The following is a 72,089-nucleotide window of genomic DNA, read 5'->3' as shown; positions in this document are numbered from 1 at the left end:
TGGGATCCACAGGTTCTTTTATGCCACCTTCCAAGTCCTTAGGGGTGTTTTATGCGGCTTCCTGAAACAACCCGGTGACACAACTTCACATTCTTTGTCGGAGTGTGGAACCCTGTTTGCACAATTCAACCTCCCCAAATACTCACCCTGCTTATATATGCATGCTTACAACTGTTTTTTTTCTCTAATTTATAGGAATGTGCAACAAGAACATGCATCAAGGTCTGCATCCTCTGTCATCTCATTGCCACAATGCACAGTTAATGCTGCTGAGGATCATGATGATGCCATACCTGGCCAAGCGGATTTGGAGGGAGATTTGACACTGTTTCCTCAGTCCTCTACAGAAGAAATTGAGGTCAGTGAAACCCCAGAAGACCCAGGAGAAAATCAGATTGATGGAGAGGAAGGAAAAGAATATGAAGAATGTACAGCTGAAGTAGAGGAAGAACAATGTGAAGAAATGGAGAATGAAGAGACACAGAGGTCAGGATACAATTTATGCAATATGTATGACTTGTAAGTGCTATAAAGTGATTAGCGAGTGCATACACAACTACTTGATACTTGGTTGAGCATAAGACCAGAAGAAGGGGAAGTGAATAAATGCATCAGGAACCAGGGATGGAAAAACAACATACCAAGAGTTAAAGAAATATTGCTTCAATGGAGGAAAAGATGACCAGGATAATGAAAAATAAGGACATATATTTATAAAAAATATAATGGATGTGGACCTTTTTATGTTGAGAAAGATGAACAGAAGAAGAAAAGATTCCTGTCAGATCCAAAAAAATCAACTTTTTTATTTCCATACAAGAAGGACTACCAGTTTTGGCTAATCTAGATGCCTTCATGTGCTGCTTAAAAAACCACAGACAGTATTTTATTATTTTATACTAGATGGCAGCCCGATTCTAAAGAATCGGGAGTCTAGAATCCATATATACTTTATTTATTCAAATGTAAGAATAATACAATTAATAAATAATAGTAAGAACAAAAAATGGCTGCACTCACCAGCTCTTGACAATTCTTGTTATTTAAGGTACAGTTACACAGGATCCATGAACATGCTTATGAGGGGAGTGATGAAAGACATCAGACAACAACTTTGCGTGTTGTGGCAAATGCCACAACAACGGTTCTTTGCTTAAGAACAATAATGTAAATAATAAATAATATGTATCAATAACTATGTATATTGGTATGTTCTATGACATTTTAAAATATTTCATTATTATGTGGAAAAGCTCTTAGTACCCATACTGGCGCATACTTGTGTGCCCATCAGGTATTTTCACAGTAATTTTACATCTGTGCTCTGCCTGGGGCCCCATAAGCTGCGTGGGGCCCCTGTGCTCTGCCTGGGACCACTGTGCTCTGCCTGGGGCCCCATATGCTGCCTGGGGCCCCTGTGCTCTGCCTGGGGCCACTGTGCTCTGCCTGGGGCCCCATATGCTGCCTGGGGCCCCTGTGCTCTGCCTGGGGCCCCATATGCTGCCTGGGGCCCCTGTGCTCTGCCTGGGGCCCCTGTGCTCTGCCTAGGGCCCCATGTTCTGCCTGGGGCCCCTGTGCTCTGCCTGGGGCCACTGTGCTCTGCCTGGGGCCCCATATGCTGCCTGGGGCCCCTGTGCTCTGCCTGGGGCCCCATATGCTGCCTGGGGCCCCTGTGCTCTGCCTGGGGCCCCTGTGCTCTGCCTGGGGCCCCATGTTCTGCCTGGGGCCACTGTGCTCTGCCTGGGGCCCCATAGGCTGCCTGGGGCCCCTGTGCTCTGCCTGGGGCCCCATATGCTGCCTGGGGCCCCTGTGCTCTGCCTGGGGCCACTGTGCTCTGCCTGGGGCCCCATATGCTGCCTGGGGCCCCTGTGCTCTGCCTGGGGCCCCATATGCTGCCTGGGGCCCCTGTGCTCTGCCTGGGACCACTGTGCTCTGCCTGGGGCCCCATATGCTGCCTGGGGCCACTGTGCTCTGCCTGGGGCCACTGTGCTCTGCCTGGGGCCCCATATGCTGCCTGGGGCCCCTGTGCTTTGCCTGGGGCCCCATATGCTGCCTGGGGCCCCTGTGCTCTGCCTGGGGCCCCTGTGCTCTGCCTGGGGCCCCATGTTCTGCCTGGGGCCCCTGTGCTCTGCCTGGGGCCACTGTGCTCTGCCTGGGGCCCCATATGCTGCCTGGGGCCCCTGTGCTCTGCCTGGGGCCCCATATGCTGCCTGGGGCCCCTGTGCTCTGCCTGGGGCCCCTGTGCTCTGCCTGGGGCCCCATGTTCTGCCTGGGGCCACTGTGCTCTGCCTGGGGCCCCATAGGCTGCCTGGGGCCCCTGTGCTCTGCCTGGGACCACTGTGCTCTGCCTGGGGCCCCATATGCTGCCTGGGGCCCCTGTGCTCTGCCTGGGGCCACTGTGCTCTGCCTGGGGCCCCATATGCTGCCTGGGGCCCCTGTGCTCTGCCTGGGGCCCCATATGCTGCCTGGGGCCCCTGTGCTCTGCCTGGGGCCCCATAGGCTGCCTGGGGCCCCTGTGCTCTACCTGGGACCACTGTGCTCTGCCTGGGGCCCCATATGCTGCCTGGGGCCCCTGTGCTCTGCCTGGGGCCACTGTGCTCTGCCTGGGGCCCCATATGCTGCCTGGGGCCCCTGTGCTCTGCCTGGGTGTAGGACACTGGTGACGTCACTTATCTCCGGACATTAGCTCCGGACATTAGCTCCGGACATTAGCTCCGGACAAAGCCACGGAAGTTGGCACAAATTGCAGGAAGTAGTATTCTAGGCAATTAATCTCCGGACATTAGCTCCGGACATTAGCTCCGGACATTAGCTCCGAACATTATCTCCGGACATTAGCTCCGGACAAAGCCACGGAAGTTGGCACAAATTGCAGGAAGTAGTATTCTAGGCAATTATATATTAGATTATATTTTTTGAATTGTTCAAATTTGAAATGTTCTTGGTGTGTAGAATATTGATGTAAAGCACATATGTGTCATTATTGTGCTTAGGCTGTGTACACACTAGAGTGAAAACCTAGTATTATGTATAAGGTTTTCACGGATCCAGTGAAATACATGGCCACAGGGCATTCTTGGCAGCAGGGAATTAATTTTCCCCATCAAGAAACTATCCATACGTACATGTGTACGGCCGTGACAAAGCCGTGACAACGGCAGCAAAAAGTACGGTCTTGACCATTCTGTTTGCATCTCACGGCCAGTAACGCCAAATGCGGCCAGTAATTAGTTGTAAAAATCACAGCTGTATGCCCTGCGGCAGAGATTTTTACAGGAACAGTGAAAACCTAATACATAATACTAGGATTTCACTACAGTGTGTACACAGCCTAAGCGAAAGAATGCATAAGTATAGCCCTGTGAACCAGTTCAACTTTTTTATCAAGTAAAAAAAAGTTTTTCTTATTATTTTTTATTTGTTTATGGCTGCGTTCACACTACCGTATTTTCTTCCTGTGTGGACAGGCTGTTAGCTTAGTCTGTATGGCAGCTATGGCCGGCTCGTCATGAAGAGAATTCTCTATTCTCTCCGTGAGAGCTGTGTGACCAGGACATGTCCGTTCTTTTTGCGGGGCACAGTTATCACGGCACGTCTGTAGGATTCCTCAGCCACACGGCTGCAGCACGGTGAACATACGGCTCTTGTTGAGCCATATGTTTGCCACGATTTTTGCGGCCCCATGCTGCTGACCCATACAAGTCCATAGGGCAGACAGCATGGCCATATTTTCTGCTTGTTAACAGAGGAAGAAAATACGGTAGTGTGAACACAGCCTTATACAAAATATATTTTGTTTGCTTGTTTTCTTTACAAAATAGCTTTTGTTTGCTTGTTTTGGTATTTTCTATTTTATTCAATATGTACCTTTTTCTACCTAAAATAAAGCAAATTGAAGTTATTTATTTCATGTTTCATTTGTTTATGACCACACATGTTCGTATACAGTTTAGTAAGCAAAAGCTATTCAAAAAATAGAGTATCTAAAAATCAAGATTTAATAGGTTGGGTGATATTAAACCGGAACAGTGCCAGTGTCTAGTAAATGGGAGCAGAACAGCATTAAGTACAACAAGTCATATTATTATCACTTAACCATCACGTCTGCCAATGTGTCTGTCTAAAGGACCTCTAAGGAAATGTGTAGGCCTGCCTCTCTTTGGAATATAAAGCCCTGCCTACTGATAAGAAAGACAATAACTGAAAAGATTCCCACCTCTCCTGTGCAGCTACATTTGCTATTGAGTCTTTTGCTCATATGTGCTTAGTTGCTTTGCTGCTAAGAACTCTACCAAACTACTGATTAATTCTTAATTTGTTTTGCTATTTTCCTATCGTTTTGCCTTATTTTGGTCACTGGACTTGGATATTTCAGTCATCTGCCTTTCTATTGCCAGCCGGAGGAGATAAATTCATATTTTTTTTCAAAGGCTTACCTTTGGGATACCAAGTTCAAGCTACAGACATGGAGCCTGCTTCTAAAGTGTAAGTTTCTTTACATAAAGCATATATGATGTTTTATTAAATGTGGTAAGCACCCAGCTCCATGCTAGGGTATGTACAGTACATGACTTATAGGGGGTTAGTGTCATTTATTGGGACGTCTTGTGGCTAAATTTGAGAATGCACTTTGTGGTCCTATGAAAAACAACTGTCTATTTTAATTAATAAACTCTAACCCTCTTATATAACAGGCACAATAGAACTCCAATGACATGTCCATTCTGCCTCAGTCCCGAAAAAATACTCTCTACACATCTGCGCAGAAAGTGCATGAAATTCAACTCAGATGAGGCGATAAAAGCTGTTTTGGAACAGGCCAAGAAAACCCTTGTCAATATTGCTTCTAAAGGCACCATCCTAGATTATCAAGACATCATGTCTCTTGGATCCTTGGACAATGTTGTACCCTTTCTGGAGACCAGAGGATTTGTAATAGTGAACAAACCAACTGTGGCCAGGTATGTTCTTTCACTGTCCTTGTAAGTCTTATATCCAGAGCCAACCTTAAGTCAGTTGCAAGAGTGTCTTTTATACTCCAACCCCCAAATCTATCCCACCCTACCAATCATAATTAATAAAATAAAAAAGTTCTTATAGTTTATGCTAGTGCCTTCACTAGTTCTTGTTTCACTCACTATATTTAATTGCCTTATCAATGATCTCATATAGTCAGTACTTGTACACCAAGACCTAAGGCCACTGAATAAACGTCCTAATATGCTGCATATATAAATGCTATGCAGTGAGAATGGGGGTGAAATCATTCAGGGACCCCTTGGTGTACAAATACTGAACATGCAACGGTGTCAACCTCTCTCTCGCTGTCACTCTCTCTCTATATATATAACAATTTATAGAAGATAAATAATTAGAACATGTTGGACAAATGTGCTGTAAAGGCCTTGTATCTGTATGCTTTATTCTTGTAGTTGTAGTGAAGTTGTCATTGAATCATATTTTTTTTCACCACAGAGGACATGTTGAGCCTTACACAGCAGGTATGGCACCTACATATTGTAGCAGCCCCCTACTGTTGTAAACAATACACATTTACTGTGCCATAGATGTCTGGCGTCTTTAGAAACCTATTTGCATTTCAATCAAGCTACAAGTAGTTAGGTGAATGCATGGCTTTTATTTGCTTTTCCCCTCAGCCACTGGTAAGAAATACAATAACAGGGCAGTGTGTCTCCTTTTTTATACCAACATTCAGTTCTACTACATAAATTACATGTTTCTATGTCATTGATTGCTTTTAAAATACCCAACACAGACCACAGCAATTTATGGCAAATTTAAAGCGGTTTTTAAAGTTTATTAACCTTATACATGTAAATATTCCTAGTATTCTAGGAGTGACACCTTTATTGGCTAACCAGAAAAAAAGATATATATATATATATATATATATATATATATATATATATATATATATATATATATATATATAAGCTTTCAGAGCACAAAGGCTCCTTCCTCAGGTGGTATTACAAATGAATTCATAAGACACATCTGTAATTTTTCTTTGTATCTCCTCTCCTTCTTTTCCTCCCATTAAGATACCATGGTAATCGCAAACAGTGTCACCTTTTTTAAAGACCTGGGTGGACCTATGGATTTTCCACCCTGTTTTGTGATCCTGCACTGCAACAAGTCCTTTCCATAATATAATATTACAATATCTTTTACATACATATTATTCATATTTGCAGCATATTAGTAAGTGCTTATCAAAGTCTGGGGTCATTTTCAAACTTTATAAACATGTCATGGTCACTTTCAAGGGGGAAGAAGGTGCAATGCCTGAAAGTTCACCAAATAGCACAATATAAAATCTATCTATCTATCTATCTATCTATCTATCTATCTATCTATCTATCTATCTATCTATCTATCTATCTATCTATCTATCTTTGACCATTAACTTATGTCAAGAAAATTTATGTGTGCTGTTATTCTTGGCCTTTTGATTGATTGAGGTGTAAAACACTAACAAATTTGATGGGTCACTTCCATGGTGAAGGTTCATTGACTGAGAGTCTGACAATCGCAAAGAATAGGGTGCAGGATTCCATGGCTCTCAGTGGGGATGGGATCCACAGGTTCTGTTATGCCACCTTCCAAGTCCTTAGGGGTGTTTTATGCGGCCTCCTGAAACAACCCCGTGACACAACTTCAAATTCTTTGTGGGAGTGTGGAACCCTGTTTGCACAATTCAACCCCCCCCCCCCCCCAATGCTCACCCTGCTTATACATGACATGAATGCTTACAAATTAGAAATGGAGAATGAAGAAACACAGAGGTCAGGATACAATTTATGCAATATGTATGACTTGTAAGTGCTAGAAAGTGATTAGCGAGTGCATACACAACTACTTGATACTTGGTTGAGCAGGCTGCCCCTATATACTCGACCAAGTACCACAGGTGCTTGAGGGTGCTACTCAAGTGCCCTTCTCAAATCATTGCTGCCTATTAGGTGACCAATGAACAGGGATTTTAAGGCCTAGAAGCAAAAGCACAGAAGATGAATGCATATTGCATTTCATTGTCTGCACTATCTGCTTCTATGGTAACCCGACTGGTTTGTTGCTCAGATGTTTTTGATTCAACAAACTATTAATGACATATGCTTCACTGTGTGTCAGCAAATGTTCTGTTGTATGATGTGCAAGGAATGTCACTCATTATAAAATGCTTTCAGGGAAGTTGGCAATTATGCAGCAATATGCAGGCTGCCCACTTCCTAATACTTCATCCACTTATGCTTGACATGTTATAATGAAATGTGGCATGCTTCGCTGTTAGCACTATGACACTTAGCATTGACATTTCCGGTATCACAGGCACTATTCAGGGCAACAAGACCCAGCTGAATGCAAGGATGTATTTACATGGTGGCTGCCTTTGCTCCACTACAGTTTCCTAGGCTTCAGGCCTAGTGACCTGCAGGTTATTGGAGCAAACAGTAGGGATGGAATCTGTAGCCCATCTTTCAAGTGCTTAGGGGTGTTTTGTATGGATTCTGGAAACAACCCTTACCACTATAATTGCACCCCTTAAACTTTGTGGGACTGAGGCACCCTGTTTATTTGCATCGGTCAAACCCTATAAATGCCTGCGTTGCTTTTATCTCCATGTTCACATAATTTTTTTATCTTTTATAGGAGTGGGCAACAAGAAGATCGATCAAGTTCTGTATCTTCTGTTGTCACATTGCGGCAATGCACAGCTGATGCTGCTGTGGGGCTTAAAGATGCCATACCTGGACAAGTAGAGATGGAGGCAGCTAAAGAAGTGGAGGATGAACAAAGTGAAGAAAGTGAGACTGAAGAGACATTTGATGAAGAGACAAAGAGGTCAGGATACTATAGATGCAATGTTTATGTCTTTTAAGTGTTACATAGTGATAAGCAAGCATGCTTGCCACTATTAAATACTCAATCGAGCATCATGGTGCTCGGGTACCTTTGCTCAAGTTCAACAAGTGTTTGATGGTGCTACTCCAAAGCCCTCCCTGCATCATTGGTGCCTATTAGGCCATTAATGAGTGGGGAATTAAGATCTGGAAGCTATACTGCAGGCTGGTCTGATGCACATTTTTTGGGGATTTTCACTTAATTATACACTTTCCCCTCTGCGAAGCATAGGGTGTATGTTTTAATGCTCGAGTCTCTCATAGAATTTGATTACAGTTTACTCGCTACTCAAGTTGATCACATCTGAGCATTAGACTTGCCTGACTCAAGTGTCAAGCTCATCACTAGTGATATAGAATGCATCAAGTCTGATCTGTTGTACTTTTCTCCCAAAATATAGAGTACTGCTGACAAAATGGTCAATAGATACAAGGAAGAAAATGAAGATAGCAGGGTTATACAAGCGACATTCAACACACGAACCAATATTGATGGGCTTTTCTCAGTACTTGCAAAAATCACTAATGGTAACCCACTATAAACAGGAGGTTCAAAACGTGGCAAGATTTCTTTACTACATGAACGCACAGCGTGCAAGTTTGGACTTTGTTAAAGACATTGAAAAGGCCAATTCATTTTTCAACAAGCTACGAGATTTGAAGCTTGCAAATCAGACCATCTTCAATTATCTGAAACATGTCCGGAGGTTCCTGACATACAACTTGAAATCGACCAACCTATTTGAAGAAAATTCAACACTGCTTAACTCCTGCAAATTCTTTATAGAGGTAACAGAAGATATCCAGAAGAGGTTGAGCAAGGGTATTTCTAGAGAAGTGGTGGGAAAAAGGTAAATTATAAGCTCACCCATTTTTTAAATTCAAATATTTTCCATAATTATAAAAGTTTTGCCTAATAAACTCTTTTAAACTACTATGCTCTTATAAGGCAGATTGGAATTTCTGTGACTGTGAACATGAGTCACTCAGTAAACTGAAATGTGGTTAGGTGTCAATATATAAATATAGAAAAAGAAAAAACTTTGTAAAGATCGAAACGCGTTGCTTGTTTCCTGGTGTGTTATGGAGAGTTACTCAGCCTATGTTTTTACCATGGATTAATAAAGGATCGAATTTTAAATTTTGGAGCTGGAACAAAGTTTTTTCTTTTTCTCTACTTACCACCACGTGGATCAGCGTGGAGTTCCGTGCACCTGCTGTGGCTGCCTGGTGAGCTGGCTTTTGTTTGTTTCAATATATAAATATCCCTGATATAACTTGCCATAGCACAATGGGAGGCAATCAGACATCATTAGCAAATCCTAAACATTCATAAGTGCAAAATATTAGCATTTTCCACCATCAGCCATATGATTACTATAGTGTTAATATGTTCATCCCTATGCTAAAACTAACCTGTCTCACCACCTTCTGATGCCTGTGATGAAATGTACACTTGTTTTTGCATCTTATGTTTGATCTATTACTACTGTATATATATTTTCAGTATAATAAAATTATATTGTTTACTCCTTTTTCTAGATACCAGGCATTGATGTCTTCGACTAAAACACCCCGGGAATGTCAGAGGGTTTTAGATGCCGCAAAGCCAAGCTTTTTGAAGTGTATCCAAAATGTCAAGCACTCAAAAGTCTCAACTAAAGCCACTAAGCTTGAAATTCTCTATTATCTGGAGGCCATACTAGTCTTAAAACATCTCCAAAGACCCGGAGTAGTACAAAATATGAGTGTAAGTAAATTTTCCTTCTATCTATTTATTAATTTTATTTTACTGTCCCTCAAACATAACTATGTCTTGACTTATAGGTTTCTGAATGGAATGAGCGGATACCGAACAAATATAAAGGAAAAAATCTCTTTGTTATTGGAGTGAAGCATCATAAAACATCATCTCAACAAGTCGCAACATTTGTGTTGGATGAGGAAGAAGAAACAGTAATATTTTTAAATATATTTCTTATAATACAGAGGTTTAATGTTTTTTCCGTCACTGAATTTTATATTTTTTTTTACAGTGGTTCAATATCTACTTTGAAAAAATAAGACCTCAGTTGACATCAAGCTGCATGCCCGATGACACATTTTTCATAACAACCTCTGGAAAGAAGATTTATAACGTATCTAATGACATCAGACGTCTTCATGAAAAGTAGGTCTTTTAGCGCCAATATATTTCTTAAACTCTAATAGTAGGGATAATTATTTTAAATATTTTTCTTTTTTTATTTCTAGATTCAAAGTTCCTTGCATCAGCAGCGAGCTTATCAGGAGGGTCTGTGAAACCTCAACTCTTTCAAAAGTTTCAGACTCGGCGAAGTGTCGTTTTGCAAGATATTTGTCTCATACAAACCTTACAGCTGAAAGAAGCTACAGAGAAAAGACGCTTACCGACATATGCCACGGTCATGAGCTTGTTACGCAGACAGGACTTTATAACAGTGATGAGCCCATAGCTAGCACCTCACGGTAATATATTAACAAAGGGGCACATGATTATTGCTTTGTGGTATTTATTATTTTTGGTTGCCAAGTATAATAGTTTTTGTTTTTCCCTTGTCTGCTGAAAAGAAATCAAGATACAACAGTGATGCATAGAAGACACCATGACAGTGATAGGCCCCAAGCTGCTACCTCAAGGTAATTTTTTGAAAAGGGACAAAGAAATGGGTGTTCAATCCTTATACAATATAAAAAGGATAGGTAAACTGGAATGTTGGGGTCAAGAGGATGCGGATGAATTTGGGTGGCTTAATCCAAATCAGATTTCCACAACTTTGGAGAGAGGTTCAAGTCAGAGAACTGTCAAAAGGATGCAACGTTACCTATATTCTAAAATACACTGCCATCCTACTACTTGCTGAGAAACATAGACCATAGGTTTCCTATCCTATGAGCAGGTTGTTGCAGATTGTGTCCAACAGGGTCTCCACAAGGATTGGATATGGGAGCTTGGTTTTTGGGGGTCAATAGAAACATAGCACAAAATGTTGGGTATGATCACCAAGTATAATACTTTTTGCTTCTCTTGTCTGCTGTAAAGAAATCAAGATGCAGCAGTGGAAGAGACTACAGACGAAAGCCAGGAAGAAGATGAAGATGCCACTGACAAAGAAGAGTCAAGTCAAAGTGAGCAGGAAGAAGAATCCGAAAGTGACATCAATGATGAAACGTACATTTCAAGGTTGATATAATGTCAAAAATAATACAACTGTTCTAAACTAATAAATGTTTGCATGCAATGTTGCATTATGCTTGTTTCATTTCAGTGCTAAAAAATCATTGCATGACACTGTAAGAAGATCTACTAGACAGAGGCAGACAGGGTTACAAACATCTACCAGGTAAGAAGACAAGCAATTTGATGGCATTAATTTTTGAAATTCAAATGATATAAATAAGTTTTCTGACACTAATATGTGGCATTTATTTTTTTTTTCAGAGCTGTAAAGCGAAAAGAAATAATTTCAAAAGAAAAGAAAGACAGTTGTTCTACCCCTAAGCTGACGTCTAAGGAGGAATATTTTAAAAGATTTACTAAAAAATATCCCATTACTCTAGAGAAGGATGTGCCATCACCGAGCATATGTCGAGAAGAGTCCAGAACTTATTGGCGATACTTTGGTGATCGATGGAGGAAGATACAGAACAAAATGCGAGTCGATCATATCACTGGTAAGATGTTTAAATGTTTACCATTTTTTATGGAACCTATTTTATATTATCATGTTACAAAATTCAATTATGTGTTCTTTATAGGAATGCTTCAGAAAAGTAATGTGAAAATATCAGAAGTAGAAAGACACATTGAAAATCAAGGCTGGAAAAGGAACCTACCAAGAGTGACTGATATATTGCATCAATTAAAGAAATGATTACTAAAATGGTAAAAAATGGCTAAATATGCAGTAGATGTGTGTTTGTGTATGTGCACCTGTGTGCTTTGGAGAATTGATCAATGCAGTAGCAGAAGAAATTTGTAAAATGTTACAATCAAATAATGTATGCCTTAAACTAGGATTTAATATTAGTATTTAATGTATTTTTTTCCCTATAGATGGAGGAAGAGCCATATTTCAGAATGAAGATTCAAGTCCAGATGGAAGAATTAAGAGGACTCGAGATGTCATAATCAATTGGATTTTGCCTCAGGGAAGTAAAGTAGTTGTTGTAGTTAGTGATGGTTGAGCACCAAAGTGCTCGAATGATTGATAGTCAAGCTGAACACCTCGCGGAGAATCGATGTGCTTGACCCAAGAATTTTTCCAGACAACCTCCACTTGGTAGAGGGGAGGATGTCTGGAGAAATGTAAAAACTGAGGGCCGCCTGCCCCAAAGTCTCCTTTCCCTCAGGAGCTCACCAGAGCAGCAAAGTGCAGCCTGCAGAACCCAAGAGTGCAACCCACAGGCTGCTGCTGCAGCTCTTTACCTGCACTCAGAGCGCTGTTTAATATTCACCTGATACTGACTTCTGAGATTTCTTGCCTGTCTATAAATTCAAAGGCATTGATGATGTCACAGTCAAACTCCTCTTCTTGTATCCATATAAAGGCAGTTATGTCCCAGTCATGAGACCAGTCATTTAAATGTGACATCATCAATGCCTTTATGTGCATAGATGCGGAGTAATCTCTGATCTTAGAGCATCTGGTGAGTCTTGGACATTGGTGAGCACCAGAATAAAGCCTTTAGGTGATTCTGGGCATTGCTGACAAGTTGCACTGTGAATATCTGATTGAGTATCGAGTGGCTCCAAGCAGCCTCATGCTCACTCAACACTAGTTGTAGTCAAGCAGAGGCACATCGATTGCATGCACTTTTATCCTTTCTATGTTTATTTTTTTCTCTTTTAGATTGACAAGCAGAAAGACAATATTCATCATCCTAATAAATCAATAGTATTCTGTGTAAATTAATTTTAGATCTTGCAAGTCCACTTCATACATGCCTTGAGCACAGCAGCGATGATGAGAAAGGTAACCTTTGCTTAGGCCAAATTCAACTTGGCAAATTAAGCTTCTATGGAAATCACTACTGACCTGAGCTGCTGTGAGATGAAAGATGTCTGAAGTGTCCTAAAATTCATTCATGGCCATCAAATTCTAAATTTTAACAAGCTTCTGTTGCAAGACTTAAATATTGTTTTAAATCCTTATCATATAACCATGTTACTACATACTATGATTTGCTAGGATGATGTGGGTTCACCCACTAGTTGCCCAATGGGCTACTGTGGCACCCCTGCGAATCCAGTCACCCCGGGCCACGGGCCGGGCCGCCTGCCACCCTGACAGCGGCATTCCCAGCCACCGACGCAGGCCCGGACCCGAGTACCCCTCTGCCCCGGTGGGCGCGTCACTACCAAAGGGCATGTTTAGCCCGTATGCTGATCTGAGGCAGCACCCGGTCAAATTCTTAGCATTTACATGCTTGAACATAGCAGCATATCATATTTTGCTAGAGGCTCTGCATTTAGCACTGCCCTTGACAAACAACCACCCGAAGAGCTGCATTGTCATGCATTGTTCTGATAACCAGGGAGATCCAGAGTTAAAATTATATATTTTTTCATTCTAGATATTTATATATATTTCCTGTAGAATCCGGTGGATTTTCCATTGTGATAGTTGCTGTTCAGTCTCAATAAGCCCTTATTATCCCATTTTGACCTGTCAGGAGTGTTTAAGAATGACAGTATTTATTTATTGGCAAATGTATGTTTAAATGCAAATAAACACATTGATTTGTGGGGGTTTGGTGGGATGGGGGCTGCTTAATAAAGCAGATATTGTTTTAACTTAAAGGAGAAGTGCAGCACTGGGACAACTTCCCAGTGTTACATCTACCCTATTAAATAGAGCATTTTTCTAAATACATTCAATCACAGGACTGCCTCGTTCCCCCTTTCTCTGCCTCCATGCAGAGAGCGGAGTTAGTCGTGCACACGATGAGAGGGCAACATCAGGGCATGTGTTTTTCAGACTCCTAGGAGCAGCTTGAGAATCAGATGCCATGATGCAGCATTCACATCGAGGCCGTGGCTGCCCCAACTCTCTGCATGGAGACAGAAAAGGGGAATTATGACGCCCCACAATGTGAACATACATAGAAAAATGCTTTATTTAATAGGGAAATTTAACACCAGGAAGACGTCTCAGCAGGGAAGGAGACTGAAGACTCCAAGTGGACGCAACTGACAAGAGGAAGAGGAAGGTATCTGGACTAAAAGGTGAATACATCAAAATTATGAACCAGTCTATAGTTAGTTTCTGCATGCATGACCTGATTGTATACTAATGGTCATTTTATTCATATACCCATCTACACAGCACAGGATAATGAGGTTCCAGAGATAGAGGATGGGGCAGGAAAGGAGCCCCTCAAAGCACTGATAATTCTCAGTGTTTGATTTTAGTTATTATAAAATAACAAAACCAAAACCCTCAAGCTGCTAGTTCTCATGAGGTTTTAATTCCAATCTTCTTTTTTTGTCTTTTAAAGGCAAGAAGATCTAATAGACAGAAGGAGGGCCACTGCCAAAATGTGTTCCCGTCATCTTGATTTTTTATTTCTCCTTTTAAGTTATCATCTATGTCTGTTCTTACCCATGTATATTTCTATCTTGTAAGGAAACCTAAAGCAGGGGTTTCAAACTGCATTCCTCGAGGGCCGCAAACCATGCGTGTTTTCAAGATTTCCTTAGCATTGAACAAGGTGCTGTAATCATTATCTGTGCAGGTGATGAAATGATCTACAGCATGTCAAGGTAAAGTTGAATCAACCCTGTGTTTTTTATTCCATCTTAGGAGAGAATACATGTTATGACGTTTCAGCACCTCACACATCCATCTCATGCTTGAACATAATGGAGTGAGTTGGTGTGATGTGACAACTAGGGTTGAGCGACTTTTACTTTTTCAGGATCGAGTTGGGTTTCGCGAAACCCGACTTTGTCAAAAGTCGGGTCGGGTGAAATCGGCCAATTATTGCGAAAAGTCGGGGATCTGACCGAAACACGAAACCCAATGCAAGTCAATGGAGAATCAAAGTCGGCAGTGAGTGGAGGCCAGGAAAACACCAACAGAGCCCATTTTAATGCCAAAAACATCAATTCTTGTTACTTAAGCTTGTCAATCTTAATTTACCTTATAATAATACTTAGCCATTGAAAATTTGGGGGTCATTTGGCAACAGTTGTGGGGGGAGTAGGGCTGGCTCAAGTTTTTTGTGGGCCCAGGAAACGCGGACTACGTCACGGCGGTGGAGCAGGGAGAGGTAAGTATTTCAACTTTGCAAGTGCTGTGATCCTGAGCAAGCAGGGGGGGCACACTCGTTCGCATTGCCACTGGCACAGGGCCCCTCAAAGTACAGCGTTGTGATTGACGGCGGGGGCGCCTCCCACCGGCAGAGACACTTTTGCCTACTATGAGGGGCCCTGTGCCAGTGACGTCGCCAATGAGTATGCCCCCCCACCTGTTGAAGGAACCTGCACTTTCATCTGCACCTTCCTCTTTGTCTCCATGTAAGGTGGTATAGTATGCGGGAAGGGGAACCTGAGTTTCAGCAGGGTCAGATTCAGGCTGTGTAGAGTGCAAGGGGAATGTAGTGGTCTGTGTCAATGTACCAGCAGACTCATCTAGCAGCGGCTGGGCAATGGGCAGGAATGAGGAGGAAACACAGATATAGGCCCAAAATATAAAAAGTAGGCTAAAAGTTCAAAATCTAAGAGCAGCCAGTCGTCAGTGGATGCTTCCGGTCCGGAAAAAGACGTTTCCTTGTGTCCTTCTCCCAAACCAAAAGTGAAGGATGCATCAGCCGTGCCTGGGTTAGAAAGGGAAATTGTACACTGCCAATTACAAGAAGAATCGGACATGGAGTGCACTGATGCACAGCCACAGCTAGATTGTGATGCTGTTTCATTGACTCTGATCACTACATTGCCCTCGCAGTTTACTGAGCCAGAATGTGACCCTGATGAGACTATGGTGCCCTGTCCCGAACGCTATAGCACCTTACACGGTGACACTGAGGAAGGTGCACATGACATTGAGGAGGAGGTGATAGATGACCCAGTTGTTGACCCAGATTGGCAGCCATTGGGGGAAGAGGGTGCCGCTGCCACTAGCTCAGAAGCGGAGGAGGATGATCCGCAGCAGCCATCTACATTGCAACAGCTGTCATCTGGCAGGCCCATATCAGGCCAAAAATGTTTGTGAAAAACAAAAACAGTTTTAGGAGAGCGTGGCCATTCGGTGACAGTAGCACAGCGCACAATGCCTGAAAAGGTTTTCGATAGTAGGAAGAGTGTAGTGTAGCAATTTTTTAACCAAGATCAGAATGATCAGTCAAAAGTTATCTGTAAGAAATGCTCAAAGACCTTTAGCAGAGAGAAGAATCTTCAAAATTTAAATACAACGTGTATGCTTAGACATTTAACCAGCATGCACTTGCAAGCCTGGACTAACTACCAAACGTCCTGTAACGTAGGTGCACCCGCTCAGAATGAAGGTAGTCAGCAATGCTACATTGCTTCCCTCACTGTAAGCACAACGGTTAGGACACCACCAGCAGCAAATGTGGAGGTATCGTCGTAAGGCCAACGCAGTCAGGGAATCACAAGGTTATTGGTAGGAAAGACTGTATGTAGGCCAACAACAAGAATACCATAACAAACTCTCTCTCAATCCGCCATGTCCACCACCACCACCGCTAGTTCTACCATATGCTGCTCTCCAGTCCAGTCACCCTACAAGAGACTCTCGTTAGGAAAAGAAAGTACTCATCCTCTCATCCGCGTACACAGGATTTGAACGCCCACATTGCTATACTAATCTCATTACAGATGATGCCCTACTGTTTGGTTGAAAGCGAAGCTTTCAAAGACCTGATGGCCCACGCAGTACCACGCTATGACCTACCCAGTCGCCACTTCTTTGCGAGAAAAGCCATCCCAGCCCTCCACCAGCATGTCAAAGACCGCATTGTCCATGCCTTGAGGCAATCAGTCAGTGGAAAGGTGCACCTCACAACAGATGCATGGACCAGTAGGCATGGCCGGGGACGTTACGTGTCCATCACGGCGCACTGGATTAATGTGTAGGATGCAGGGTCCACAAGGGGCAGCCATAGTGGGACAGTTCAGCCTATCCCACAGTCTAAGGAAACAGTTGGCATAAGGCGTTCGCCACTCCTCCTCCTCCAGAAGCGAAAGCTCGTGCACAGAGCGCAGTCACCCTACCACTCCATCCGCAGCTGCCAGTGTTGCACACGGGGTGGCCCATTATTGAACAGCTAGTGGTAAGCGTCAGCAGGCTGTGTTTCAAATTAAGTGTTTGGGTGACAACAGACACACCGCGGAAGTACTGGTGGAGTACTTGCAGCAACAAACTCAGTCATGGCTGGGCAGTGTACATCTTGAGGCAGGCAAGGTATTCAGTGATAACGGAAGGAATTTTATGGCTGCCATAGCCCTTTCAGAACTGAAACACATACCTTGCCTGGCTCACACCTTTAACCTGGTGGTGCAGGGCTTCCTCAAAAATTATCCAAAGTTACCAGCCCTGCTCCTGAAGGTGCGAAGACTTTGCTCGCACAACCGCCGGATGCCCATACACTCCAGCCGTATGCTGAACCATCAGCGATCGCTGAATCTTCCCCAGCACCGCCTAATAATCGATGTTGCAACAAGGTGGAACTCCACACTGCACATGATTCAGAGGCGTGCTGTAATTAATTTGTGGGAGGATACACGGGCAGGCACTTGGATGGCAGACATGGAGTTGTCTGGTGTGCAGTGGTCGACGCCATCATAAGCATTAACATCCCACATCTGCTGATGCAAAGTTTGACGCACATTAAGGAGCAGGCGTCTGCAGCTGAGGAGGAGGGAAGCCTTGATGACAGTCAGCCATTGTCTGCTCAGTGAACTGTCCAGGACAAATTGGCGGACGAAGAGGATGAGGAGGAGGAGGATGATGGGGATGAATATGTATGGGAGGAGGATGATTCTCAGGTGGCAATAGAAACTGGTGGCATTGCAAGGTCTGGTACAGGTTTATTGCGGGACACTTGTGATGTTGATTTGCAAGAAAGTGGTCCTCAACCCAGCAGAAACAGTTAATTGACACCTGGAACATTGGCCCACATGGCTGAGTATGCCTTGCGTATCCTAAAAAGGGACCCCCGCATTGTTAAAATGATGACCGATGATGACAACTGATTGGCCTGCCTCATGGATACAATATATAAAGGAAAACTGCAAAATATCATGCCACATGAGAACCTAGGTCAAATATTGGCTACCAAACAAGCAACTCTTATAGACCGTTTGGTTCAGGCATTCCCAGCACACAGCGGCGGTGATGGTTCTCACACGAGCTGCAGGGGGCAACATGGCAGAGGTGCTAGAGGTGCAGAAATCCGAAGTGGCGTTGGACAGAGGGGTTTTATGACAAGGTTGTGGAATGATTTCGCAATGACCGCTGACACGACAGGGACAGCTGCATCGATTCAAAGTGACAGGAGACAGCATTTGTCCAGTATGGTTACAAACTACTTTTCCGCCCTTATCGATGTTCTCCCTCACAGGTCATTCCCCTTTGATTACTGGGCATCTAAACTAGACACCTGGCCTGAATTGCCAGAATATGGATTACAGGACCTCGATTGCCCTGCTGCCAGTGTGCTTTCAGAAAGAGTGTTCGGTGCTGCTGGTTCAATACTGCCTGAAAAAAGGACACGTCTGGCTACCAAAAATGTTGATTAGCTAACCTTCATTTAAATTAACCAATCATGGATTTCACATTCTTTTGCCCCACCTTCCCCTGCTGACACGTAGCTTGCCTGAAAGATGACTTGCTTTTGGGGGGGAGACACTGAACCCCAACTCTGGCCCTGTGGTATAACACAACACTATGAACGTGGCAGAAAGTGGCTGCCCGATATACGACACACTAGCAGTACTGCAGAATATAAACTGTGTGAGAATTACTATCTCACTTTTGGGGGGAGACACTGAACCCTAACTCTGGCCCTGTGGTATAACACAACACTATGAAAGTGGCAGAAAGTGGCTGTAATTATTATTATAAAAAAAAAAAATTACTGCAATAACACGCTCCCTAGTCCCTACAATGATCTCAGGACAAGTATGGCAGCAATAAAAAGGACTTCAGAACAAAAAAGTGTGGACAAATAAACAAGACAGGTAACTGTGCAGAAAGGAGCAACAGGATTTTTGCTTTGAAAAAAGCAGTTGGTTTGCACAGCACTGTGCACACAGCTATGCAGCTGCTGCACTAAAATACGACCTCCACTGTCCCTGCACAAAAAGGTGGTGTGGGACAGTGAAAATCGCTCCAGCACAAGCGGTTTGGGGGTTTATATTTCCTCCCTAACTCTGTCCCTGCTTCTGACTAACTGCAGCAAACTCTCCTTATGCTCAGATCGGCAGAAGTAAGATGGCGGTCGGCGTGCACGCCCCTTTATAGCCCCTGTGACGCCGCAGACAGCAAGCCAATCATTGCCATGCTCTTGTCTTAGATGGTGGGGACAGAGACCTATGTCATCACGCTGCCCACACTCTGCGTCCTCATTCATTGGATTAAAAACGGCGGTAACAGCATCATATGAAACGCGACTTTGGCGCTCTGATCGTGTACCGCATGGCCGATCCCACACTAGGATCGGTTCGGGTTTCATGAAACCCGACTTTGCCTAAAAGTCGGCGATTTCTGAAAATGACCGATCCGTTTCGCTCAACCCTAGTGACATGTATCCTCTGGTATGATGGAATGAAAATACTGCATTGATTTTACTTTACCATGGAGTACTATAGCTTATCCCTCATGTCCTCTATTATGATTCTGAATTTAACACCTGCCTGCTGGCGCCATTTCTCAGTTTAATGGTTGTGCTGCTCTATTACTGTGACTATTATCTATCATGATTTTGTTTTCTTTATTTTGAGCATATTTAATATTATTGATGGAAAATATGGTGAAGGCATCCATGATGACAACACAAATTCTCGACAGACTGCAAGAGGAGCCTTCCACCTGTCACCGTAAGTACTTGAAAAAAAACAGAAAAATTGCAATATTTGTGAAAGATTGATCAAACAAAAAAAATTCTACTTTTCAATAAAATATATATGTGTCCTTTACAGAGCTGCAATTGAAAAAGAAGAAAAGTTTAATCAAGAAAAGGAAAATAAGCCTGGACCTCCTACCATAGAGACCAAAGACGAGGATTTTCAAAGAATTATTTCCCTGTATCCCCTAACTGTTGAGACAGAACTATCAACGTTAAAACAATGCCAGGACAAGTTCCCACTGAATGGACAACATCTGTATGATAGGTGGAGGAGGAGACAGAACAGAATGCGAGTGGACTATATATTTGGACTTCTTAAGGATGATCATACAGATGAAGAGGAGGTGAAGAGATATATTGCACAGAAACTTTGGAAAAGTTATTTGCCGAGGGTGAAGGATATTTTTGAAAAATGGAAAAAGTGTTTGACTTAGACCAGGACAATGGACAGTACACTTTTAAACAGACACTTATTCTATTGAATGGACACTTCTATGGATTTTGTTGGATATGTCAAAAGCTTTTGATCATACTGGGTCTCACTTGTGAGCCCATATGTGATCAGAAACTTCTGACATACCTTACGACTTGTTAGGAGTGTTTAAGAATGGCAGTATGTTTTATTTATTGGCAAATGTATGTTTGAATGCACATAAGCACATTGATTTGTGGGGGTTGGTGGGATGGGGGCTGCTTAATAAAGCAGATATTGTTTTAACTTAAAGGAGAAGTGCAGCACTGGGACAACTTCCCAGTGTTACATCTACCCTATTAAATAGAGCATTTTTCTAAATACATTCAATCACAGGACTGCCTCGTTCCCCCTTTCTCTGCCTCCATGCAGAGAGCGGAGTTAGTCGTGCACACGATGAGAGTGCAACATCAGGGCATGTGTTTATCAGACTCCTAGGAGCAGCTTGAGAATCAGATGCCATGATGCAGCATTCACATCGAGGCCGTGGCTGCCCCAACTCTCTGCATGGAGACAGAAAAGGGGAATTATGACGCCCCACAATGTGAACATACATAGAAAAATGCTTTATTTAATAGGGAAATTTAACACCAGGAAGACGTCTCAGCACTGCACTTCTTTAAGGAGCGTAAATTCAAAATTGAATACCTATTTTTTTGTTACACTGTATTAATACATGTTCGTAAACAGGAAAAGGTTCTTTACAGTCAGAGCAGTCAGGCTGTGGAATGACGATCACATGAGGTAGTGATGGCCGACACTAACAGCTTTCAAAAAAAGGGCTGGATGATTTCCTCGATACCCATAACATTGTGGGTTATAGTTAAATTAGACAAAATGTTACACCTATAGTAGTCTTTTTGATCCAGGGTTCTTGTACCGATCGCCTTTCTAGGGGTCAAGAAGGAATTTTTCCCCGTGGTGCAAATTGGAAGCATGTATCCTGGGGTTTTTGCCTTCTTCTGGATCAACAGATTTAGGTACAGGGATTTTAGTAATACCATAACAGTAGTACAAAAATAAAACTAATTAAATATTATAACTTGTTTATATGTAATTGTAATAGTGCAGTAATAAAAAATGGTTATTCATGTGTGAGGCCGAGTCCCAGTAAGTTAGTGTAGTGTTGGTATGGGGAGTACAATTGGGGGAGAAAGGTTGAACGTGATGGACCTAGGCCTTTATTCAACCTACATTACGATGTTTGCACTGATTTGATGTGATGGGGTTTGTTCAATAAATTTAGTTTTTCTTTTTAACTAAACATATGTTGGTCTTGAATTTCATTGTTGAAAGAACTGGGAGCCCATAGGTGAATGGTGGGTGTCTTAGGGTACCATCTCACAGTGGCACTTTTGTCGCTACGACGGTACGATCTGTGACGTTCCAGCGATATCCATACGATATCGCTGTGTCTGACACGCAGCAGCAATCAGGGACCCTGCTGAGAATCGTACGTCGTAGCAGATCGTTTGGAACTTTATTTCGTCGCTGGATCTCCCGCTGTCATCGTTGGATCGGTGTGTGTGACACCGATCCAGCAATGCGTTCGCTTGTAAACAGGGTAAACATCGGGTTACTAAGCGCAGGGCCGCGCTTAGTAACCCGATGTTTACCCTGGTTACCATCGTAAATGTAAAAAAAAAAAAAACAGTACATACTCACATTCCGGTGTCCGTCAGGTCCCTGGCCATCTGCTTCCCGCACTGACTGTGAGTGCCGGCCGGAAAGCAGGGCACAGCGGTGACATCACCGCTGTGCTCTGCTTTCACTTTACGGCCGGCACTCACAGTCAGTGCGGGAAGCAGACGGCCAGGGACCTGACGGACACCGGAATGTGAGTATGTACTGTTTGTTTTTTTTTACATTTACGATGGTAACCAGGGTAAACATCGGGTTACTAAGCGCGGCCCTGCGCTTAGTAACCCGATGTTTACCCTGGTTACCCAGGGACTTCGGCATCGTTGGTCGCTGGAGAGCTGTCTGTGTGACAGCTCCCCAGCGACCACACAACGACTTACCAACGATCACGGCCAGGTCGTATCGCTGGTCGTGATCGTTGGTAAATCGTTTAGTGTAACGGTACCCTTAGTGTTAAGGGTGGGATACTAGTGGTTTAAGAGACTTCGGATTGATGTGGTAGAGCCATATAATCTTTAGTCTCTAAGGACTATGGGAAGATTCATAATGATGAAGGGAGAAAAGGGGCTTTGAGTGGCAGGCAGCCTGCCTTAAAATGACTTAAAATGGTGGGAGACCTGAAGGCTGATGGGGCCATCTATAAGAGGAGGAGAAGGATGGGGCCATATATAGGAGGAGGATGATGGGGCCATATATAGGAGGATGATGGGGGCCATATATATGAGGAGGATGATGGGGGCCATATATATGAGGTAGAGGATGATGGGGCTATATATATATATATATATATATATATATATATATATATATATATATAATATATATATATATATATATATACACACACAAGGAGGAGGAGGAGGATGGGGCCATATATACTAGAAGGATGATAAGGCCATATATAGGAGGATGATGATGATGGGGGTCATATATACTAGGGAGAGGATGATGGGGCTATATATACTAGGAGGGGGATTCAGCCATATATACTGTATATGGCCTCCAAACAGTCAAATGCATTCCCCATCAGCCTCCAAACAGTAGAATGCACTCCCCATAGGCCTTTATTCTGTAGAATGCACTCCTCACCGGACTCAATACAGTAGATTGCACTCCCCATTGGCCTCCATACAGTAGATTGCACTCCCCATTGGCCTCCATACAGTAGAATGCACTCCCCTTTGGCCTCCATACACTGGAATGCACTCCCCATCAGCCTCCATACAGTAGAATGCACTCCCCATCAGCCTCCATTCAGTAGAATGCACTCCCTATTGGCCTACACTTCAATCATGACTGCTGACATAGATTACCTAACAAGGTATGAAGTGACACATAGGTAGGTGAATAAAAGTATTTTTTATCTTTATTGAAACAATATTTTAAAAATAACATAACATTAAAAGACAGGATGATGGAAAGGTAGGACCTCCAAAAGAACCAGGGTGTGACCCAATGACACAATAAAAGTTTTTAAAGGTCTATATGTGATATAACTTTGGTTAAGTAATATCCCTATAGGAAGAAAAAAGGACTAGCAATATGGGTGGACGTGAAAGACGTCTCTTTAAAAAGACCCCATAGCAGTCTTATATTCTGTTGCTTTATTACTCATACCCTCTAATTGGATATAACGATACCCTCACATCAGGAAATAAACATAGCTTTTGTAGTAATGATAATAGTTTTCATAGTGACCAGCAGGAAATACATTACAAGCAATTTATAAAATGACCACTAGATGTCAGTGCAGTATCAGGAATCGAAAGGAAAATGGTGCATAAGACAAATGCCTGATCGATAAGATGTGGAAACAACTGATCAAAAAGCCATGGAGTATTTACCTGAAGATGAGGGGAGAAAGTGGCAGTGGAAGGTAGGAAGGTGGGTCACCTCCTGCGCCAGACGAGAGCAGTTTCCCCTTGCGGCTTTTTCAAACCAGAGGGGCGTAATGGAGTCTAGGTATAGTGTGGGTTTAGATTTTAAATGATTGATGTATAAAACACAAAGCACCCAAAGAATGTGAAGGGTCATTTTTAGGATGAAGAGCCTGAGAGCCTGCCAAATTGCACCAAATAAGGTGTAGGATTCCATGGCTCTCAGGCTGAAATCCCAGAAATAGGAGTAAAATACCACCACTCTGCCTGAGAGTCTGCCAAATTGCACCAAATAAGGTGTAGGATTCCATGGCTCTCAGGCTGAAATCCCAGAAATAGGAGTAAAATATCACCACTCTTGTCTGAGAGCCATGAGAGTGCAATCTACTGCATTCAGTCCGATGGGGAGTACAATCTACTGTATTGAGTCTGATGGGGAGTGCATTCTACTGTATGGAGTCCGATGGGGAGTGGATTCTACTGCATGCAGTCTGATGGGGATTGCTTTCTCCGGCATGCAGTCCGATGGGGAGGGAATTCTGCTGTATGGAGTCCGATGGGGAGTGCATTCGGCTGTATGGATTTCGAAGGGGAGTGTATTCTACTGCATGCAGTCCGATGGGGAGTGCATTCTACTGCATGCAGTCCGATGGGGAGTGCATTATACTGCATGCAGTCCAATGGGGAGTACAATCTACTGTATTGAGTCCGATAGGGAGTGCATTCTACTGCATGCAGTCCGATGGGGAGTGCATTATACTGTATGGAGTCCGATGGGGAGTGCATTCTACTGCATGCAGTCCGATGGGGAGTGCATTATACTGCATGCAGTCCGATGGGGAGTACAATCTACTGTATTGAGTCCGATAGGGAGTGCATTCTACTGCATGCAGTCCGATGGGGAGTGCATTATACTGTATGGAGTCCGATGGGGAGTGCATTCTACTGCATGCAGTCCAATGGGGAGTGCATTCTACTGCACGCAGTCCAATGGGAAGTGCATTCTACTGTAAGGAGTCCAATGGGGAAGGCATTCTACTGTATGGAGATCAATGGGGAGTGCATTCGACTGTATGGATTTCAATGGAGAGTGCAATCTACTGTATAGAGTCTGTTGGAGAGTGCAATCAACTGTATTGAGTCCGATGAGGAGTGCATTCAACGCACTCCCCATCGGGCTCCATACAGTAGAATGCACTCTCCAACAGACTCTATACAGTAGATTGCACTCTCCATTGAAATCCATACAGTCGAATGCACTCCCCATTGATCTCCATACAGTAGAATGCACTCCCCATCAGACTCAATACAGTAGATTGCACTCTCATGGCTCTCAGACAGAGTGGTGGTATTTTAGTCCTATTTCTGGGATTTCAAACTGAGAGCCATAGAATACTACACCTTATTTGGTGAAATTTGGCAGGCTCTCAGGCAGAGTGGTGATATTTCATTCCCATTTCTGGGATTTCAGCCTGAGAACCATGAAATCCTGCACCTTATTTGGTGAAATGTGGCAAGCTCTCAGGCAAAGTAGTGGTATTTTAGTCCCATTGCTAATATTGCAGCCTGAGAGCCATGGAATCCTGCACCTTATTTGGTGCAATTTGGCAGGCTCCCAGGCAGAGTGGTGGTATTTTAGTCCCATTTCTGGGATTCAAGCATGAGAGCCATGGAATCCTGCACCTTATTTGGTGAAATGTGGCAAGCTCTCAGGCAAAGTAGTGGTATTTTAGTCCCATTGCTAATATTGCAGCCTGAGAGCCATGGAATCCTGCACCTTATTTGGTGCAATTTGGCAGGCTCCCAGGCAGAGTGGTGGTATTTTAGTCCCATTTCTGGGATTCAAGCATGAGAGCCATGGAATCCTGCACCTTATTTGGTGAAATTTGGCAGGCTCTCAGGCAGAGTGGTGGTGTTTTAGTTCCATTTCTGGGATTTCAGCTTGAGCCATGGTATCCTGCACCCTATTTGGTGAAATTTGGCAGGGTCTTAGGCAGAGTGGTGGTATTTTAGTCCCATTTCTGAGATTTAAGCCTGAGAGCCACGGAATCCTGCACCTTATTTGGTGCAATTTGGTAGGCTCTCATGCAGAGTGGTGGTATTTTAGTCCTATTTCTGGGATTTCAGCCTCATTCTACAGCATGCAGTGTGATGGGGAGTGCATTCTACTGTATTGAGGTTATTGGGGTTAGGGGTTGGGGTTACGGTTAGGGTAAGGAGTTATAGTTAGGGGTTAGGGATAGGGGTTACAGTTAGGGGTTAGGCTTATGGTTAGTGTTATGGTTTGGGGTTAGGGTTATGGTTTGGGTTAAGGTTAGGGTAAGGGGTTAAGGTTAGGGGAGAGGGGTAAGGGTTATGGTTAGTGTTAGGGTTTGGGTTAAGGCTAGGGGTAAGGGATGTTAGGGGTTAAGGGTAATGTTAGTGTTAGGGGTTAAGGGTAAGGGTTAAGGCTTAGGGGTTTTTGTTATGGTTCGGGGTTAGGGTTATGGTTTGGGTTAGTGGTTAGGGGCATTCTACTGCATGCAGTCTGATGGGAAGTGCATTCTACTGTATGGAGTTCGATGGAGAGTGCAATCTACTGTACTGAGTCCGATGTGGAGTGCATTCAACTGTAAGGAGTCCAATGGGGATGGCATTCTACTGTATGGAGGCCAATGGGGATTGCATTCGACTGAATGGAGTTCGAAGGAGAGTGCAATCTACCTTATGAAAGCCAGTCTGCTGGAGCAGGCTCCCTCTGGGGGGGGGGGCAGGCTCCCTTGGTTGAGGGCCAGAACCTCTGGGGGGAGCAGGCTCCCTGGGTTGAGGGCCAGAGCCTCTGGAGGGGAGCAGGCTCCCTGGGTTGAGGGCCAGAGCATCTGGAGGGGAGCAGGCTCCCTGGGTTGAGGGACAGAGCCTCTGGGGGGAGCAGGCTCCTTTTTGGGGAGCAGGCTTCCTGGGTTGAGGGCCAGAGCCTCTGGGGAGGAGCAGGCTCCCTCTAGGAGGAGCAGGCTCCCTCTGGGGGGGGGGGAGCAGGCTCACTGGGTTGAGGGTCAGAGCCTCTGGGGGGGGGGGGAAGACTCCCTGGGTTGAGGGCCAGAGCCTCTGGTGGGGAGCCAGAGCCTCTGGTGGGGAGCCAGAGCCTCTGGGGGGGAGCAGGCTCCCTGGGTTGAGGGCTAGAGCCTCTGGGGGGGGGGGGAGCAGGCTCCCTCTGGGGAAGCAGGCTCCCTGGGTTGAGGGTCAGAGCCTTTGGGGGGGAGCAGGCTCCCTTGGTTGAGGGAAAGAGCCTCAGGGATGAGCAGGCTCCCTCTGGAGGAAAGCAGGCTCCCTGGGTTGAGGGAAAGAGCCTCTGGGGGAGAAGGCTCCCTCTGGGGGGAGCAGGCTCCCTGGGTTGAAGGCCAGAGGCTCTGGGGGGGAGCAGGCTCTTTGGGTTGAGGGCCAGAGCCTCTGAGGGGGGAGCAGGCTCTCTGGGTTGATGGCCAAAGCATCTGCGGGGAGCAAGCTCCCTCTGGAGGAAAGCAGGCTCCCTGGGTTGAGGGAAAGAGCCTCTGGAAGTGAGCAGGCTCCCTGGTTTGAGGGCCAGAGCCTCTGGGGGAGAAGCTCCCTCTGAGGGAAGCAGGCGCACTGGGTTGAGGGCCAGAGCCTCTGGGGGAGCAGGCTCCCTCTGGTGGGGGGGGGGGAGCAGGCTCCCTGGGTTGGGGGCCAGAGCCACGGGGGGGGGGAGCAGGCTCCCTGGGTTGAGTGCCAGAACCTCTGGGGGGAGCAGGCTCCCTCTGGGGGGGAAAAGGCTCCCTGGGTTGAGTGCCAGATCCTCTGGGGGGAAAAGGCTCCCTCTGAGGGGAGCATGCTCCCTGGGTTGAGGGCCAGAGCCTCTGGGGGGAGCAGGCTCCCTCTTGGGGAGGAGCAGGCTCCCTGGCTGGAGGGCCAGAGCCAATGAGGGTGAGCAGGCTACGCTTGGCCTACAGCCACCAAATTTTCAGCATTTGTTGTAAACATACGTACCTGAAAGCCTGACAAAATTATGGTTTTATAATTGTTAGTTTTGAAGATATTAATTTTTTTAATTTAAATAATATGCCTGCTAAATTAAAAATCGCGCACTTTAAAATGTATTTTTGCAGGAACTGTGCGTCCCAGCCACACAAGTTTTTGCTTACGAGATAAGTCTGTGGTGACAAACAAAGGATAAAAAAACTTTTGGTGCTGAGACAAGAGGATATAGAGATATTTTCGCTAAAACCATGGAAACAAACCCCAAATGGCCGATGCAATAAACACTCCTCTGGGTACCGTGCGAGCTACCCTTATCCCATAGCCACCAAATTTTTAGCATTTGTTTGAAACATACATCTCTAAGAGCCTGCCAAATATTACGGTTTTATGTTTAGTTTTGAATATATTAATTATTAAATGTGGAAAAAAAAGAGAGCTAGTGAAAAAACGTTCGGGATTAAAAAGGAATTTCGGAGGCTACTTTTTGTCTACAGCTTCAATATTTTCAGCGATAGTTCAGAATGGAGGCCCCTAAAGGTTTGCCAAATTTTGTAGACTTTGGATGTTTGGTTTTGCAGATATTAATTTAATTAAAAAAAAAAGAAGGCCTGCAGAATGAAAAATTGCGAACTTTAAAAATTATTTTTGCAGGAACCGTGCGTCCCAGTGACACAAGTTTTTGCTTACGAGATAAGTCTGTGGTGACAAACAAAGGATAAAAAAACTTTTGGTGCTGACACAAGAGGATATAGATATTTTAGCTAAAACCATGGAAAAAAAACAACAAAATGGCTGATGCAATAAACACTCCTCAGGGTACCGTGCGAGCTACCCTTATCCTATAGCCACCAAATTTTCAGCATTTGTTTGAAACATACATATCTAAGAGCCTGCCAAATATTATGGTTTTACCATGTTTAGTTTTAAAGATATTAATTTTAAAAAGGTGGAAAAAAAGAGGCCTAGTGAAAAAACGTGCGGAATTAAAAAGGATTTTTGGAGGCTACGTTTTGTCTACTGCTTCAATATTTTCAGCGATTGTTCAGAATGGAGGCCCCTAAAGGTTTGCCAAATTTTGTAGACTTTGGATGTTTGGTTTTGAAGATATTAATTTTTTAATTTAAAAAAAAAGGCCTGCAGAATGAAAAATTGCGCACTTTAAAAATTATTTTTGCAGGAACCGTGCATCCCAGCGACACGAGTTTTTGCATGCAAGATCTGTCAGTAGTCCTAAGCTAGGTGTAAAAAACTCGAATCGATACCACGAACGAATATGGAGGTATTTCATCCGAAACACTGGCTAAACAAAATGGCCGACGCCTTTCCGTTGCTCTGGCACACCCCCTTTGGCGGCAAATGCCCGAGTAGGGTACCAAATCGACCGGCTTGAAAAGACGAACAAATAGACGTCTGTGGTTTGTGGATCAGACGCATTTTTAAAAGTTTCGACCTCTTTCGACCCTTTTTGCCGCTTTCGCCATTCCACGCCAAGGGTTTCGGAGCGCCGAAAAAACATCGCCAATACACCATTTTGTCACCCTCGAAGTCAGCCACCAACTTCCGGAGTAAGATTACTGTTAGACGTGATGTCAAGTAATCAATTTTTTCCATTTCACATTGCCAGGGGCGCGTTTACCGGGCTAAGGGCCTGAAGCCGAGCCGATGCAAGTGAAGCTCTTCAATATAGAGGAAAGAGAAAGCCAGGGCTATTTGTTTTAACCCCAAGAAGGAAGGGGCAGAAACAGTTTTCAAAACCAGCACCAAGATAACCAATGACACCAAAAACGGAGACAGTCATTTTTACCCCCCCCTTCCCCCCTTGGCAGATGATTACTTCAAATCATTGGGTTCTGGATTCCGTCAGATTGGATGAAGATCGAATTCTCCTCCTATACCTGCTAAAACATAAAAGTAACTTCTTTTCCATCTTAGAAGCTCCTTAAAACTCTGATGTCCGGTCTTCAGGACCTGCAGGTATCAATGTTGATTTCCGCAGTGCCAGAAATAGAATAGAGAAAAGTTCATTACTCTTTTCTGTTAAACCGAACGCATTTTACAGAATCCATAAAATCCACGATCCCCTTGATGGGGAAAAACTTTGTTACGGCAACCACTGATTTGCAAGACTCCTATTACCACGTTCTCATCCATCCAGCATATCAGGAATTCCCGGCGGTTTGCGGTCACGCAGAGAGATCAAACGCTACACTTCCATTTGGACTTTCACCAGCACCTCTCATATTTATAAAGATTATGGCAGAGGTAATGGTGTTGATCAGAAAACAAAACATCTGTATCATTCCTTACCGCAATGATTTTCTACTCATGACTCCCATTGCGTCGTTGCTCAGAGAACATCTACAAATAACTGCAAATCCTGACATCTCTAGGATAGCTGATAAATTTTAAGAAATCTGACATGATCCCTCCCCCAGGAAAATCTTTTTGGGGGTTCTTTTAGATTCCCAGAAGCAGATATCTTTTCTCAGATATCAGATCACAACCAAATACAGATAAGATCTAGAATTGCCTCCTTAATAATAATAATTGTGATCTATCAGTCTGGAAATAGTTATAAAGCCATTTCTCAACCTTTGGGACATCAGTGAACCACAGTGAGAGCCATTATCCACAAATGGAGAAAACATGGAACAGTGGTGAACCTTCCCAGGAGGGACCGGCAGACCGACCAAAATTATCCTGAAAGTGCACAAAAACACCCACACAACATCCAAAAGACTGCAGGCCTCAGTTAAGGTCAGTGTTCATGACTCCAACACAAGAAAAAGACTGGACGCTATCTTACCCTACCTAAGTAGCCAGCAAGAAAATATTCATTATATATTTTAAGAAATTGGTGGAGCAGCAAGGTTGAATGCATTATTTTATCAATGATAGTATCAAATCTCCTGTGTGTGCTGCATTGCTTTGTTTGGCGACAACAATTTCCTCTTCTGTGCGCTCCCACACAGGGCCATGGAAGACAGTGGATGGTGCACGCGCAGATTGAGAGCATTGCTTGTTGAAAGATGCTACTGTACATACGCCGCCATTTTGTTGGTGCAAAATTAAATTTTTTTATGGAGACCACAATATTAAATGCGCAGTATTTAAAATAAGAGGCAGGTCATTGAAGGCAGCCGTATAGCAATACACAGTCAGAAGTGCAGAGTTCCGCTCAACCTGTATAACCATACACACAAATGCTGAGGTCCGCTCCACCTATATAACCATACAAAGAACTGCAGAGGTCCGCTCCATCTATATAACCATACACAGAACTGCAGAGGTCGGCTCCACCTGTATAAACATACACAGAACTGCAGAGGTCCGCTCCACCCGTATGACCGTACAGAAAACTGCAGAGGTCCGCTCCACCTGTATCACCATACACAGAACTGCAGAGGTCCACTCCACCTGTTTAACCGTACACAGAACTGCAGAGGTCCACTCCACCTGTATCACCGTACACAGAACTGCAGAGGTCTGCTCCACCTGTATAACCATACACAGAACTGCAGAGGTCCGCTCCACCTGTATAACCATACACAGCACTGCAGAGGTCCGCTCCCCCTGTATAACCAGAGAACTGCAGAGGTCCGCTCCACCTGTATAACCATACACAGAACTGCAGAGGTCCGCTCCATCTATATAACCATACACAGAACTGCAGAGGTCCGCTGGTCCTGTATAACCATACACAGAACTGCAGAGGTCCGCTCCACCTGTATAACCATACACAGAACTGCAGAGGTCCACTCCACCTGTATAACCATACACAGCACTGCAGAGGTCCGCTCCCCCTGTATAACCAGAGAACTGCAGAGGTCCGCTCCACCTGTATAACCAAACACAGAACTGCAGAGGTCCGCTCCACCTGTATAACCATACACAGAACTGCAGAGGTCCGCTCCATCTATATAACCATACACAGAACTGCAGAGGTCCGCTGGTCCTGTATAACCATACAGAGAACTGCAGAGGTCCGCTCCACCTGTAGGACCATACACAGAACTGCAGAGGTCCGCTCCACCTCTATAACCATATACAGAACTGCAGAGGTCAGCTCCACCTGTATAACCAAACATACAACTGCAGAGGTCGGCTCCACCTGTATAACCATACACAGCACTGCAGAGGTCCGCTCCTCCTGTATAACCATACACAGCACTGCAGAGGTCCGCTCCTCCTGTATAACCATATAGAGAACAGCAGAGGTCCGCTCCTCCTGTATAACCATACACAGAACTGCAGAGGTCCGCTCCATCTATATAACCATACACAGAACTGCAGAGGTCCGCTGGTCCTGTATAACCATACACAGCACTGCAGAGGTCCGCTCCACCTCTATAACCATATACAGAACTGCAGAGGTCCGCTCCTCCTGTATAACCATACACAGAACTGCAGAGGTCCGCTCCATCTATATAACCATACACAGAACTGCAGAGGTCGGCTCCACCTGTATAACCATACACAGCACTGCAGAGGTCCGCTCCTCCTTTATAACCATACACAGAACTGCAGAGGTCTGCTCCACCTGTATAGCCAAACACAGCACTGCAGTGGTCCGCTCCACCTGTATAACCATACACAGCACTGCAGAGGTCCGCTCCTCCTTTATAACCATACACAGAACTGCAGAGGTCCACTCCATCTGTATCACTGTACACAGAACTGCAGAGGTCCGCTCCACCCTTATAACCATACACAGAACTGCAGAGGTCCGCTCCATCTATATAACCATACACAGAACTGCAGAGGTCCGCTGGTCCTGTATAACCATACACAGAACTGCAGAGGTCCGCTCCACTTGTATAACCAAACACAGAACTGCAGAGGTCCGCTCCTCCTGTATTACCATACAGAGAACTGCAGAGGTCCGCTCCACCTGTAGAACCATACAGAGAACTGCAGAGGTCGGCTCCACCCGTATAACCATACACAGAACTGCAGAGGTCCGCTCCACCCGTATGACCGTACACAGAACTGCAGAGGTCCGCTCCACCTGTATAACCATATACAGAACAGCAGAGGTCCGCTCCACCTGTATATCCATACACAGAACTGCAGAGGTCCGCTCCATCTATATAACCATACACAGAACTGCAGAGGTCCGCTCCACCTGTATAACCATATACAGAACAGCAGAGGTCCGCTCCTGCTGTATAACCATACACAGAACTGCAGAGGTCCGCTGGTCCTGTATAACCATACACAGCACTGCAGAGGTCCGCTCCTCCTGTATAACCATACACAGAACTGCAGAGGTCCGCTCCACCTGTATAACCATACACAGAACTGCAGAGTCCGCTCCACCGGTATGACCGTACACAGAACTGCAGAGGTCCGCTTCACCTGTATCACCGTACACAGAACTGCAGAGGTCCGCTCAACCTGTATAACCGTACACAGAACTGCAGAGGTCCACTCCACCTGTATCACCGTACACAGAACTGCAGAGGTCCGCTCCACCTGTAGAACCATACACAGAACTGCAGAGGTCCGCTCCACCTCTATAACCATATACAGAACTGCAGAGGTCTGCTCCACCTGTATAGCCAAACACAGCACTGCAGTGGTCCGCTCCACCTGTATAACCATACACAGCACTGCAGAGGTCCGCTCCTCCTTTATAACCATACACAGAACTGAAGAGGTCCGCTCCTCCTGTATAACCATACACAGAACTGCAGAGGTCCGCTCCACCTGTATAACCATACACAGCACTGCAGAGGTCCGCTCCTCCTGCATAACCATACACAGCACTGCAGAGGTCCGCTCCTCCTGTATAACCTTTCACAGAACCGCAGAGGTCCGCTCCTCCTTTATAACCATACACAGAACTGCAGAGGTCCGCTCCACCTGTAGAACCATACACAGAACTGCAGAGGTCCGCTCCACCTGTATAACCATACACAGCACTGCAGAGGTCCGCTCCTCCTGTATAACCATACACAGAACTGCAGAGGTCGGCTCCACCTGTATAACCATACACAGAACTGCAGAGGTCCGCTCCACCCGTATGACCGTACACAGAACTGCAGAGGTCCGCTCCTCCTGTATAACCATACACAGAACTGCAGAGGTCCGCTCCACCTGTATAACCATACACAGCACTGCAGAGGTCCGCTCCTGTATAACCATACACAGAACTGCAGAGGTCGGCTCCACCTGTATAACCATACACAGCACTGCAGAGGTCCGCTCCACCTGTATAACCATACACAGCACTGCAGAGGTCCGCTCCTCCTGTATAACCATACACAGCACTGCAGAGGTCCGCTCCTCCTGTATAACCGTTCACAGAACCGCAGAGGTCCGCTCCTCCTGTATAACCATACACAGAACTGCAGAGGTCCGCTCCTCCTGTATAACCACACACAGAACTGCAGAGGTCCGCTCCTCCTTTATAACCATACACAGCACTGCAGAGGTCCGCTCCACCTGTATAACCGTTCACAGAACCGCAGAGGTCCGCTCCACCTGAATCACCATACACAGAACTGCAGAGGTCCGCTCCACCTGTATAACCATACACAGCACTGCAGAGGTCCGCTCCACCTGTATAACCGTTCACAGAACCGCAGAGGTCCGCTCCACCTGAATCACCATACACAGAACTGCAGAGGTCCGCTCCTCCTGCATAACCATACACAGAACTGCAGAGGTCCGCTCCTCCTTTATAACCATACACAGCACTGCAGAGGTCCGCTCCACCTGTATAACCATACACAGAACTGCAGAGGTCCGCTCCTCCTGCATAACCATACACAGAACTGCAGAGGTCCGCTCCTCCTTTATAACCATACACAGCACTGCAGAGGTCCGCTCCACCTGTATAACCATACACAGCACTGCAGAGGTCCGCTCCTCCTTTATAACCATACACAGCACTGCAGAGGTCCGCTCCACCTGTATAACCATACACAGCACTGCAGAGGTCCGCTCCACCTGTATAACCATACACAGAACCGCAGAGGTCCGCTCCTCCTGTATAACCGTTCACAGAACCACAGAGGTCCGCTCCACCTGCATTATGTAACACTACAGCGCCATATCAGCAGTGTCGAGTCCTGCTCACACAGGACCCCACCAATACCTGCCCTTTCAGCCACGCACATAAACTCTGACTGACACGCAATTAGCTCCACCCCTTTCCCCGGGAAGCTTCTTCTCGTCTCCTCCGGTATCTGCGTTCCAAGCCTCTTTTATCCCATTCCTCGACTACAGAGCCTCTATCTGTAGTTTGTTATTGCGTCCATTTTCTTGTAGTCCACAAAGCTGCCATTTCTTTATTCATTATTCAACACTGATTTCCCCTATTTTTTCCCTGGTAAACATTAAGGGTCGCGTTGTTCACCGTTATATTTCTATACAGGCTCATAAACTGAAGAGAACGCCCAGAACCGGAGCACGGCGGCCATTTTGCTGTGGTCCTTTGTTGATTGGCTACAAACACATGACTGTAGGTCTGTTCAGGGTTATCCTCCGTGTCCGTGCTGCTTCCAGTTCCGTTCTGAGAGCCCGGTGCCTGCAGCTAGAGGTAATTCACTAATGATGTTCATTAGCCACCGACTAGTATAGAGGAGGCAGCTGCTGCCTGCAACACTGCACCGCATCCCCTGCTGTCTCCTACCTACTGTGTTGGAGGCACAGGACACCACATATTGGAGCAGACTATATCAGTGGGAGTCTTGCTGACAGAGCCGGCGTCCCCAGCTGTTGTCATGGATCTGTACAACGTTCCTGGCAATGCTTTTTATGACTTGTTGTTTGCAACATGTTTTTGTTATAAAGTTTATTTTCATACTGTATGTTAAAGGGGATGTCAGCAGGATCTCACCCCACCAAATTATTTATATGCATATGCAGATCTTTCAAAGGCAAGTCCGTTACCGAGACTTTGGAATCGATATGCAAATGAGGCTTATGTGCTTTCGGTATGTGGAAGCACTTGACAAGCGTCTGTCACTCCGCCTCTATTCACCTTGCACCGCCTCCTCTTGCTTGATTGACAGCTCCTTTACCTGAAGACACGCAGTTTCACAGTCAAGCAGGAGGAGGCGGACAAGAGAGCCGGAGTGACAGGCGGTTGGGAAGTGCTTCCACCCACAGAAAGCACTTCAGCCTCATTTGTGCATCGATACAGATCTTTCAGTAATGGAAGGTGCCGTCTTTCTAAAGATATTGCTGGATTTGACTTTGCTACAGCTACATGTGGATAGAAATAGGGATGAAGACGGCATCTGATAAGTGTCAGACTAGGGGCAGGGAACTTACATTAGTGCCATCACTCCAGGACTAAAATATGCTGGAGTTGCCCTCTACAATGGCCGCTATCTGCATATTAACCCTCTGTGCTCTGCAGAGAGGGCAATAGCTGAAGTTTTTTTGCCTGATTGCCATTTCTGTTGGCTGCTCTAATATGTTATCACCTGATACCTTATTTGTATGACGGCTTGCTTATTTTGCAGGGTGAGCTTTAGTTTTTATAAGTGTTTGTTTCGGTCACGTACATCGTTTTGGTTGCATTTTTTTTTTTTTTTACTGGAAGGTAAGATGACCGCAAAACATCAAGTCCGCTCTTTCGATATTTTTTTTGTGGCGCTTTCCATATTGGTTTGCTAATTTTATATTTTGATATGCATGTTCCCCAAGCCATTGGCTGCAGCACAACCCCAAAGCATGATTGATCCACCCCCACGCTTAATGGTTGTAGAGATGTTCTTTTCCTGAAATCCTGCACCCTTTTTTTTCTCCAGACATACCTTTGATCATTGTGACCAAAAAGTTCTATTTTAACCTCATCGGTCCACAGAACTAGTTTCCAAAATGCATCTGGCTTGTTTAGATATTCTTTTGCATACTTCTAGCACAGAATTTTATTGTGAGGACGCAGGAGAGGTTTTCTTCTGATGACTGCTCCAAACAGTAAAGAGAGGGTTCTGATTTGCCTCTCTAGCAATCCTACGAGCAGCTCCCACTGAAATTTTACTTGGTCTTCCAGACCTTATCTTGACCTCCACTTTTCCTGTTAACGGCAATTTCTTAATTACATTTTGAACTGAGGAAAGGGCAACTTGAAAACATTTTGCTGTCTTCTTATTGCCTTCTCATGCTTTGTGGGACTCCACCATTTTCAGAGTGCTAGGCAGCTGCTTAGAAAAACCCATTGCATTTTTTTTGGCACAAGGAGGAGGCTGGGTTTTTATACAGCTGGGAAATTTGCATCAACTGGCCAGTGAAAAAGCCATAACCCTAACAGGCTAATTAAGTTCTGAAACCCTTGTCAAAGATATATAAATCTCTGTAAACGTTTGTGTGTACATCTACAGTTGGGAAAAATAAGTATTTGATACACTGACGATTTTGCAAGTTTTGTCACGTACAAAAAATGGAGAGGTCTGTAATTTTTATCATAGGTACACTTCTACTGTGAGAGACAGAATCTAAAAATAAAAACCAGAAAATCACATTGTTTGATTTTTACAAAATTAATTTGCATTTTATTGCATGAAATAAATATTTGATACAGTAGAAAAACAGAACTTAATATTTGGTACAGAAACCTTTGATTACAATTACAGAGGTCAGACATTTCCTGTAGTTCTTGAACAAGTTTGCACACCCTGCAGCAGGGATTTTGGCCCACTCCTCCATACAGATCTTCTCCAGATCTTTCAGGTTTTGGGACTTTTCTATTGGATTCAGGTCTGGATACTGGCTAGGCCACTCCAGTACATTGAAATGCTTCTTACGGAGCCACTGATTAGTTGTCCTGGCTGTGTGCTTTTTTTGAGTTGTTGTCATGCTGGAAGACCCAGACACGACCCATCTTCAATGCTTTTACTGAGGGAAGAAGGTTGTTGGCCAAAGTCTTGTGGTACATGACCCCATTCATTCTCCCTTCAATACAGTGCAGCCGTCCTGCCCCCTTGGCAGAAAGGTACCACCAAAGTATAATGTTTCCCCCACCATGCTTTACGGTTGGGATGGTTTTCTTGGGGTTGTACTCATCCATTTTCTTCATCTAAACACGGTGAATGGCGTTGATACCAAAACATTCCATTTTAGTCTCACCTGACCGCATGACCTTCTCCCATGCCCCCTCTGGATCATCCAGATGGTCAGTGGCTTCCTTCAAATGGGCTTGGACATGTGCTGGCGTGAGCTGAGGGACCTTGCGTGCCCTGCAGGATTTTAATCCATGACGGCATAGGGTGTTACTAATGACAATGTTTGAGACTGTGGTCCCAGCTCTGTTCAAGTCATTGACTAGATCCTCCCGTGAAGTTCTGGGCTGATTCCTGACCTTTCTCAGAAACGTCCTTAGTCAACGAGGCGAGATCTTGCATGGCACCCCAGACTGAGGAAGATTGACAGTCATCTTGTGTTTCTTCCATTTTCTAATTGTGCCAACAGTTGTTGCCTTCTCACCAACCTGCTTTCCTATTGTCCTGTAGCCCATCCCAGCCTTGTGTAGGCCTACATTTTTGTCCCTGATGTCCTTAGACAGCTCTTTGGTCTTGACCATGGTGGAGAGGTTGGAGTGTGATTTATTGTGTGTGGACAGGTGTCTTTTATACAAGTAACAAGTTCAAACAGGTGCAATTAATATAGTTAATAAGTGCAGAGTCGGAGGGCTTCTTAAAAAAAAAAAAAATTAACAAGTCTCCGAAAGCCAGAATTCTTGCTGGTTGGTAGGTGATCACATACTTATTTCATGCAGTAAAATGAAATTTAATTATTTAAAAATCATACAATGTGATTTTCTGTGGTTTTTTTTTTTTTTTTTTTTAGATTCTGTCTTTCACAGTTGAAGTATACCTACGATAAAAATTACAGACCTCTCCATTCTTTGTAGGTGGGAAAACTTGCAAAATTGGCAGTGTATCAAATACTTATTTTCCAAACTGTACCTGCTGGAGAAAGCATTCACTATCAAGGGTTGGACCTCACACACAGAGTAGTGTTCACTGACCTGCTATCTATCGAGCACCATCCTGGACTCTCTCCTGGGGCCTTAGTGGTGGGAATATGACTCTCCTGATCAGTGCTGTGGAGTTAATGGCGCCTTATAATCAAGTAAAATAAATTGTAAGAGTGCATAGGAGCTGCATTGGGATTAGACATTTACTGTACGTCTCATGAATGTTGTGTCACGATTCACATTCAGTGATTAGACTTTTTATTATAAGTTATGGATCACCTAATTATTTGTTTTTTGTTTTTTTGCTATCCAGAACCTTTCCTGGTGAGGTCTTGTTCTCAGCTTCCTCCTCAAAACAATGAGGATGGACATGGATGGGCATAGGACGAACGATAGGATATTGAACCTCACCCTGGAGATAATCTGTCTGCTAATTGGAGAGGTGAGGGATTTTGAGAATGTCAGATGCCTTGCCTATTTTTGTCATTAGGAAACAGATTTTATTTTCTTTTTTTTATACTTTCTATTGTTATATTAATCCTATAATCCGAAAAAAGAGGGGTTTAATATAGGCAGAACATAAGCACTTCGATAATAGATGCTGAAATAAATTACCTATTGAGGTATGAAGTGACACATTAGTGAATGACGGTAAAAAGATCTTTATTAACAAATAATTTTAAAATTACAATTTTTAAAAAGACAGGATGGTGTAAATAATTGGACCTCCAAAATGTAAACAGGTGGTGACCCACGGTTCCCAGTGGCAAGGTATTTGATGGATATACATATAAGGTGTTACTATGCTATAAATAATATCCCTATAGAAAAAACAAGGCTGTCTATGTGGTAGTATTCTGCTACAGATGGATCTGGATAAGTTGGAAACTTGGGCTGAAAGGTGGCAGATGAGGTTTAACAATAATAAATGTAAGGTTATACACATGGGAAGAAGGAATCAATATCACCATTACACACTGAACGGGAAACCACTGGGTAAATCTGACAGGGAGAAGGACTTGGGGATCCTAGTTAATGATAAACTTACCTGGAGCAGCCAGTGCCAGGCAGCAGCTGCCAAGGCAAACAGGATCATGGGGTGCATTAAAAGAGGTCTGGATACACATGATGAGAGCATTATACTGCCTCTGTACAAATCCCTAGTTAGACCGCACATGGAGTACTGTGTCCAGTTTTGGGCACCGGTGCTCAGGAAGGATATAATGGAACTAGAGAGAGTACAAAGGAGGGCAACAAAGTTAATAAAGGGGATGGGAGAACTACAATACCCAGATAGATTAGCGAAATTAGGATTATTTAGTCTAGAAAAAAGACGACTGAGGGGCGATCTAATAACCATGTATAAGTATATAAGGGGACAATACAAATATCTCGCTGAGGATCTGTTTATACCAAGGAAGGTGACGGGCACAAGGGGGCATTCTTTGCGTCTGGAGGAGAGAAGGTTTTTCCACCAACATAGAAGAGGATTCTTTACTGTTAGGGCAGTGAGAATCTGGAATTGCTTGCCTGAGGAGGTGGTGATGGTGAACTCAGTCGAGGGGTTCAAGAGAGGCCTGGATGTCTTCCTGGAGCAGAACAATATTGTATCATACAATTATTAGGTTCTGTAGAAGGATATAGATCTGGGGATTTATTATGATGGAATATAGGAATATAGGCTGAACTGGATGGACAAATGTCTTTTTTCGGCCTTACTAACTATGTTACTATGTTACTATGTTACTATGTGGATGGACGTGAACACGTCTCTTTAAAGATCCCACATAACAGTCTAATATCTAATTAGAGGGTATAATAAAGAAATAAGTAAGCAGTAATATGTATATATACACTCACCGGCCACTTTATTAGGTACACCATGCTAGTAACGGGTTGGACCCCCTTTTGCCTTCAGAACTGCCTCAATTCTTCGTGGCATAGATTCAACAAGGTGCTGGAAGCATTCCTCAGAGATTTTGGTCCATATTGACATGATGGCATCACACAGTTGCCGCAGATTTGTCGGCTGCACATCCCAAAGATGCTCCATACAAGGCAGGATGGATCCATGCTTTCATGTTGTTTACGCCAAATTCTGACCCTACCATCCGAATGTCGCAGCAGAAATCGAGACTCATCAGACCAAGCAACGTTTTTCCAATCTTCTACTGTCCAATTTCGATGAGCTTGTACAAATTGTAGCCTCAGTTTCCTGTTCTTAGCTGAAAGGAGTGGTACCCGGTGTGGTCTTCTGCTGCTGTAGCCCATCTGCCTCAAAGTTCGACGCACTGTGCGTTCAGAGATGCTCTTAGGCCTACCTTGGTTGTAACGGGTGGCGATTTGAGTCACTGTTGCCTTTCTATCAGCTCGAACCAGTCTGCCCATTCTCCTCTGACCTCTGGCATCAACAAGGCATTTCCGCCCACAGAACTGCCGCTCACTGGATTTTTTTTCTTTTTCGGACCATTCTCTGTAAACCCTAGAGATGGTTGTGCGTGAAAATCCCAGTAGATCAGCAGTTTCTGAAATACTCAGACCAGCCCTTCTGGCACCAACAACCATGCCACGTTCAAAGGCACTCAAATCACCTTTCTTCCCCATACTGATGCTCGGTTTGAACTGCAGGAGATTGTCTTGACCATGTCTACATGCCTAAATGCACTGAGTTGCCGCCATGTGATTGGCTGATTAGAAATTAAGTGTTAACAAGAAGTTGGACAGGTGTACCTAATAAAGTGGCCGGTGAGTGTATATATTTAACAATAGCTCACACCAGGAGATAAGGAATGGCTCTGGCAGTAGTGATAATGGGCTTTATTATAGTAGTGTGGAGGTAGAAATGGTATTTACTACTGATGATTACTACTGTGCATAAAAGAATAATGGCAATGAAGCCACAAAGGAGATTGGCCACTAGGTGGCAGTGTGAAGCTTGAAGGAGGGAAACATTGTTTCCTAAGGGGAGCAACCAGCCAAGAAGGAAAAAAAGAAAACGGTGACAGAGCCATAACTGGTATTTACCTGATGATGAGTGGAGGTGGGTAACGATGGGCTGGGAAGGCAGGTCACCTCCTGTGCCCGATGAGCGCCGTTTCGCCTTTCGGCTTCTTGTTTTGAAGAAGCCGAAAGGCGAAACGGCGCTCGTGTGTGCTTGTGCTTGTGTTGCCAAGCTGTGGATGTGGTGAAACATGCTTTCCCTGAGCACCCACGGCACTCATCGTGAATGATCCATTTAGAGGCAGAAGAACAGATCAGCGCTTGACTCACTCACTTCCTCAAAGTGCCTGAATGATGGGGAGCTGATCTCCGGGCCGTGGCGGTGTCATGATGCACTCCAAAAAGCAAGAGAAAGATGAAGACGCAGTGCCAACTGAAATCCAAGATGCCGCCCGCACTGTTGCTCAAGAGGTCACTGTCTCCCCCACAGGGGAACATCAGGTGAAGGGCCGCTCCGATTTATGGCATTATCGGTGGAGGAGGAGACTGAGTGCCGTGAGCTAGAGGCAATGCCTCAAAGGTATAATGGATCTACTGCAGCTCCGAAAGGTAAAAGCAGTACACTTGAAGAGTCTTCCCAGGGGTCCCCCTTTCCTGACAGATGTCCTCAATGCATTTAATAAATGCAACTTCACTCTCAATACACTGATGAGACAACGCGGCAATATGCAAGAATCTATTTCTACAAGCTATTGAACCCGTTCTACGCCCGGGTGGCGAGCATATTGGTATATGGTCTCCATCCTGGTATGTGCTGCTCCCATCTTGCTCTCCCATCCTGTCATGTGCTGCTCCATCCTGCGCCCCCATCCTGTCATATGCTGCTCCATCCTGTCATGTGTGTGCCCCCATTCTGTCATGTGCTGCTCCCATCATGTGCCCCCATTCTGTCATGTGCCGCTCCCATCCTGCGCCCCATCCTGTCACGTGCTCCCATCCTGCGCCCCATCCTGTCACGTGCTCCCATCCTGCGCCCCATCCTGTCACGTGCTCCCATCCTGTGCCCCATCCTGTCATGTGCTCCCATCCTGTGCCCCATCCTGTCATGTGCTCCCATCCTGCGCCCCATCCTGTCATGTGCTCCCATCCTACACCCCCATCCTGTCATGTGCTCCCATCCTACACCCCCATCCTGTCATGTGTGCGCCCCCATTCTGTCATGTGCTGCTCCCATCCCGCGCCCCCATTCTGTCATGTGCTGCTCCCATCCCGCGCCCCCATTCTGTCATGTGCTGCTCCCATCCTGCGCCCCCATTCTGTTGTAATGTGCTGCACCCATTCTGCCTGTTCCTGTTTCCATTCTGCCATATGTTGCTCCCATCTTTCTCTCTCCGGCTCTACTGCCCGCGGGCGGCTGTGCTGAGTGCGGGCGGCTGTGCTGAGTGCGGGCGGCTGTGCACTCGCTGTGCGTGGCTGTGCTGAGTGCGGGCGGCTGTGCTGAGTGCGGGCGGCTGTGCGTGATCAGATTACCTAACTGGAATGAAAACTTCCCGTTTTGGAAGAAGGCAATAGAGATTTTTTTTTTTTTTTTTTTAAGGGAATTGCTGATTTCCCTGGGGAAGAGTCAACGAGCGGTAGATGAAACGTCAAATGATAAAGCCCTTGGGTCTGATGGCCTTCCAGTAGAGATTTTTAAAAAAAATATTTTAGGTGGAGGTTTTCCCACACGATTTAGAAATAGTTAATAATGTATTTGCGGAGGGGACACAGCTAAGATCAATATATGAGGCTATAATAGTTCTTACCCAAAGAAGGGAAAAATGAGGAATTACCAGAATCATGCAGACCTATTTCACTACTACTAACGTCTGATGTCACGATTGTGGCAAAAATCCTGGCAAATACAGTACAGACCAAAAGTTTGGACACACCTTCTCATTTAAAGATTTTTCTGTATTTTCATGACTGTGAAAATTGTACATTCACACTGAAGGCATCAAAACTATGAATTAACACATGTGGAATTATATGCTTAACAAAAAAGTGTGAAACAACTGAAATTATGTCTTATATTCTAGGTTCTTCAAAGTAGCCACCTTTTGCTTTGATGACTACTTTGCACACTCTTGGCATTCTCTTGATGGGTTTCAAGAGGTAGTCACCGGGAAAGGTCTTCCAACAATCTTGAAGGAGTTCCCAGAGATGCTTAGCACTTGTTGGCCCTTTTGCCTTCACTCTACGGTCCAGCTCACCACAAACCATCTCGATTGGGTACAGGTCTGGTGACTGTGGAGGCCAGGTCATCTGGCATAGCACCCCATCACTCTCCTTCTTGGTCAAATAGCCCTTACACAGCCTGGAGGTGTGTTTGGGGTCATTGTCCTGTTGAAAAATAAATGATGGTCCAAGATGCTGTGGTAGCCATGCTGGTTCAGTATGCCTTCAATTTTGAATAAATACCCAACAGTGTTACCAGCAAAGCACCCCCACACCATGACACCACCTCCTCCATGCTTCACGGTGGGAACCAGGCATGTAGAGTCCATCCGTTCACCTTTTCTGCGTCGCACAAAGACCCAGTGGTTAGAACCAAAGATCTCAAATTTGGACTCATCAGACCAAAGCACAGATTTCCACTGGTCTAATGTCCATTCCTTGTGTTCTTTAGCCCAAACAAGTCTCTTCTGCTTGATGCCTGTCCTTAGCAGTGGTTTCCTAGCAGCTATTTTACCATGAAGGCCTGCTGCACAAAGTCTCCTCTTAACAGTTATTGTAAAGATGTGTCTGCTGCTAGAACTCTGTGTGGCATTGACCTGGTCTCTAATCTGAGCTGCTGTTAACCTTCGATTTCTGAGGCTGGTGACTCGGATAAACTTATCCTCAGAAGCAGAGGTGACTCTTGGTCTTCCTTTCCTGGGGCGGTCCTCATGTGAGCCAGTTTCTTTGTAGCGCTTGATGGTTTTTGCCACTGCACTTGGGGACACTTTCAAAGTTTTCCCAATTTTTCAGACTGACTGACCTTCATTTCTTAAAGTAATGATGGCCACTCATTTTTCTTTACTTAAGAGCTTTTTTCTTGCCATAATACAAATTCTAACAGTCTATTCAGTAGGACTATCAGCTGTGTATCGACCAGATTTCTGCACAACACAACTGATGGTCCCAACCCCATTTATAAGGCAAGAAATCCCACTTAGTAAACCTGACAGGGCACACCTGTGAAGTGAAAACCATTCCTGGTGACTACCTCTTGCAGCTCATCAAGAGAATGCCAAGAGTGTGCAAAGCCGTCATCAAAGCAAAAGGTGGCTACTTTGAAAAACCTAGAATATAAGACATAGCAAAAAAGTGTGAAACAACTGAAAGTAAGTATATAATTCCACATGTGTTACTTCATAGTTTTGATTCCTTCAGTGTGAATGTACAATTTTCATAGTCATGAAAATACAGAAAAATCTTTAAATGAGAAGGTGTGTCCAAACTTTTGGTCTGTACTGTAGGTTGAGCTCTGTGATAACGTTGGTAATACCCGGATCATGCCATCTAAGATGACTGACATTAACTTACGAAGGCTATTTTTAAATTTGCAACGGTGCAAAGAGAATAATGCTGTTCTCTTCTTGGATGCCACAAAGGCTGTGGATAGTGTGGAGTGGAAATATATGTGGGCAGTGCTAAGGGAAATGGGATTTGGGCCTAATTTTATCAAATGGGTAATACTACAGTACAAGAGATATGTTGGAGAGTTTTGATCTTTGCTATTACAATAAAACCTTTAGCATGTATCATTAGACCACACCCGGGTATTAGGGGCTTTAAAAATGGTGGCAAAGAGGAACAGATCACCCTGCAGAATATTTGTTGATAACTTTAATATCTCTCTCCCATTAACAATGGGTACTATTTCAAAATTTTGGGCCTTTTCTGGACTAAATATTAGTTGGTTGAAGTTGTTTTTTCTCCGCCTGGATAATAATGTACATCTTCGACCAAATGAGTCTTTAGCAATCCCGATGGTGCAAAAGCTCAAATACCTGGCATTTATGTTACCAGCGAGGTTAATGACTACATCCCTTTAAAACCTGAATCCTCTGGTAGTTAAGTCAAGAAATAAAGTTAGAGCATAGGGGAAACTGCCCCTCTCTGCCCTTGGCAGAACACACTTCTTTAAAATGTGCCCCATGCCCTCTATACTCTATACTTTTACATAATTCTCTTCTTTCAATCCCGAAGTACTGGTTTAAAAAGATGCATAATATATTCCGGGACCTGGTCTGGAAAAAGGGCATCCCTAAAATAAAGCTGTCCAAGGATCAGGGCAGTGTAACCCTTCTTAATGCATGGTGGTATTTCCTGGCCTCTCACCTCCAACATTTCAAGGGGTGGACATTGGAGAAGACTATGGAGGCAGGGGCTGTGGTACTTAATACCTGGGGGGAAGGGGATAATATTTTGGAGCTCCTAGAGTCATATATACTCAAAGCCAAATCCAGTAAGTCCCCGACCCTTGCTCTTATACATAAAGTGTTGTGGACCTGTAAAAATCTGTGAGATATATGGGCCTATTCTAAATATACTCCTATATGGGATAATCCAGGCTTGAGGGGAGCTCTGTCATCTGGAAGGATTTGGAGAATGGAAGAAACGAGGGCTGAAATATTTATATCAGTTATATTTGGATGGACACTTCCATACATTTGATCACCTAAAACGAACGTTCCAGTTACGACTCTGACTCCAACAAATATCTATAGTTAAGGCACGGATAAGGGTCCAGGAAAGTATGTCCGATCTCACTCTTTTTTCCAATGGGCTTCTGGACTATATTGTACAAGCAAAAGCAAATAGAGGCTTGATTTCAATAATATACAAATCTTTGCTATCCAACATTTTAGGGGATCCTATGGCTTTGAGCAGTTCAAGATGGAAAAGGAATATAGGGCACATTTCCCCTGAAGAATGGGAATGTATTTTGAAATGCCTTGGAAAGGTGTCTATTAATGTGGCTCAGGGAAGATAAGAATTATTTCTTATTCATAATGTATTTAGAACTCCAAATTTTATGCTAAAAATGAACCTCAGATTGGATGAACAATGTCCAACATGTAGTGACGAAGGGGCAGATTTGGTTCATATCTTCTGGTCATACCTCAGACTTGTGGGACAATGTGGGTAGGCTGGATAGAGAGGTACAAGTGCTTCTCACTAAATTAGAATATCATCAAAAGCTTAATTTATTTCAGTTCTTCAATACAAAAAGTGAAACTTGTATTATATAGAGTCATTACAAACAGTGATCTATTTCAAGTGTTTATTTCTGTTAATGTTGATGATTATGGCTTACAGCCAATGAAAACCCAAAAGTCATTATCTCTGTAAATTAGAATAATTAACAAAAAACACCTGCAAAGGTTTCCTAAGCACTTAAAAAGGTCCCTTAGTCTGTTTCAGTAGGCTCCACAATCATTGGGAAGACTGCTTACTCGACAGATGTCCAAAAGGCCGTCATTGACACACTCCACAAGGAGGGTAAGCTACAAAAGGTCATTGCTAAAGAAGCTGGCTTTTCACAGAGTGCTGCATCCAAGCATATTAATGGACAGTTGAGTGGAAGGAAAAAGTGTGGTGGAAAAAGGAGCACAAGCAACCAGGATAACCGCAGCCTTGAAAGGATTGTTAAGAAAAGGCCATTTAAAATTTGGGGGAGATTCACAAGGAGTTAACTGCTGCTGGAGTCATTGCTTCAAGAGCCACCACACACAGACGTATCCAGGACATGGGCTACAAGTGTCGCATTCCTTGTGTCAAGCCACTTATGACCAATAGACAACGCCAGAAGCGTCTTACCTGAGCCAAGGCGAAAAAGAACTGTATTGTTGCTCAGTGGTCCAAGGTGTTTTCAGATGAAAGTAAATTTTGCATTTCATTTGGAAATCAAGGTCCCAGAGTCTGGAGGAAGAGTGGTGAGGCACACAATCCAAGCTGCTTGAGGTCTAGTGTGAAGTTTCCACAATCAGTGATGGTTTGGGGAGCCATGTCATCTGCTGGTGTAGGTCCAGTGTGTTTTATCAAGACAAAAGTCAGTGCAGCCGTCTACCAGGAAATTTTAGAGCACTTCACGCTTCTCTCTGCTGACAAGTAGTGATGAGCGAGTATACTCGTTGTTCGGGTTTTCCCAAGCACGCTTGTGTGATATCCGAGTATTTGTTATTGCTCGGAGATATAGTTTTCATCACCTCAGCAGCATGATTTATGGCTTCCAGATACGTTGAATACATGTGGGAATTCCCTAACAAACAGGCATTCCTCACATGTATTCAGCGTATCTGGCAGCCATTAAATCATGCTGCTGAGGCGATGAAAACTATATCTCTGAGCAATAACAAATACTCGGATATCACCCGATCGTGCTCGGGAAAACCCGAGCAACGAGTATACTCGCTCATCACTACTGACAAGCTTTTTGGAGATGAAAATTTAATTCTCCAGCAGGACTTGGCACCTGTCCACCCTGCCAAAAGTACCAATACTTGGTTTAAAAACAGTATCACTGTGCTTGATTGGCCAGCAAACTCGCCTGACCTTAACCCCATAGATTCTCTATGGCGTATTGTCAAGAGGAAGATGAGACACCAGACCCAACAATGCAGATGAGCTGAAGGCTGCTATCAAAGCAACCTGGGCTTCCATAACACCTCAGCAGTGCCACAGACTGATCGCCTCCATGCCACGCCGCATTGATCCAGTAATTGATGGAAAAGGAGCCCCGACCAAGTATTGAGTGCATTTACTGAACATACATTTCAGTAGGCCAACATTTCGGATTTTACAATCATTTTTCCAAGCTGCCATTATAAAGTATTCTAATTTTACTGAGATAATAACTTTTGGATTTTCATTGGCTGTAAGCCATAATCCTCAACATTAGCAGAAATAAACACTTGAAATAGATCAGTCTCTTTGTAATTACTCTATATAATATGAGTTTAACTTCTTGTATTGAAGAACTGAAATAAATTACCGTAACTTTTTGATGATATTCTAATTTAGTGAGAAGCACTCTCGTATGTAACATTTCACTGCCACTGAATCAGAGCTGTGAAGTCGGTGTCCATTTTCGTGGAGTTAGTCAGTATAAAATGGATCTGCTCCTAAAATATATAATAAATTGGGTACAGTATCACTATGTAGTATGTGCCGTAAGTTTTTTCATAAGAATTTGTGAAAGTTATGAAATGCCCTATAAATATCTGTTCTGTTCCTGATTTAAGTATTTTGGCTTTTAGTGGAGATGAATCTGTGCTGCACTTTATGTACATGCTCAGTACTGAGGCAGTGCCGTGGAGTCGGAGTCAGGGAAATTGAGGAGTTGGGAGGTTTGCCTTACCAACTCCACAGCCCTACTCTGAATTGTAGGGATGCAGTGTGGAGACTGGATTAAATGGTATCTGAAGTACTTGCTAGGAATGTGATCTGTAATCTGTTTATTTTCGGATAATCCTTATACCATCAGAGACGACATCTCTATTCTTGAGCACTGAACAATTGGACCTTATTTGTGTGTGCTTAAATTGGTTTGCATTGTAAACAAGGGTGGGGGTAAGGAGTTGTTTTCATTTATATCCAATATTTGAAGTAAATGCATTTCTTTTCCTATGCTGTTTACTAATCTGTCTTTTTTTTTACATTTTGTGAATCTGGAACTCCCCCTATATTATGTTTTTACCTCAATAAAACTGTTTTTGATTAAAAAAAAATCATTAAAACATTACAAACATGGCTGGAGTGGTCAAGGGTTTTTGAAAATGTAGATGATGTTAGTTAATCAGATTCTACCTCCATGCACAGAGTTGCACAGTAGTAAAGAAGAAATCCGGAGAGAAGGTTACCCCAAACAACAATCATGTTGTCTCAGAAGGATGGCGCAGGACCCAGAGCCCCATCGTGGAGCCTCCACCTCACTCACTAATTCTTGGGAAATACAGTGACCAGAAGATCCTGGACCTCACCAGCAAGATCATTGAACTGCTGACTGGAGAGGTAAGTGATGCTGGGAATGAGTAAGGGGCTGATTAATGAAGACTGAGGTAGCGCATGTGCTGAATTAAGAAGCACACACCAGAACATAACTTTTGGGCCTCTTCTTAGTGGTGTGCGCCGCATCAAAAGTGCTACTCCAGTTTGGGACTGCGATTGGTTTTCTGGCATAAAAAAATGGCCACCAATTTTCTTGAATCCTTCGGCCGTGACCATACTCCGTCCCACTCTGGTTCCTCCCAACTCTTCCCATTTGGGCAGAGCTGATTTAAAGTGTTGGGCAGTTTTGCGCCAAAAAATGTGCTACTTTTCAAAGCATTTACGCCACTTTTGTAGTGTTAAAGCCTTGATGATTTGGTCCCTTGGTGGCTGGATGATGACTGTATCATTGTGTTTCAGGTTTCTATAAGGTGTCAGGATGTCACTGTCCATTTCTCCATGGTGGAGTGGGAGTATTTAGAAGGACACAAGGCTCTGTACAAGGACATCATGATGGAGGACCACCAGTCCCCAACATCTCCAGGTAAGAGGAGACGATAATAGTAAAGGAGAAATCGACATTCATCGTGATCATTTCATAGAAACAATACGAGATAGTTGTCATTGAGGTTGCACTCAAACGTTTGCACAATTTCCAACATTTCTTTTTCAGAAATGCATGCACCAATTTTAACAAAGTGTTACACGATTTAAAAACAGGATTTTTGGTTGCTTACCGTAAAATCTGTTTCTTGGAGCCTCCATTGGGGGACACAGGAACCATGGGTGTATGCTGCTGCCACTAGGAGGCTGACACTATGCAAATAAAAAAGTTAGCTCCTCCTCTGCAGTGTACACCCCACCGACTGGCATTATACTCTTCAGTTAGTGAGAAAGCAGTAGGAGATAAATAACAAGGCTGAAAACCATAACCACAAACTTGAGAACTGTAAACGTAATAACAGTCAAACGTGAGAACAGTCATAGAGCATAAAACAACAGAAACATTGGGAGGGTGCTGTGTCCCCCAATGGAGGCTCCAAGAAACAGATTTTACGGTAAGCAACCAAAAATCCTGTTTTCTTTATCGCCTGTCATTGGAAGACACAGGAACCATGGGACGTCCCAAAGCAGTCCCAAGGGCGGGAAAAACAGACTTCCATCAGGTCAGAGGACTCACCACTGCCGCCTGCAAGATCCTTCTGCCTAGGCTGGCGTCCGCCGAAGCGTAGGTATGGACCTTGTAAAATTTGGCGAACGTGTGGATGGAAGACCAGGTTGCCGCTTTGCAAAGCTGTAGGGCGGAAGCCCTGTGGTGCACCGCCCAGGAGGCGCCGACTGCCCGGGTAGAGTGAGCCTTGATCCCAGGAGGAGGCACTCTGTTCTTGACCCGGTAAGCCTCCAGAATAGCCGTTCTGATTCAGCGAGCAATAGTCGCCTTAGAAGCCGGCTGGCCTCTGCGCGAGCCATCAAGAATGACGAAAAGAGAATCCGTCTTCCGGAAAGTGGACGTTCTATCAAGATAGATCTTCACTGCCCTGACAAGGTCCAGCTTGTTCAACGATCGCTCCAGAGGATGAGTCGGAGCTGGACAAAAAGAAGGTAGACGATGTCCTCGTTGAGGTGGAAGGTGGAAACCACCTTAGGAAGAAAAGAAGGCGGAGGCCTGAGGACCACCTTGTCCTGGTGGATGACCCAGAACGGAGGACGGCAAGACAGGGCCGCCAGCTCGGAAACGCGGCGGATAGAAGTGATGGCCACAAGAAAAGCCACCTTCCAAGATAGAGCTGACAGGGGAACCTCCCTGAGAGGCTCAAAGGGGGAAACCCTCAGAACGTCCAGTACCAGGTTTAAATCCCATGAATCTACAGGGGCCCTGTACGGAGGGACCGCGTGGGCTACTCCTTAAAGGAAGGTCTTAACCTGTGGTCGGGAAGCTAAAGTCTTCTGAAAAAGGATGGAAAGCGCAGAAACCTGGCCCTTTAGGGAACTAAGAGCAAGGCCCGAATCCAGTCCTGCCTGAAGGAAGGCCAAGATGGAAGGCAGGGAAAAGGACATAGATGAAACGCGGTTGGACTCGCACCAACGGAAGTAAGCCTTCCAGGTACGATAGTAGATCCTGGAAGACGAAGGCTTCCGAGCCTGAATCATGGTGTGAATAACCTGGGCCGAAAGGCCGGACGCTCTTAGAACTGCGGTCTCAACAGCCACGCCGTTAAACTGAGCGACCAAGAATTCGGGTGGCAGAACGGGCCCTGAGACAGCAGATCGGGCCTGTCTGGAAGGCGCCAGGGAGCGTCCGCGAGAAGATTGACGAGCTCCGCGAACCAAGCTCTCCTGGGCCAATCCGGGGCGATTAGAATGACTGGCACCCCTTCCGCTTTGATCTTCAACAGTTTGGGAAGTAATGGAAGGGGTGGGAACAGGTAGGGCAGCACGAACTGTGACCAAGGAATGGCCAGAGCGTCGATGCCCACTGCGAGAGGATCGCGAGACCTGGAGACGAACTGCGGAACCTTCCTGTTCATTCGAGACGCCGTGAGATCCACGTCCGGAGTCCCCCATCGAAGACAAATCTGATGGAAGACCTCCGGATGCAAGGACCATTCCCCTGCCGCGAGACCCTTGCGGCTGAGGAAGTCGGCGGCCCAATTGTCCATGCCGGGGATATGCACCGCGGATATCACCGGAACCGTTGCCTCTGCCCAGAGGAGGATCTTGGATGCCAAGGACAAGGAGCTCCGAGTCCCCCCTTGATGGTTGACATATGCCACCGCCGTGGCATTGTCCGTCTGGATTCGGATAGGAAGGCCCCTGAGAATCCTTTCCCAGTGAGGAAGGGACAGAAAAATGGCCCGGATCTCGAGGACATTGATCGGCAAGGTTGACTCTTGCGCCAACCAGCGGCCCTGTACCGTCAGGTGGCGAAACACTGCACCCCAGCCGAGCAGGCTGGCATCCGTCGTCACCACTTGCCAGTGAACTGGAAGGAAGGACCTGCCCTGGGAGACGAGAGGTGACGTGAGCCACCAGTTGAGAGACCATTTGACTTGGGGAGAGAGTCGGATCGGACGGTCCAGGGAGAAGACAGACCTGTTCCACTGAGACAGGATGGCTTGCTGAAGAGGTCGGGAGTGAAATTGGGCGAAGGGAATCGCTTCCAATGTTGCTACCATCCTCCCCAAAACCTTCATGGCCGATCGGAAGGAGGGAGACCGAGGGCCCTGGAGCACGCGTATGTCCTGACGAAGAATGGATCTCTTGTCTTCGGGGAGAAAAACCTTGGTCCGACAGGTGTGGAAGAGCATGCCCAGAAAGATGATGCGCTGAGAAGGAATAAGACAGGACTTCTTCCGGTTGACCAGCCACCCGAAACGGGCTAGGGTGTCGAGAACGATGAACAGGCTTTCGTGGGCCTGAGAAAAGGACGGAGCCTTGATGAGGATGTCGTCGAGGTATGGAAACAGAATCAGGCCTCTGACCCTCAAGATGGGCACCAGCGCCGCCATGATCTTCGTGAAAACTCTCGGGGCGGTTGCATGACCGAACGGCAGGGCGACGAACTGAAAATGTTCCTGAAGCACTGCAAAACGCAGGTATCGGTGATGTCCTGGAAATATCGGAACATGGAGGTAGGCGTCCTGAATATCTATGGAACATAGAAATTCGTGAGCCTCCATGGAAGCAATTACCAAACGAAGGGATTCCATCCTGAAGTGCTTCAGACGGACTCCCCTGTTCAGCAATTTGAGATCCAGAATGGGACGCACTCTGCCGTCTTTTTTAGGTACCACAAAAAGGTTTGAGTAGAAACCTGTGAACCGTTCTTTTTCTGGGACGGGAACGATTACCCCGGCTTTGAGGAGAGACGCGATGGCTGCAAAGAAACCCGGAACTAGAGCGGGGTCTCTTGGAGGTCGGGATTCGGAGAAACGATCCCGGGGTCGTGAAAAGAACTCTATCTTGTATCCCGAGGATACAACTTCCCTGACCCAAGCGTCCTCTACCGAGGAGATCCAGACGTCCCTGAAGAAGAGGAGACGGCCGCCCAGCCTGGGAGGTGAGCTGGCTACTAGCCGAGAGTCATGCCGAGGTGGTTCTTCCAGTCCTGGACCTGGAGGATCTACCCTGGGAGTAGCGAGGACGCCAGGAAGGAGTGGGCCTAAAGGATACCGTCTTCTTCTCTTGACGGGTCTGTGGCCTCTGTTGCTGCTGGGAGAAGGAATTAGATGCCACGAAGGGCCGAAAAGACCGAAATTGACGTCTAGGAGGAGGGCGTCGAGGCTTGGCCTGGGGAAGAAAGGAACTCGTGCCCCCTGTAGCGTCCTTAATGATTTGGTACAGCTGAGAACCAAAGAGACGAGACCCCTGAAAAGGCAGGCTGGTAAGGGACTTTTTAGAAGACAAGTCCGCCTGCCAAGCCTTAAGCCAAACGGTCCGGCAACCGCGTTGCTAGACGCCTGAGCCGCACAAGACGCGGCGTCCAGGGAGGCGGCGACCAGATATTCACCTGCGTGAGAAATCTGGTTGGCAAGTTCCGCTAGCTGTCCGGATGGAACCCCGTCCAGAATGCCCTGACGGAGCTGTTTGGCCCATTTGGATATGGATTTTGAAACCCAAGTGGAAGCAAAGGCCGGGCAAAGACTAGCTGAGGCCGCTTCAAAGGCTGATTTCGCGAAAGATTCTATAACTCTATCGTTAGAATCCTTCAGAGATGCTCCGCCGGACAGTGGGAGGACTGTGTTGGTGGACAGTCTGGAAACTGGAGGGTCCACCGAAGGGGAGGCAGTCCAATTAGCGGTGAGCTCCGCAGAGAAGGGATATAAGACGCCAAGTCGCTTTCCTCTCTGAAAGCGTCTGGTCGGGTTCTCTGGTCATAATCTCCTGGAATTCCAGATGAGGAGCGAAAAACTTGGAAGGTGGCTTAGCCCGTCTAAACGAAACCGCCTGATCTGCGGGTTCCGTAGAGGACTCCTTGATGCCGCAGGTTAGATTTATCACTCCAATGAGATTCTGAACCATATCCCTCATGGTAGCGATTTGGTTCGAATCCAGCTCCGAAACATCCTCCGAAGGCACATCAGAGAAAGCCTCGCCTGACTCAGGGGAGGAGGATGCCGACTGCAGAGGAGGACCGAGTGGCGAGATGGAACGAGAAGAGGACTCAGACTGTCGTTCCTGTCTGGACCTTTTGCGGCTAGCCATGGAGGGTTCGGACGGAGCTTCCTGCGACCCGCTGGCTACTGCGGGGGGCTGCAGAGGTAATCGATCCAGCACAGACACCAGGGTTTGAGACACCCGTGTTAGATCGGCCACCGATTGTGACAGAGAGGAAGCCCAGCCTGGGATGGGGGTATCACTCTCCGGCGGGACGGCCGGGGGATCCTGGGCGGTGGGAACAATCGGGTTGCTGCAGGCCTGACAGAGTGGAGAGGACTGACCTGAGGGAAGTTTGCAGTTACAAGACGAACATGCAAAGTACTTGACTAAGGTAGAAGAGGAAGAAGTGGGAGGACGAGAGCGCCCCCCTCTAGAGGTAGATATTTTGAGAGGGTCCTTGAAGAAAAATGCCAGAGGGTTAGGGGACAGGTATGCAGAGGGGGTGTCAGTCTGCAGCGCAGAGCTACTCACGGTCGATGAGATTGCTGTGTCCCCCAATGTCTAGAAGGAAGACGCCGCACAGCTTTAGGTGGTCCCACAGGGAAATAGGTCTTTCGTGGAAGGGATGCGGATCTGCAGCAGCCCAGCAAAGACGTGGTCCTCTCATGCGGCGCACAGATCCAAGCGGCGTGCGTGGGGTAAGGGGAGCTAAGATGGCGCCGGTGGGCGGAGCAACACCAAGTCATGTGCTGTGTCCCCAGAGCTGGTCGGGCGGGAGAAAAACCCGCCCGAGTAAAGGAGGAAGTGGGCGGAGCGGCGTCACCGGAAGTAGGCCCCGGCAAAAACCCGGGGCCTAAATTAGGAACCGGCGACTGCCGGAGAGTGCAGGGAAGTGCCGCGGCACCGTACAGGGGAAGAGCGGTGCGGCAGCTGCCAGACCGTCGCAAGAGTGAGGCCTGAAGTTAGGTGCCGGAAGTAGGCCCCGGGGAAGCCGGGGCCTAAATTAGGAACCGGCGACTGCCGGAGGGTGCCGCGGCGCCGGCGCAGCGGTCTGCAAGGGAGCGCGGCCGCAGGCTAGCGCATCGCCAGAAGTAGGCCCCGGAGGAAAGCCGGGGCCTAAACTAGGAAAAGAACGACGACCGCCAGATAGGGCCGCGGCGGTGAAGAGAGAGCACGGCTGTCTGGCTACTGCGGGGGGAAATCAGCCACCGGAGTAAGCCTTACAGGTATGCAGAGAAAAGTGCTGCAAAAAGCAGCGATGAGCCCTGCCCACTCCAGAAGCCCCTCTAGCAACGCAAAAAAGGGAAAACCCCAAGGGACTCCCGGGACTAAGATACTCACCTAAAACGATCCCACGCCGTCTATACTAACCTCAACCTTGGTGAAGGTATCAGACGTCCATGTGAGCTGCTGATGGACGTCCTCCGACCGACAGGCTCTGGTGGGCGAGTGGGTGGGGGACGGAGCCAGGACCGGACATCTGAGCACGCTTGTGTGCTAGGATCTTGGTCCTGGAGAGGGATCTATGAGGATACGGGGTGGCAGTACACGCCGTACTCATAGTCCGCCTTGTGGGACTACAGGTGTGACTGTTCACCCTGTATCCCTTCCGGAAAAAACCTGAAAGAAAAACGACGCACATTGAGGTAGATAAGGGTCTAATGAAAGACCCGTGTCCACCTCCTACTGACACTAAAGGTACCTTCACACGAAGCGACGCTGCAGCGATAGCGACAACGATGTCGATCGCTGCAGCGTCGCTGTTTGGTCGCTGGAGAGCTGTCACACAGACCGCTCTCCAGCGATCAACTATGCCGAGGTCCCCTGGTAACCAGGGTAAACATCGGGTAACTAAGCGCAGGGCCGCGCTTAGTAACCCGATGTTTACCCTGGTTACCAGCGTAAAATCTAAAAAAAACAAACAGCACATACTTACATTCACGTCCCCCTGCGTCCACTTCCTGACTGACTGAGCGCCGTACAGTGAGAGCAGAGCGGTGACGTCACCGCTGTGCTGCTTTCATTTTCACTTTGCGGCGCTGAGTCAGAGGAGGAAGCAGACTGCAGGGGACGCAATGTGAGTATGTGCTGTTTGTTTTTTTTACATTTTACGCTAGTAACCAGGGTAAACATCGGGTAACTAAGCGCGGCCCTGCGCTTAGTAACCCGATGTTTACCCTGGTTACCAGTGTAAAATATCGCTGGTATCGTTGCTTTTGCTTTCAAACACAACGATACACAGCGATCGGACGACCAAATAAAGTTCTGGACTTTATTCAGCGACCAGCGACATCACAGCAGGATCCTGATCGCTGCTGCGTGTCAAACGAAACGATATCGCTAGCGAGGACGCTGCAACGTCACGGATTGCTAGCGATATCGTTATAATGTCGTTTCGTGTGAAGGTACCTTAAGCTAAACTGGAGAGTATAATGCCAGTCGGTGGGGTGTACACTGCAGAGGAGGAGCTAACTTTTTTATTTGCATAGTGTCAGCCTCCTAGTGGCAGCAGCATACACCCATGGTTCCTGTGTCCCCCAATGAGAGGCGATAAAGAAATCCATGTATCATCACTAAAACTTCAAATTAATGAGAAAAGGAGGTGGGGAACAAATTTATGTTAAAACGTTCATTTTTAACCATCCGTAAGAATTGTCACTTTGTGCAAAATTCAACATTAACATGCAACATCTGACACATTGGTCTCACTCTCTTTTCCAATATTGAGAAATGCAGTGAACCACAATGTGTTCACTCACTGTGTTTGTGTTTCCTACAGATAGCTCCAGTGAGATAACTTTGTCAGAGGAATGCCCTAGTCCTCTGAATTTCCAGGACTGTTTGCAGCAGAATCACTCTGTTCCTCAGGATCTTCAAGTAGATTATGCCAAGGTCTCACTAAATAATATCATTAACCCAGAGCCAATAGACTGAAGCTTTTTTTTTAATGATTTAGTCTTATCCTTCTGCGTTCCCAGGATATTCTAGAAGAGGATGACGACAGTGACCTACAGGATGACAGTGACCTTCAGGATGACAGTGACCCACAGGACCATAAGGTAGATCAAATGACAATGGCGATAAATATATACTCCATTTTTAGTGTTTTAGATTTTATATCCCTTTTTCTTGTATTCAAATATGGAAACCAGTGTTTCTTTGTTTTTTTCTTTCTTGCATATTTAGGTAGAAAATATGGTTCATGTTAAAGTTGAAGTTGTTGATGAAGAACAAGTGGAGGAGATGTATCTGAAACTTGGCCAAATAAAAGAAGAAGAAATTCCTATTGATATTGACCCAGGTGAGTTACATATTCTTCTAATTACAGTAATTCTGAACCACCATATTTTATTTTATCTCCTCTTTTGTTCCACCAGGTTTTTTATGTATATATTGGGGTGCATAAATGTCATAGAATATCATCAAGAGCAGTCACCCCCTCGGATTGTCTTGTATGAGCTACAACAGTTAGCTACTAAATAATTCTTCTGTTCTGGAGAGGCTGGCCATTCATTTCAATAACAAACAATTAGTTCAGTTGATAAAGGAAAGATATATATCTTGGTACCGTGTTAGCCAGCAGATAGAAAAATATCTCAATTCTAAATATTTTTCAATTGATAAAAATACCCAAAGTTCCTAAAATGGCTGCCTCAACATACTTTGTATCAATCAATTGGGTCTTTTTGTCTTTTTCTACAATTATGAGCCACTTCTGCTCCTCCCTTCTGAACTCGTGTGCTTAGCAATAAAACTGAAATCAGTCTTGCCTAAAGAGAAGGTATCATCAGAAAATGACCTATTGTTTAACCCCTTTCTGGCATTGGACGTACTATTCCGTCCATGTGACCTGAGTCTTCATTCCCATGGATGGAATAGTACGTCACATGCGATCAGCCGCTCTCACGGGTGAACGCTGCTGATAGTGGCCAGGTGTCGGCTGATTCCCACAGCTGACATCTGGCACTATGTGCCAGGAGCAGTCACGGACCGCTCCCGGCACTTTAACCCCCAAAACACTGCCATCAAACAAGATCTCAGCATTCCGGTGGCATAGAAAAGTATATATATATATATATATATATATATATATATATATATATATATATATATATTTATATATATATTTATTTAGTACTGCTGAAAACGTCTTGTCGCGCAAAAAAACGAGCCACCATACAGCGTCATCAGCAAAAAAATAAAGTTATAGCTCTCAGAATAAAGCCAAGCAAAAACAATTATTTTTTTATATAAAATAGTTTTTATTGTATAAAAGCGCCAAAACATAAAAAAGATATAAATGAGGTATCGCTGTAATCATGCTGACCCGAAGAATAAAACTGCCTTATCAATTTTACCACATGCGGAACGGTATAAACGCCCCACCCAAAAGAAATTCATGAATTGCTGGTTTTTGTTCATTCTGCCTCCCAAGAATCATAATAAAAAGCGATTAAAATAAAAGTCATGTACCCGAAAATGGTACCAATAAAAACATCAACTTGTCCCCCCAAAAACAAGACCTCACATGACTCTGTGGGCCAAAATATGGAAAAATTATAGCTCTCAAAATGTGGTGATGCAAAAACTATATTTTGCAATAAAAAGTGTCTTTTAGCGTGTGACAGCTGCCAAACATAAAAACCCGCTATAAATAGTAAATTTAACCCCCCATTATCACCCCCTTAGGGAAAAATAATTAAATTAAAAAAATGTATTTATTTCCATTTTCCCATTAGGGTTCTGGTTAGTGCTAAAGTTAGGGTTAGGGTTTGGGCTAAAGTTAGGGTTGGGGCTAGAGTTGGGGTTAGGGTTTGGATTACGTTTCCAGTTGGGATTAGGGTTAGGATTATGGTTAGGGGTGTATCAGGGTTAGGGGTGTGATTATGGTTAGCGGTGTGTTCAGGTTAGGGGTGTGGTTATGGTTAGGGTTGGGATTAGGGTTTGGGGTGTGTTGGGGTTAGGGTTAGAATTGGGGGTTTCCACTGTTTTGGCACATCAGGGGCTCTCCAAATGCTACATGGTGTCTGATCTCAATTCCAGCCAATTCTGCTTTGAAAATGTAAAACTGTGCTCCTTCCCTTCCGAGCTCTGCCGTGCGCCCAAACAGTGGTTTACTCCCACATATGGGGTATTATTATTATTTATTATTATAGCACTATTTATTCCATGGTGCTTTACATGTGAGGAGGGGTATACATTGTAAAAACAAGTACAATAATCTTAAACAATACAAGTCACAACTGGTACAGTAGGAGAGAGGACCCTGCCTGCAAGGGCTCACAATCTACAAGGGTATCAGCATACTCATGACAAATTGGACTACAACTTTTGTGGTCCAATTTCTCCTGTTACCCTTGGGAAAATAAAAATTTGGGGGCTAAAAAAATCATTTTTGTGGATAAAAAAATGATTTTTAATCTTCACGGCTCTGTGTTATAAACTTTAGTGAAACACTTGGGGTTCAAAGTTCTCACAACACATCTAGATAAGTTCCTTAGGGGGTCTACTTTTCAATACGGTGTCACTTGTGGGGGGTTTCCACTGTTTGGGCACATCTGGGGCTCTCCAAACGCGGCATGGCGTCTGATCTCAATTCCAGCCAATTTTGCATTGAAAAGTCAAACGCGCTCCTTCCTTTCCGAGCTCTCCCGTGCGCCCAAACAGTGGTTTACCCCCACATATGGAGTATCCGCATACTCAGGACCAATTGCACAACAACTTTTGGGGTCCAATTTCTCCGGTTACCCTTAGGAAAATAAAAATTGGGGGCGAAAGATTATTTTTGTGAAAAAAAAAAAAATTTATATATTTTTTATTTTTAAGGCTCTACATTCTAAACTTCTGTGAAGCACTTGAGGGTTCAAAGTGCTCACCACACATCTACATAAGTCCCTTAGGGGGTTTACTTCCAAAAATGTTGTCACTTGTGAGGTTTGTGGGGTTTACCCCCACATATAGGGTATCCAACAACTTTTGTGATCCAATTTTTCCTGTTACCATTGGTAAAATTTGATCTCAGTTAATTTATTTGTGAAAAAAGTTAAATGTTCATTTTTTTTTTTTTGTTAGCATTCCAAAAATTCCTGTGAAGCACCTGAAGGGTCAATAAACTTTTTGAATGTGGTTTTGAGCACCTTGAGGGGTGCAGTTTTTAGAATGGTGTCACACTTGAGTATTTTCTATCATATAGACCCCTCAAAGTGACTTCAAATGAGATGTGGTCCCTAAAAAAAAATGGTGTTGTAAAAATGAGAAACTGCTGGTCAACTTTTAACCCTTATAACTCCCTAACAAACAAAAAATTTGGTTCCAAAATTGTGCTGATGTAAAGTAGACATGTGGGAAATGTTGCTTACTAAGTTTTTTGTGTGATATATCTTTGTGATTTAAGGGCATGAAAATCTTTGAATATTCGCCAGATCTTTGAATTTTCGCCAATCTTTGAAAATTGTTAAATTTTCGCCAAATTTGCGTTTATTTGTGACAAAAACGGAAGTCATATCAACGAAATTTTACCACTATCATGAAGTACAATATGTCACGAGAAAACAATGTCAGAATCACCGGGATCCGTTGAAGCGTTCCACAGTTATAACCTCGTAAAGGGACAGTGGTCAGAATTGTAAAAATTGGCCCGGTCATTAACGTGCAAACCACCCTTGGCGGTAAAGGGGTTAAATCAGGTCCTTGTGTTGCATATATTAAAGAAAAGGCAATGTTTGCTGCTTTTTTTTAGGATCATTATCTTAATTAAAAGAAAAATAGCAATATTTCTATTTTCACACTGGTCACTGGGGCTTTGTTAGACTCATATGTCCATTTGGGAGGAGTTTACAGGAGTTTTCTTAACAGTAGAGGCAGGATTACAATTGCAGGTATCACCACTATTGAAAGCTAATAACACATTATCCACTATTCACAATAGGTGTTGTCACAGCTAACCCTGCTCCACCTCACCACAGTGACTTTTGTACAGGCTCATTAAACACGTCTATACAATAAATTGAGTTGGGTTTTTACCATTGTGGCTATGTGCATGTGTTATTTTCTGAAACAAAAGGAGGTTAGTCTAAAAAAAAAAAAAAGCCCCTATTGCAAGATTTCTATTTTTAGTGTTATATTTTAAAGTGCTTAACCTTTATCCAGTAGGAAAGCAAATTAAATGAAAATATGAGGGCTCAAGACATAATAACCGCTAACATATTAGACAGCAACAATTAATTCAGACTAAAAAATATCAAAGGGTTCACAGGAACACTAATGATAAAAATGGGAAATAGTAAGGAAGAAACTCCCGTGGGATACAATTATTTTACAAAAATGACTTCATTACTAAATATGATATTATTACTGCAACATAACACACTTGATACATATACAAACAAATAGAAAAAAAATTATACAGCGGTAAACAAAGATAGGAATCAAATCAAAGGACAGAGTTGACCCAGGGCAATCACTTTGAATAGACCAGTAACTTTCTTCTATAGTTCTTAAATCTTGGTGGAATTGTTCACCCTGCTCTTCATTTAGGTCACCAGGGTCACCTGGGAAACAATCCAAGTGGCTGTGAAGATGGTGACATCATACAGCCAAGGTGACGGAAAGAAGATGGCATTCTTTCTACTAGTTCAGTGTAATTAGCTGCTTTATGGCTCCCAAGAAAATTCTGTGCAACCATAGTGAAAGAAGGCTATGTATGCATCTGCCTCAGCATCGTTCAATGAATCTTTGAAGTGTGGATGTTTCATGAGCCCTCTGATTTGAGGACCATCAAAAACTTTTCTGGAGAAGTAGTTGAAGCATATGCCCTCTTTGTTTAGAGCCTTTACAAACTGCTTCATTAAACCTAATGTGATGTGCAGTGGTGGTAAAATGATCTTAGGGTACTGTCACACCGTTCAATTTTCGTCGCTACGACGGCACGATCTGTGACGTCGCAGCGTCGTATGAGTATCGCTCCAGCGTCGTAGACTGCGGTCACACTTTGCAATCACGGCGCTGGAGCGATGCCAAGGTTCGCTGGTAACCAGGGTAAACATCGGGTTACTAAGCGCAGGGCCGTGCTTAGTAACCCGATGTTTACCGTGGTTACCAGCGTAAAAGTAAAAAAAAACAAACCGTACATACTCACCATCTGATGTCCGTCAGGTCCCTTGCAGTCTGCTTCCTGCTCTGACAGTGCCGGCCGTACACTGAGAGCAGAGCGCAGCGGTGACGTCACCGCTGTGATCTGCTCTCACTTTCCGGCCGGCGCTCACAGTCAGAGCAGGAAGCAGACGGCAAGGGACCGGACGGACATCAGATGGTGAGCATGTACGGTTTGTTTTTTTTTACTTTTACGCTGGTAACCACGGTAAACATCGGGTTACTAAGCGCGGCCCTGCGCTTAGTAACCCGATGTTTACCCTGGTTACAAGCGAACGCATCGCTGGATCGCTGTCACACACAACGATCCAGCAATGACAGCGGGAGATCCAGCGACGAAAGAAAGTTTCAAACGATCTGCTACGACGTACGATTCTCAGCAGGGTCCCTGATCGCTGCTGCGTGTCAGACACTGCGATATCGTAACGATATCGCTAGAACGTCACGAATCGTACCGTCGTAGCGTTCAAAATTGCACTGTGTGACAGTACCCTTATTCCTGTCAACCAATGGTTCTGCAATTACATTATTTTCTCATACTACCATGTGTTATCTGAGGCCACTGTTTTCTCACCCCTTGCTCATTGTTTGATCTACAGCAAGGAACAAGTTCTGTCTTATCCAAGCTGCATAATGACTTATGATGTTGAGATCCTTTGCAATATTAGTAAATACACAGGGGATATAAAAAAAAAAAAAGTCTACACACCCCTGTTAAAATGCCAGGATTTTGTGTCAAACATAAAGATCATACTAAGAAGAATCATTCTATAAGTTTTTTCCACCTTTAATGTCACCGATAATCTGTACAATTCAAATGACATAAATTGAAATGTTTTCAGGTGGATAAAGAAAAGTAAAGAACCAAAATAATGTGGTTGCATAAATATACACACCGTTATATTAATAATTTGTTGAATTTATGACAGAGTTCAGCCTTCATGGGTAGGAGTCTGTCAGCTTGGCACATCTGGAATTGGTAATCTTTGCCCACTCCTTGCAGCAGCGCTCTAGATCTCAGATTGCGAGGGTATCACCTGTTTTATTGAAGCAACTGACAATACTAACTTCATAACAGTGCAAAAGTTACATTAGTAATACATTCCTTGATCAATAAAACAATATTGAGGTACATAACCACTGTTAATGAAACGGAATTCCCCCCCATTAACCACAATCCCCCACCTAGATTCGTGAAAAGTTTTTCGTAGACAAATCCGAACTGTGAATCCAAACTATAATACATTATCAAGGAAAGTGTATGTAGATATCCAAAACCAACATATTAAATATTACATCCAATGCTACCGCCTCTGAGACTACTGAATTACATCTTATAAAATCACCCCATTGATTTCCAAATTTGCCAATTACTCCCCTTTTTAATAGAAACCTTTTTCTCCATTTAGAATTGTATTATTTAAGCACTGAATAACTTCTTCTATCAAGGGTGACCTCTATCCAGCCAATGTTTGGCAATGGTTTTCCTAGTATGGTTTTCCTTATTATTATTTATTATTATTATTATTATGATACAACACTTTAGCTATAGTCAAAAGTATAGGAGAGGAACCGCCAACATCACCCTCATCATCAGCTTTTTAGCAGAAGTCTGACAGTTTTGTTGCAAAATTGATATTTGGAATTGTTCATAATTCCCTAAAACTTGACTAAAACCCCAATTATAGCTTCGGAAAAATAATCACAAAGCATAATGCTGCCTCCACTATGCTTTACTGTGGGTATGGTGTTCTTTTGGTGATTCTTAGTGTTGGCTTTACACCAAACATACTTTTTGCAATTTTGGCCAGAAAATTCAACTTTAGTCTCAACAGACTATAACACGTTTTTACCATATGGTTTTGGCAGACTCGATGTAGTCTTTGGCAAAACCTAGCCAAGCAGGGATGTTTTTCTCAATGTTGCTGTAGGCCTATTGGCAGCCTTCTGGACCAATTTACTTGTCAATCATCATTAAATAGCACTGTGTATTTACAATTGCTTATTTTGTTTTTCTACCAGGGCTGTGGAGTCGGTAAGCCAAACCTCCGACTCCTCAATTTCCATGACACTGATGCCGATACCACCAAAATGGGCTCCGACTCCACAGCCGAACTTTCTACCCAGTAAATTCTTCTGTTTTCTTTGCTCTATATAGAAGCGAAAAGTTTATTTTCCCTGGAAAAATCATTCCCCTCTTCAACTCCTGACCTAGCTGCTGTCCTCCTCCCCTGCCTAGGACTTTTGCAGAGACTCATAAGGGAAAAATTGACTTCCCGTTTCCACATAGAAGGATTCAGCTTGTCCGTTTTTTATCACGTGATGTCATAGACCTAATGGAAAAGAGAAGTATTAGCACAATAGAAGGCCAAAATTAGCAATTGTAAGTACACAGTGCTATATAATATGATGATTGCAATATATAAAGAGGATGGAAACTTTGATGGGAGTGCTTCTTTAAAGGAACTAGGGAAGATTGCCTAAAGTTATTAAAGTAGTATTGACTAAAAGGTGGATATCTACTGGGAGGTGAGAGGGCTGAGCACCAGCTACAAAATTGTAAAGGTAGGCAAGTGCCATGGTCTTGTACCCATCTGTTTTCCTACTTTTAACTTAACAAGTTTCCTATTCATTTGCTTTCAATGAAATTCTAATATTCATATTTATATATTTAATGTCAAACCTCTTGAACAGTGTGAACATCTCAATCACATATCTTTTTTTTTATCAACAGATTTTAAAATGGAAGCCAATGACCTCATTCAGGGTTCTGCAGAAGAGAATTCCAGTGCTCTAAATATGTTTCCTGTATCTTCAAATGCTTGGGAAAACTCTTTAAATAATTTATATACTGATACACAGAATGAAGATTACATACAGAGGAAAGTATATCCGTGTTTAGATTGTGGAAAATGTTATTATAAAAAAGGAAGTCTCCTGATACATCAGCGAATTCACACAGGGGAGAAGCTGCACACTTGCAGCCAATGTGGGAGGAACTTTGTGTATAAAGCCAATCTGATTGAACATGAGAGATTGCATGGTGGGGAAAAACCATTTTCTTGTTCTGATTGTGGGAAATGTTTTAAACAAAAATCTCATTATTTCAAACACCGGAGAAGTCATATAGGAGTGAAGAAACGGTTTTCTTGCTCAGAGTGTGGTAATCTATTTAAGGACCGATGGACTCTTGATCGCCATGAAAGAACTCATACAGGAGAAAAGCCATTCTCATGTCCTGAGTGTGGAAAAAGTTTCACTCAGAAATATAGTTTTCTTGAACATCAGAAAATTCATACAGGGGAGAAGCCGTTTCCATGCTCTAAGTGTGGATTACGATTTACACGAAAATCAAAGCTCGCTCGCCATGAAAGAGTTCACACAGGCGAAAAGCCATTTTCATGTACTGAGTGCGGGAAATGTTTTGCTTTGAAAACTACACTTGCTAAACATCAGAGAGTTCACACTGGAGAGAAGCCCTTTCCTTGTTCCGAGTGTGGGAAATGCTTCACTCAGAAATATGATGTGGTAGAACATCAGAAAATTCACACTGGGGAGAAGCCATATTCATGCATAAAGTGTGGAAAAGGGTTTATACGCAAATCAAAACTGATTCAGCATGAGCGAGTTCACACAGGCGAGAAACCTTATTCATGTACCGAGTGTGGGAAATGTTTTACGCAGAAAGCCGGCCTTGTTCAACATCAGAAAATTCATATTAAATAGAAGAAAATGTTAAATTATTTCTATCATTTATCAGAAAAACTTTTTACACTAAATTCGGGACATAAACTCTGTATTTATGCATTTCCAGGTCAAAGCTGTCTTTATAATACAGTCTGATATATACAGTCTTGGCCCAAAGTATTGACACCCCTGCAATTCTGTCAGATAATACTCAGTTTCTCCCTGAAAATGATTGCAATCACAAATTTTTTGTTATTATCTTCATTTAATTTGTCTTAAATGATACAACACAAAAAGAATTGTCCTAAAGCCAAATTGGATATAATTCCACACCAAACATTAAAAAGGGGGTGGACAAAAGTATTGGCACCATTCGAAAAATCATGTGACTTACCTGTGGCACCTAACAGCTGTTGGCAATAACTAAATCACACTTGCAGCCAGATGACATGGATTAAAGTTGACTCAACCTCTGTCCTGTGTCCTTGTGTGTACCACATTGAGCATGGAGAAAAGAAAGAAGACCAAAGAACTGTCTGAGGACTTGAGAAACCAAATTGTGAAGAAGCATGAGCAATCTCAAGGCTACAAGTCCATCTCCAAAGACCTGAATGTTCCTGTGTCTACCGTGCGCAGTGTCATCAAGAAGTTTAAAGCCCATGGCACTGTGGCTAACCTCCCTAGATGTGGACGGAAAAGAAAAACTGACAAGAGATTTCAACGCAAGATTGTGCGGATGTTGGATAAAGAACCTCAACTAACATCCAAACAAGTTCAAGCTGCCCTGCAGTCCGAGGGTACAACAGTGTCAACCCGTACTATCCGTCGGCGTCTGAATGAAAAGGGACTGTATGGTAGGAGACCCAGGAAGACCCCACTTCTTACCCCGAGACATAAAAAAAGCCAGGCTGGAGTTTGCCAAAACTTACCTGAAGAAGCCTAAAACGTTTTGGAAGAATCTTCTCTGGTCAGATGAGACAACAGTGGAGCTTTTTGGACAAAGGCATCAACATAGAGTTTACAGGAGAAAAAAAGAGGCATTCAAAGAAAAGAACACGGTCCCTACAGTCAAACATGGCGGAGGTTCCCTGATGTTTTGGGGTTGCTTTGCTGCCTCTGACACTGGACTGCTTGACCATGTGCATGGCATTATGAAGTCTGAAGACTACCAACAAATTTTGCAGCATAGTAGGGCCCAGTGTGAGAAAGCTAGGTCTCCCTCAGAGGTCATGGGTCTTCCAGCAGGACAGTGACCCAAAACACACTTCAAAAAGCACTAGAAAATGGTTTGAGAGAAAGCACTGGAGACTTCTAAGGTGGCCAGCAATGAGTCCAGACCTGAATCCCATAGAACACCTGTGGAGAGATCTAAAAATGGCAGTTTGGAGAAGGCACCCTTCAAATATCAGGGACCTGGAGCAGTTTGCCAAAGAAGAATGGTCTAAAATTCCAACAGAGCATTGTAAGAAACTCATTGATGGTTACAGGAAGCGGTTGGTCGCAGTTATTTTGGCTAAAGGCTGTGCAACCAAGTATTAGGCTGAGGGTGCCAATACTTTTGTCTGGGCCATTTTTGGAGTTTTGTGTGAAATGATCAATGTTTTGCTTTTTGCTTCATTCCCTTTTGTGCTTTTTCATTTAAGACAAATTAAATGAAGATAATAATAACAAAAAATGTGTGATTGCAATCATTTTCAGGAAGAAACGGAGTATTATCTGACAGAATTGCAGGGGTGTCAATACTTTTGGCCATGACTGTAAGGGTACCCTAAGTATGTATTTTTCCATATTTGTCTTTTTTTATTATTTCAATCAAGTTTCATAGAATGAATACTGTCTTCATAGTCTTTAGCAGGATCTACACCAACATTAAGTTTACTAAGACTTGTTTAAGTCCTTTGTAATCCTTCTTGCCCCTTCTGTACTCTCCAGACAGAGACTGTTTACCAGAGGTGTTGCAGCTGTTTTTTTTGGGCTGTTTATCCATATTCTGTTAAATGACTTAATTTGACATTTTCCTTGGAGAATATTACATGCTAAATAAATTTCATAACATAAATAATGAAAAATATTTATTTGTGAGATTACATTTGAAGATTTCTTCAAATTTTGTACATACAATAGTCAAAGTATATCCTCTTAATACATAGGGCTGGAACCTTGCCCTAAAGCAAGTATTTATGGGTCATATGCAGGTATGTAGTGTCTGATCTGTAGACATGTCTGGGGAAAAAAATGGATCTGCCTGCCTTACACGAAGAAAAACCTACTTTCGGTTTACCAATCCCACCAGTTTATCGGAATATGGCATGGATGACTCTTGCCTGTAAACCCATTGTCCAAATAGACATTTAGTTTTGGCATTTACTCTCACAACAGAAATCTACTTTGCAGACAGGAGTACATTTATTTTGTAGTATATTTTTTACTAAATCATTGGGGTCTAAGGAATAAAGTTGCTCCTTGTGGAGAGTGACATACCGGTGTAAGGAGACTTATAGGCCGTGTACAGTAGTTATCCTATGGGAGCATTGGGCAATACCCCGAAACAGTGTTTAATTGAGATCCTGTTTTTTTTTTTTATCCTGAGTCATGTGGCAATGCTCGATAAAGGGTCAACAGTGACTTTTAGGATTGCTAGTTCCAATAGGTGGCGCTAGAGTTCAAGTGTTCTTCCTCTCCGAAGAAGCAATTTGTTTATAAAAGCATTGAAATTAGTCTAACTTCTAAAGTTCAAAGCTCAAAGACTAACAATGGAAACACAAATACTTGTCATCTAGTGTCAAAAGTAAAAAGTGCAGGTAAAATCTGCGCAAACCGGGTCAGAAGGCTCTAACAGGGTGACCCATTTTCTACTTTCACTCCTTTTTAAAGAAAAAAATAAATCTTGGAACACTTTTTTTTTTTTTTTTTAAATATTTGAGTGCCTTTTTTAGCGCAGGCAATCTGGTAAGATCTGAATCCTGAGACCTCCATCAGTCGCTCAAGAAAACCCCTTGAGAAAGGAGCAGCTCAGGCGAAAGGGGAGTACAAATTCAATAGAAACCATAGGCATGTAGTCTGCTGAATCCATGCCCCACTCTGTGTAGCACTCACGACTGCACAGCTCCTGCTTATTGTCTGAGCTGCTCACTTCAGTGGTGGTCTTTTGAGTGATCTGCATGGGTATTGGGACCTGGACCCCATTGATCTGCTTGTATTCAATAGGGCAATCAAAAGTACATTTTAAAAAATTGATAAAGAGTTAGTTATTCATTTTATACTAGGCTTTTCTATATCTAAAGCTGGCTTATTATAATTGATAGGAATCTTCTCTTAGTGCACAGTACCATACAGCGATCCTCTGTCGCCCGCATAAAGGGTTGATTATCAAAGATATTACCGTAACAATTTCTTAGCATAGGGCATCCCCAATTATCTGAAAACCTTGGCATTATGAGCTATTTTATCTCATTATGGGTCTCTTCACCTGCTTTCTTCGTGGTGGTATAAGACACAATAAGGTGTCTATCTGTGATTGTAATTTTGAAGAATTTCTGTAAAGTGAGCAGTTAAAGGGAATATGTCCCAAAGTTTTCACCACTTATCCCGAGAGCAGCATAATGTAGAGACAAGGACCTTGACTCCAGCGATTTGTCACTTACTGGACTGCTTGCTGAAGTTTTGATAAAATCGCAGGAGATTATAACTATAGGGCTAGTAATCCTGCTGCCATGTTGTCCTCCATATTCATGAGCTCTGTATAAGCGCCCCTTCACTAATTGGCAGCTTTCTGGTTATGCAGAATGACTACAAGAAGCTATGAGGGTCTCTGCCTTTACATTATGCCGATGTGAGATAGGGGAGCAAAAAACTGAAGAGAGATTCCCTTTAAGAACAGGAAGAGACAGTTTATTTAATGTTCGCTAGTGACCAGCATGACAACTACAATAATTTGGAATTTTTTAATAATAACCTAAAAATCAAACTTAAAAGGCTTGTCCACTATTCTATCCTTAGTATTGTCCATCAATAGCAGATTGTTAGGGGCCCTGATCTGTCTTTCTAGCGCTTCGCTCTTTGCATTGCCCACGACTTACAGGCGAGCACTCCAGTCTGTTCATGCCTTAGGTTATGCACTATTTCATACTGCACACAATACGTTTTGTAACTGCTGTGCTTGTATTATAGTCTTGTGACATTCATTTGACTTGAACCCCCTGGGAAAATATACAAAGATTTTACAAAAATAAAATGGTTTATTAAAATACTTTTGACTTTTTTTGGGGATTTGCAAAGTTCTTTACTTTTGCTATTGACAGCAAACCGCTTGAAAAAGGATTTAATGTTAGAAATAATGAACATAAGCACTGCAGTGTAAAGGGTAACAGGAGAAAATAGACCCCAAAATTTGTTGTGCAATTTCTCTTGAATACGTCAATACCTTATTTGTGGGGGAAATTACTGTTTGGGCCCACGGCGGGGCTCAGAGGGGAAGGAGCACCATTTGACTTCTTGAATGTAAAATTTGTTGGAATTAGCAGACACCATGTCGCGTGTGGAGAGCCCCTGATGTGCCTAAACAGTGGAAACCCCCACAAGTGACCCCCATTTTGGAAACCACATGCCTCAAGGATTTTATCCAGGGGTATAGTGAGGATTTTGAACCTACAGGTACGACATTGAATTGGATAACATTAGATTGTCATATTGAATGTCTTCATTAGTGTTGAGCACAAGTGCTCGCTACTGCAGTTTGCATTGGGTGCCCGGGTGTACACCAAATATCGTGGATGCTCGAGTTTTGCCCCGGCATGTTTAGCGGCTGTCAGACACCCCCAAAAAAATGTGGGGATCTGCCATACTCTGTGCATACCCGAGCACCCAATGCAAACTTGAGTAGCGAGCATTTGCTCTCAACAATAGCCGTCATATCGTCTTTTTTCCCGTCTCCCATGACAGCACACCTGAGAGAGGGATCCGCCCAGTCGGGACAGGAAACCTACTGAAATAAAAGGGCGGTACCTCTCCCTCGCTTCAGTTGGGTTTCCTGTCCTGATGGGAACCCTTGTGCTGAATACATGGCGGCATTTTGATCGAGGATTTCCACTCACCCACTCCTGTCCCGGCACTGGAAGGGCAGGCATGGCGCCTGTATGCCGGCCTTCAAGATGCTGGAAGCGCCGTTTGCAGATCCTGCGGGCTCTTGCGCACGTGCGGGCGTCAGGCCAGCACAGTCCGGGTCCTGGGGCCCTTCTGTGTCTGTCACGCCGCTCTCTCCCCCTCTG

The 72,089-nt window shown here is 44.4% G+C and overlaps 2 protein-coding genes and 1 long non-coding RNA gene across 4 annotated transcripts in view; all 3 read left to right on the top strand.

Annotated features, from left to right (window-relative positions):
- The window catches only part of LOC143768970 (uncharacterized), a 15,401-nt gene extending 14,071 nt beyond the window's left edge, over nucleotides 1-1,330 (top strand). The window contains exon 11 of the mRNA XM_077257578.1: nucleotides 196-1,330. The gene's annotated coding sequence lies outside the window, so the exon portion shown is untranslated. The remainder of the gene's footprint in view (nucleotides 1-195) is intronic.
- A 10,156-nt stretch (nucleotides 1,331-11,486) lies between these two features.
- LOC143768969 (uncharacterized) lies at nucleotides 11,487-12,089 on the top strand. Its single transcript, XR_013214143.1, has 3 exons — nucleotides 11,487-11,615; nucleotides 11,700-11,826; nucleotides 11,998-12,089. It is a non-coding gene; the product is annotated as an uncharacterized LOC143768969 (long non-coding RNA).
- Nucleotides 12,090-35,248: 23,159 nt separating this feature from the next.
- On the top strand, nucleotides 35,249-71,033 carry LOC143765008 (uncharacterized). Of its 2 annotated transcripts, none has more exons than XM_077251212.1 (8): nucleotides 35,249-35,541; nucleotides 39,242-39,370; nucleotides 49,717-49,908; nucleotides 50,305-50,428; nucleotides 57,764-57,876; nucleotides 57,963-58,043; nucleotides 58,171-58,285; nucleotides 65,870-71,033. In XM_077251212.1, exons 2-8 carry the CDS (start codon nucleotides 39,287-39,289, stop codon nucleotides 66,859-66,861), a joined length of 1,701 nt encoding a protein of 566 aa, XP_077107327.1. In that variant the 5' UTR covers nucleotides 35,249-35,541; nucleotides 39,242-39,286; the 3' UTR covers nucleotides 66,862-71,033. The 2 variants fall into 2 exon arrangements, with proteins under 2 accessions (XP_077107327.1, XP_077107328.1); XM_077251213.1 differs by lacking the exon at nucleotides 35,249-35,541 and adding an exon at nucleotides 36,062-36,155.
- Nucleotides 71,034-72,089: the final 1,056 nt, after the last annotated feature.

Source organism: Ranitomeya variabilis, chromosome 4 (genome assembly GCF_051348905.1).
Source record: "Ranitomeya variabilis isolate aRanVar5 chromosome 4, aRanVar5.hap1, whole genome shotgun sequence".
NCBI classification, from domain to species: domain Eukaryota; kingdom Metazoa; phylum Chordata; class Amphibia; order Anura; family Dendrobatidae; genus Ranitomeya; species Ranitomeya variabilis.
Note: the sequence above shows the minus strand (reverse complement) of the source record. Positions and strands in the feature narration are given on the sequence as shown.

Coding starts and splice junctions, on each gene's coding strand:
- LOC143765008 (XM_077251212.1), top strand. CDS start 39,287: ATGAGGATGGACATGGATGGGCATAGGACGAACGATAGGATATTGAAC. Junction 50,429..57,763: donor CCAGTCCCCAACATCTCCAG/GTAAGAGGAGAC, acceptor TGTTTCCTACAG/ATAGCTCCAGTGAGATAACT. Junction 58,044..58,170: donor GTGACCCACAGGACCATAAG/GTAGATCAAATG, acceptor TTGCATATTTAG/GTAGAAAATATGGTTCATGT.